Genomic DNA, 72,089 nt, shown 5'->3' with positions numbered 1-72,089 from the left:
TGTACCTTCCTATGAGTTCCTCATAAATGCAGCATGGGGGAAGCAGCTTTTAATAATCTTGAAACTAATTAAAATCTTTTATATGATCTGTCTTTGAGCTGAGCTGTAAACTTGGAGAGGTTACTCTCCACATGTTGCTTCTGATATGTTCTTTTATCATGTAAAAAATGGACAGTGAATACACTTATTTCAGTATTTAGTCATGGCTTTGCTCCTACTCCATTTTTACTGTAGTTCTAAGAATTACTGATAATGATCACTTGGAGTCTAGAGTGATATTTGTCATCTGGGTACAGAGGTGCATTGTACACAAGTGATTATTGACATCCAAATAATTTATTTTTTTAAGTTTTAGCTATTTTTGTGCTGTTTTTTCCACATAATAGGAAAATTAAATGTGCTGTAACTACACAGAGGAATAAGACAGTAAAACACCCAGGCAGGTTTCTTTGTGTGCAATAGAACAATCACAAGAGAACAAGATGTGTTCTGGCAAGCTATAGCGGTCATTTGAATTACAGGAGATATGGATCAAGATTTAAATGAAGAAGAAAGCAGAATTTTTTTATCTGAAATTAAACACATGAGCCTACTGGGGAAATGTACTCCAAGTGGAATTTAGCTCATACAGAAAAACAGCAAACACCTTATTTATGCAAATAGGTCCTTAATGTGAAAGGAGTTATACCATAGGTTTTTATTATTTTCTTGATGGGAGCTTCTTGCATCTCAAGTGAAATACAAAAAGGTGATTAGCTAGGAATAGGAAAATACCCCAACAACAAAGTTGCTCAGTTACCAATACTGAAATTTTGACAATTAAGAAAAATGTTTACACACAGGCTTTAAGTTTTCAACCATGCAAGAATAGAAGATTTTCAGTTCCTCCTTCAGTGATTTTAAGACACATAGGCTAAATACCTCTATGGAAAGAAGGACTGTGTCAATACTGGCAAGTTATGTGCACCCATGAGAACATAGAAATGTATCTGTATAGAGGAACAGTGAGCTTGGTGCCAAACTCATCTGATTTATAACTGTTCATATTGCATACCTCTCTTTGTAAGTAATGACATTTCCTTTCTCTGAGCCAGGTTATACAGGTATATCAAAAAAGCAATTATTCAAATTGGTGAAGGGTGTGAATTTTCTAGAGTATGATTTATCTGCTGTTCTGCATTGTGTTCTCCTGTCATTACTGGCAATGTGTCTTTGCAAGTTCTCAAGTGACCTACATTCCTTTTAATTGGTGGCCTGCAACCACAAAACCTAAAACTTTTCAAATTTTGCGTGGGAGTTTTTAATCAATATTTATTACGTGAAAATGCAGGATATGGTGCAATATCTAAATGATAGATTTGGGTCAGTTTAGGACAAGAAAGAGACATTCTAGAGGGTAGGTACAGTCCTGTTGTGCTTCCAGGTTTAGGGATCAGTGGTAATTCAGGATCCAATGCATTTATTTGGAATGATTATGTAAGTATATTTTGAGATGGTATCCAAAAAGCACTGTGACATATTTTGCATGGAGCTGGACTAAAAGCAATGATGTATTATGCCCCCAGTGCACCAGCCAAAAGGTTAGAATGACTAAACTGCTGATTTGAAAAAGATTTGGAGTACTATTTTGCAGATGTGAAAGGTTGTGTTCTTTCAGCTGGTTTTTTTTTTTAAATGCTATTCCTAAATGCCATATCCATCACTCTCTAGAGAGTCCAGCTCTGAAATGTAATTTAGACTAATTTTTATATGATTTTGCTCAGCAAATCTCCAATACAGTTAGAAATTTATGAAGCTTCTTGTAACCTTATGTTAAGACTGTGTTCAGAAGGATTTACATCATTCAAATGGGATCTATACAAACTGCAAAACTATTTGCAGGTAAGAGTGAAAATAATCTTATGTTAAATCATTGGGAGGTCACAAAAGCAGAATGGGAGAACATTCGTATTGTGTACTCAGTTTCATACAGTCTAAAGCTGTCAGGCTGTACACATAAAAGGTGTATCTGGCCCCAGCAAAGATGGTGTTTATAACAAATCCAAGCTGCATGTCTTGAATCTGCCTGGTCAGTTCACCTTTTGGGTCCTTAAGCTCACAGGCTTCAGCTTGGTATCAGTTCTCCTGTACCCAGCATTTCCCACCTTATTGGTTTACCCTGGTGTAAACCATCACAAGGTTTACGTCTTGCAGGTTCCCCAAGCCTCTAGCTTCCCTTCCTTTCTAGAAACTCTGCTCTGTTACACTGATGAAAATTACACTGATGAAAATCCATCTCTGGTGGAGTTGCCTTGGAAATGCAGCTGTGTAAGCAAAAGTATAGCTCTATTAATCTCGTCTTACACAGTAAAGTGTCCTGAATTGTTGCTCAGAGGAGCAGAATAGCAGTGGTGATATCTGTGAGTTTTGGCAAGCCATTGCATGAGAGCAGGATGATATTATGACTGGGCAAGAGTTCACAGGACAGGAACAAGACATAGAACTAAAAAATGAGCTTTTAATAAGTTATATTACTTGAAACTTTAAAACTCAGGAAAGGACTAAGTTCTGACCTTTCTCATCGTGTATGTTAGGGGCACCTTTCTTTAGGAACACCTTTATTCAGTTGGTGGTGAAAAGAGAAAGAGTTTAAAATTGTGCCATATTATCTTCCAAGAGCCTTAAATCAGCATCCCTGATGACCACTTAATTTTGTATTAATTATAAGCTAATCTGTATTTGCTGCTATACCCCTGATTAAAACCATCTCACTTGGTGCTAATATGACCTCCGCAGAGCTTCTGAGTAACTCAGGATGAGAGCAACGTTTGTTAATCAGCTCCTGGGTTTATCTTTCTAAAACACAATTTCAGGCTAAGTACAGGCTTAAGAAGAGTTATCCTGTCACATGTGAACCCCCCTCCCCCCCAAAAAAACCCCCACCAATCTCTGAAAACCTCTTTTCCTTCTCATTATATCACAAGTAGCAATTTTCAGTGGGGCCTGAAAGGTGGAAACAGGAAGCTATTTCAATCAGTAGCAACTTATACTTACTGCTTTATTTTTTAATTGCAACACATAAATATGAGAGAAGAGGTGGCTAACTTATGCTCAGAGCAGAGGAGAAATGTACCCTTACCTCTGGCTTATTTCCATTGTGAAGGCATCACCCTCTTGTGTGAAATATGCAGAGAACCATGCCAAGTGCAAGGTCCTACACCTGGGTCGGAGCCATCTCAGGTACACCTACAGGCTGGGCAGAGGGGACATTCAGAGCAGCCCTGCAGAGAACGACTTGGGGGTGTTGGTCGATGAGAAACTTAACATGAATCGGCAGTGTGCGCTCGCAGCCCAGAAAGCCAACCGTAACCTGGGCTGCATCAAAAGGAGCGTGACCAGCAGGTCCAAGGAGATGATCCTGCCCCTCTACTCTGCTCTCGTGAGACCTCACTTGGAGTATTGTGTGCAGTTCTGGTGTCCTCAACATAAAAAGGACATGGAACTGTTGGAACAAGTCCAGAGGAGGGCCATGAGGATGATCAGGGAAGAGGAACACCTCGCGTATGAAGACAGGCTGAGAAAGTTGGAGCTGTTCCGCCTGGAGAAGAGAAGGCTGTGTGGAGACTTCATAGCAGCCATCCAGTATCTGAAGGGGTCCTGTAGGGATGCTGCGGAGGGACTCTTCGTTAGGGACTGTAGTGATAGGACAAGGGCTAACGGGTTTAAACTTAAACAGGGCAGGTTTAGATTGGATATAAGGAAGAAGTTCTTTAGGATGGTGAGGCACTGGAATGAGTTGCCCAGGGAAGTTGTGAATGCTCCATCCCTGGCGCTGTTCAAGACCAGGTTGGACAAAGCCTTGGGTGACATGGTTTAGTGAGAGGTGTCCCTGCTCATGGCAGGGGGGTTGGAACTTGATGACCTTAAGGTCCTTTCCAACCCTAACTATTCTATGATTCTATGATCTTAAGGTCCTTTCCAACCCTAAGTGTTCTATGATTCTATGAGACACAGGAAAGTCTGAGGCTTTAGCACTACCAAAGTGGCTCTACGTTTTGGCCTATCACCTGGATTGCAGTTTGACCAAAAATGCCCAGGAAATGAAATAATGCAGGAGAGCCTGGAAACCTAGGTACAGTCAAATAATCTCTTTTTATAAGCTCTTTGCCAAACCTCTCAGCACTAGCAGCATGATTGGATCCTCTGTGTTATCTCTAGGGAATGAGTTTATCCTGGAGCACCTTCAGTTAACATCTCTTTTTATGGTCTGTGACCTTAGTGATGTTTCAGACATCAGTAGCTTGAGCTGTTTAGATCAGTGTTTCAGGGTAGTCAGTTGTGAGAGCTTTTTCCTGGCTGTGTGCTCTGGTTTATTTATGTCTTCAACTAGCAGCACAGTTTGTCCCATGGAGCTGAGCTTGCGCATTAATCCTGCAAAAAGCTTCTGGCAGCTTTGCAGTGGGAGGAAGACTCTGTGGTGTTGAACTGGTTAGCATCCTCTTCCAGGGTGTTTAAAAACAGGTAGAACTTCAAGCAGCTGGGCTAAATATATGTAATGGGAAAGCAGTAATTAATCCATATTTAGGTGTCTGATTTCAGAGAGACCTAGTGTGCTAACGTTGGGATTCATGGAAATGAGCCTGCATCAGCTCAGCAGTGCAGCAGTCTGAATTTCAGAGTTTCCTTGAAGCCTTAGCAGAAAATATTACTACAGAGCCACAAAAAATACAGGAGTATGTACATTGTCTCACAACATTCGAAGCTGCCCCAAAGCTGCCCTCTGTTCCTGTGTTGCTTTGCCTTAGTTTGGTCTTCTATTTACCCTCTTGTTTGGATACTCACAGCAACTGTATCATTATGAGTCCCAGTTGTTTACATCCCTAACTGTCCTACTCCATCTACATAGCTTGTACGAGAACACATTTCAGAGACACACCGAAGGCAGTGGGAAGGGGAAGGAAGGATTAAACCATCTGTTCGTGTTGCCTTGTTGCAGCTTTCCCCTTCAGGCTTTCTCTGCTCTCTGGGGAGAGCTCTGGACAGCATAGAATCATAGAATCATAGAATAGTTAGGGTTGGAAAGGACCTTAAGATCATCTAGTTCCAACTCCCCTGCCATGGGCAAGGACACCCCACACTAAACCATGCCACTCAAGGCCTCATCCAACCTGGCCTTGAACACCGCCAAGGATGGAGCACTCACAACCTCCCTGGGCAACCCATTCCAGTGCCTCACCACCCTCTCAGTAAAGAATTTCTTCCTTATATCCAATCTAAACTTCCCCTGTTTAAATCTGAGATTCAGAGCAGCCCTGCAGAGAAGGACTTGGGGGTGTTGGTCGATGAAAAAAGGAACATGAGCCGGCAGTGTGAGCTCGCAGCCCAGAAAGCCAACCGTAACCTGGGCTGCATCAAAAGGAGCGTGACCAGCAGGTCCAAGGAGGTGATCCTGCCCCTCTACTCTGCTCTCGTGAGACCTCACTTGGAGTATTGTGTGCAGTTCTGGTGTCCTCAACATAAAAAGGACATGGAACTGTTGGAACAAGTCCAGAGGAGGGCCACGAGGATGATCAGGGGACTGGAGCACCTCCTATAATCTCTGCCATCTGTACTGTTAGGCTACAACTCTTGGCAACCTTTGTCCTGTTCTTGAGATACATACAGAACAAGGCTCTGGTGCTCCCCCAGTGCCTCACTAATTATTCCTAAGCATGTTTTTGAATTAAACTTTTGTTTTGATACAAGGGCAGCTAAACTACTGCAAGCTGCTTTAGCTGAGCATAATACTTCACCAAATTATTTGGGAATCCTGAAACCATATCATAATAGCAATATCATAATAAATACATTCGTTACTCTCTTGATTACCTCTCACGCAGCACTTTATGCATTCAAAACACCTGTGCAAGAATGTCCCATGCAGAACTGGCTTGATCAAATCCTGACAGATCAAAACCTTTTAACCCCTCTATTCCTTTATGCCCTTTCCATCCTGCTTAAGCAGCTACACGCATTCAGAGAAGCAAGATAAAGAGGGTAATGACAGAAAAAGAGAAAGGCAGGAGGAAGTGATACATTTTTTTAAATCTTTTTACCTCTTTCCCTTTTATTATAGAGAGTTACAGCTAAACTGGAAAAAAGGGGGGTATTAACAGTACTTCCTAAGCCTGCTAAGTAGATGCTTTATTTGTGCATCAAAAACTAGTAGAACAAATATTACCCTGAAGCCTCAGATTGCCCTCTATGTGCTGTTATTTTCCAATACCTGGTATTTAAAGCTGCAATTGCGAGCTTCTGGAGAATCTCAGCTTTCATTTTCAATACTAAAATGAATTTCTAGCTTTCATAAGGAATGGCAAAAAAAGGTTAAAAGCCTTTCAATCGGAAAGTTCTACAAAGAAAGTGAAAATCTTTGTTTCCTTTTTGTCTCATGTTTTAAAGTCTATCTTAAAGCAGAAGACTTAAAGTATTTTTAAGAAACGGGGATTAAGTGTTGTGAACTGTACGTCTGGATTCTATGGCAAGAAAAGGTGCAAGCTCATCACACAATAGCAGTTGCAAAAGCTCTTTATGAAATGTTTCAAATGTTGTCTACAACACTTAAGTGTATTATAAATTGCTTCACTGAAAATTGTATACTACACTCTGTCTCGAGTTACTGGGAGGTCTCGAGTGGCTTTGAATGATGCAGTTCTGAAGTCTATCTTTGTCAAATACTCTCAGAATAGTTCAGAATCTGGCCTTTATTCTGGCAAACAGTTTTAGTTGTTGGAAAGTGGCACTGTATGTTCCTCGAGAAAGGTAAAAGAACATGAAAGATAGGCGTTATTAGACAGTTGAAATCCATGTGTGTGGAAACATAGCTGGGAAATTAGATGCTAGAGAAATGGACTGTATGTTTTGCAAGGTGACATTGGTACTGAAATAGTCAGGAGCACAGCGGTTCTCTCCAAGTTTTGAAAACAGAAGTTAATACTTAAAAATCCACTTCAGCTTTGAAAGACTGTCCAAGAAGATTGTGAAAATGGACTGACCTTGTGAAACAGGCACTCGTATACCCAGCAGGCTGGGCTCTGCACAGGCCTGAATACACATTCGAAAAGGAACAGTTAGGAAAAACCTTTGCTACACTTACTTTCTAGCTTGAACCCCTGGGAGAGCCGGGTAAGACAGACAAGCAATGAGACTACTTAAAAACTCAGCATATTTGAAGTGCTCTTCTGTAGATTCCCACTCCTGACAAACAAATGTATTCCTGCCTGCCAGCTGCTGATGTTTGCAGGTGTGTCTGTCGCAGTCCATTCCCTCACAGACTAGAGGCTGTAAGATGCCACAGCCTGCTTTTGTAGAGGGAATGCTACAACCTGCTTCCCTCTCATGGACATAGACAAGAGTATTCAGAGGACTGGCAAATATATGATGGGTGATAGACATCAGAAATCACCCCGGGTTTCAGGAGATGGGAGAAAAACAGGTGTTACGTTTTAGACTCAAAGTTGTATACTCCTACCTGATTATGTATTGTTCCCTGAATCATTCTGTTATATACAAAAATATTCTTTACCAGTTAAGAGGTAAAAAAAAATCAGGAACTTGCCACTATTTTGTTCTGTTCCATGTGGATATTTTACTGAAATCTTCAAATAAACAGACAATGAAAAAATACTATTGGATGTCCAATGCTTTTTAAAATGTCATAGATTCAGCTGCTTGAATTTCAGTTACATTGCAGCAATCTGAATGAATAAATATAGCTAATTGTGCTGATCTTTCCAGTTCTGAGTATTAACTTTCACATTTTTTAATCAGAACAAAAGTCTCGGTACAGCTGAGACTTTAATAATAAGGTGCAATATGAGTATCGTTTTAGCAACAATAATCTAAGAATATAAACATATCGAATGTTTGCAAGCAGAGTTCATATGTTTTATTATGCCATCAGATATAGGCCTTAAGCTTCTATTTTGGATGTGAAGAATTTCTGTGATTAAGACTTGCCATTTTTACTGTATCAAGATGGTGAAAACATGAGCCCTCATTCTTTAGGGAACATCTCAAAATACATCCTGAAGCAATGCAACAAGTGTTGCAAATAATGAGAATTTGATATTAAATAAGCCATGCTTCTATTGAGAGAATTCTCCCAATTTAAACCTATTTCCTTACCCAGTTGCTAGTTACGAAGCAAACTTTTCCTCCAATTACATCCTCTGTTTTATCTCTGTTAGTAGATGAGTAGTTTTGGTCAAATCTCACTTTATGGGGAAACATAAATGATTTCAACAACCTGTGGTTTGGGGGTTTTTTTAAGATTTGGCTTGCAAAGTCTTTCAGAGAACTTGGCAAGGAAATTGGCTTGTAATTAAGGAGTAAAAGTACAGGCATCTTTTAAAACATTAATAACCTTTTAGTCTAAGATTTTTTTTAAATTAATAATAAACAAAATTGCTGCAGAAAACCACAAATATAGCTTTCTTCAGTATTTGGGATCCAGAATAGTCTGTTCTGGAAGCTCACCTACAGTCAGGGTGAAAGGAAAAGGGTTTTAAAAATACATGGATATGGCTGAACTTTTCTTTCTCTTCTTCCCTTACAAGAATCTTCCAAGAATATCCCTACACTGAAGCCTCTACAATAACTGCACCTTATATAGCTTCAAGTCAGATCGGGTAAGGTAAGGAGATTAATCTGTTTTCTTGGGCACTTCAGTCTGTGTTCTTTCCTTGGCATCTCGGTGCTCTAGCTGTCCTGCCAGCAATCCCAGCATGGCTAGTCTGAAGCTGCCAGGGATTTACAGGCAGAAGTTCCAGTTTTGTCATGTGGGGCAGCATGCCTTTGTCACAATATCCTGCTGCTTGTAGGCAGAGTGTGATGCAGCCACTGAGCACATTAAGGGCTGGGGCCCCAAAGCAGGCTTGCTGCTGCTGCCCAATCCCCCTGACCCTGGGTAGCAAGATCCACTCCCACAGAGGTGAAGCACAAAACTGCTGTGCTGAATTGCAGGAGCTGGATGAACGCATGGCTGTACTTCACCAGCCCAGTCAGGTGCCCAGAAGCTCTGCTTTTCATGGAAACTGAAATAATGAAGTGCCTTAATAATGCCTTAAGATGAAGTGCATCTATCTGCTATAAAAGAGATACAAAGTGTTCCTGTCTGCTTTTGCACTAATTAGCATCTAAAAATGTGCCATTACAAAAGAAACAGATTCAATATATTATGTACTACATGCTTCAAACAACACAATCAGCTAAAACATACAGAATTTTCTGTTCAATAACCTGAAAAGTTCTGTGCAAAATTAAATTCTGTAATACCTATCATCTTAGTTTTCAGCTCACAGCAGCAATAACCACAATGATATGTGGTGTTTCCTGGGAATTTATTACCATTTCGGGTCCCTTCAGTTAGATGCAAAGCAGCTTCACTTCACTGTGACCATCAGACCTTAACAGCAGCTTGATGAGTTTATTATTTGTATTTGTAACTCTGTATTTTCTGCCATGTGTTTTCAATAACAAGTTTTTTCCCCATGTACTTTGAATTTCAATTACAATGACAATGCTTTTGGATGCATATTTTTGAACACCTATCAGCAAGACATTAGGTGGGCCATTTCCCAGCAATAACAGTGTAATAACAGCAGGATTGTTATGCTATCTGCAGGCTAGATTATTTTTATTTTAAATTGATAACAAGGGCCAGATGGCTGTTTATAAGGGCAAGATATGAATTACAAGTGTATGTTTCCAAGGCAATGTTGGCCAGTGGCTGTTCAAGCATAAATTGCTTCCTATTACCACTTCTGATAGGAGGAACTTGGGTAAGTTCACCTCCATGGGAACACAATATGGCAGGACACCTCTATGATTACTCTTTGCACTGTTTCTAGTAAAAAAAAGCAATATTTGCTCCATCCTGACACTACTAATTACTATTGCAGGGGCTAATTTTGTTGTGTTGTTGACCAAGGATCAGGAATTGTCTCCCATACTGTGGTGTAGTATTCCTGTAGAGGGCTACGTGCTTAGCATGGAAGATACAAGGAGGAATACAAAGATGGTAATACAGCCTGTGGGACAGAAAAGTGAACTAACGCTTTGGGAAAAAAAAAAAAAAGGAAAAAAAAAAAAAAGAGCTTCCTCTGTTATCCTAGGGATAGCATCTCTCTAAACTTTAGTTTCTCTAGCTGTGCAGCAGGTAAGATACAGACCTTCATTATTAGGTTGTGAAGTTAGAATGAGATGATTTCCAGGTTTCTGTTTGTTTCTAAAAGGACAGACAGAAGCTGCTGACCTTATGGTTAAATTTTTACTAAATCTGGAGAAAGAGTATGAGGAGGAAGAATGGGAGAGTACTTGTTCTGTCTGAAGAAAGGAGGAATGCTGTGTCTAAAAATCTGCCATGTTATCTCAAAGCAGGAGCTGCACAGAAATAATGGTTCAGTCTAAATCACTTGTCCAGTAACTTGCCTACCATTTTCATTTAATCCAAGAGGATGCTTTGCTGACGTCCTTAGTATGCTGAATATGAACCTGTGGTTTACATCAGTTGACTCACATATATGAGAAAGAAGGAGTCAGATATAATCTGAAAACAAAGGATAAGTAGTTCTTCTGTTAAGACAGTTTTACATTTTTGGCAGGAGAGAACCATGCCTGCTTTTTTAACAAAATCTCTGAAAAACCTTGATAGTATAATTTGAATTTGTTTTTGCTAGAATGGAAAATACATTGAAAGGGACCTAGGTTTTTTTTTTTTAATTGAATTGCCTCAAGGCTTTTTTTCTTTTTTTGTCTCAAGCCTAAATTTTCTGTACTTTGCAGGAACAATTCTATGCAAGGGCTGCTCTGTACAGACTGGTGGAGCCAGCTCTTTAAAATCCAAGCTCTGTTCCTCATCTCTGCTGTCCTCTCTTTAGGAACCTCATCATCTATATTCAGCATTCCTTCTTCTCTTCCATTTCCCTGCTTACACTTAGGCAAGCCTAGAAATCTGTGCCTGGGATCCATTCCCCAAAATAACAGTGTATTATTAAACTGGTAACACATCACTGATACCATGTTTGTTCATAAATACAAATATGTCTCATCAGCAAGCACCTTCTTCCTGTAAGATGCTTAACCTCAAGTTGATGTCTAGAGTACACACAGCACTAATACAAATTTTAAGACTAATCCACAGCAGAATTTGTCTTCTTTCAATATTAGCAGCGTAGTAAGGTACCATACTCTATACATTTTTTATCTTATCCCTGCACAAGTGCACTGTAAACTAACAAAAAAATCTTATCAGTATTTCTTATTTTCCAATGGCGGGAAGAATGTTGACCTTCCCATTTAGATTTGTCTCAGTAAAATCAAACTGCAGGTGGGGAGGAGGCAGCACTTTACCCATTGGATTCTTTCATCACTTAGGAGATGGCAGTTTAGGTCCCTATACTTCTGATGAAGGCTGAAGCTGATGCAGTGTCTTCTTAAAACTGACTATAGGCTCCTATGTCTTGATGATTTCAAGATCTGTAGCAGCAAAGTAAATAGAGTACAGTCGAAATACTAGACAAATATAAAAATTAATGTTGTTTTGAAGGTAAAGATGGAGAATTGACCACACCTGCTTACCACACAGAGCTGGTATCAGGAACTTGCAGCGCAGTGACACATTTAGGATTAACGTCTTGCAGATTGCTAAAATAAACTAGTATGGCTGTACAGCACTGCATTTACACGAGTGTACAGCACAGCTTTATGCAGATTGTGCTATGATAAGGTTGTTAGGAATCAGCTCATTTCAAAACAATGTGCTGAGCAAAATGGAGAGTTCACCTTGTTTTCTGAAAATTAGAGGTTTGAAGGCTATACAAAAATTGGTTCTGGTTTTGAAACCACCTTGGCAGTTATTAGTTTTGAAGTTACTTTTTTTGAGGGTAGCATGCACAGCTGCTGTACAAAGCAGCAGTCTTCCTGGGTACACAGCACCTCTGAAAATCAGATTCTGGGGGGTTTTTTTCAAGTTCTCCTTTGCTAATACCTGAGCAGGGTTTGGGTTTAAATCACTAGCATTAGCAACACAGCATATTTAGTGCATTAGGGGACATCAGAAGGAATCTTATTGCTCTACTTCATGACAGCAAGGACACAGCAAATGGGGTTCACTGAAACCACTAGAGTACCCTGGTTGGTTTTGTGAGTGTTACCCAGCTAAAGATCTTCAGCCATTACCCCTCAGGTTTATTTGTAAATTTCAGAATACCAAGCCTCATAGCTATTCTACATGGGTGCCAGGTTACAGAAAAAATATTTACTTTCTTCCTGTTCTTGCATATTTGTTTTCCCTAATTCTCTGTCACATAGTAAAGAAAGTAAATCTAATGACTGAGTAACCTCTCACACTGGATGTTTTAGACTTCTTATCAGCTTCTATTGTGTAAGTACAATCTGATTTATGTGAAAAGAACTGTTATCAAATGTATGTTTCTTTGAAATTTTTGGTAAAAATTTATGGAGTTTTTTTGCATCTTAAGCCATTATTAGCAATGTTTTGCTCATGCCACACCTTCCTGATTGGACAGAGAAAGTGTGTAGCTGGTGGGGCTTTACTGACTTCCCTGATTAATGTTTCCAATACTTTTTTCTTTTCTTTTCTTTTTTTTTTTTTTTAATATAAACTGTGTGTGTGATGTTGTTCCTGTATTAAAGTTGCATGTATAGGTGTGGGAAGGATGTGCATGGGCAGTGATGTCACAGAACAGTATTAACCATTACAACTCTTGCAGAGCTGCTTAGAAACCAGATCTATGTGAGATTGTGTTCTGGCAAGTTCAATTCCCAAGAACCTGGACGTCTAATAATTTAAAATAGTGCTTCACAATATCTGGATCCATTAAGTTCCATCTTATCATGCAACTGCAAATATCTCTTACAGCTGCAGGTATGCCAGAGGACTGCTGCCATTCAGAAACAGAATTACCCATGTCTTGATTGTGCTGAATTGCCTGGCATCTCTGCATTCCCAAACCACAGCAGGACTCAGAAACAAAGTGTTTTACTGACTGCGTACTATCTAATCTACATCTTATAAGCTTAACGCCAGGTCTTTTCATCTATCTCATCTGGACTATAGAAGGAAATAGTTTCAACTTGTGGGTTTAGAAGTTTTGTAAATTGAGTAACCTACATTCAAAGATTTGCTGCATATCAGGTAGAGGAAGGACTTTTGGATAGATTGTTTATAGCATACATTTATGAGTGTTGATAGATCGTTTGTTTCCTCCCCTCCCCCTTTTTTTTTTTTTTTTTTTTTTTTGAGGTGACAGACCATGCCGAGCACTTTTAACTGCAGGATGAGGCTCACAGTTGTGAATGGAAGTGGATTAACTGACTAAGTACTTCTGATGGCAATCCTAAACATATTTTCTCCTTTGGTATTTCCTCTTAGCTAGATCAGCCAGTTGATATTAGACATTTCTGTATTCGTTGAACAAGGAGCCTGAAGATGTTAACTTCCAGCTGTGAATACTGGTGGGTAGAAAGACATCATAGTTAGGGATCATGACAAAACTCAAGTAGTTTTTGTAAAATAAAAGTGAAAAGGAGAAATCACTCTATCCTTAAGAGATAACTGTAAATTGGCAAAACAGAGAAAAGCTGTGAAGCAGAGGTATTTCTATCTTACAGGTGGGGGACTGATGTGTTAGCTTGCTGAGGTTCATAAAACAAACCTCAGCTAGGATCAAACATAAATGTCCTTACAAAAGGTGGCATTGGAACCAGAAGGAAGTTACTCATGAGATCCCAGTCATTATTGCTGGGAAACCGGAAGACGGAAGACTCTTGTTTGGTTTTTACTTGAAAATCTTTATATGCATGTATACAGATTTTTCCAGGATCCATCTCTGACCAAATGAGGATTAGCTGTACTCTACATGCAAAAGAGACTAAATGCTCACAGTGCTCACAGAAACATCGAGCATACTTACAGCTGAAAAAGGATACGAAGATAAGTACATCAGATACAGAGATGGGAAGCAAAGTTTAGAATTCTGATTATCAGATCAGACTCTATCTGCACAGTAACCTGCTTCCCTAATTAACAAGAGCACTTCTATGAAAGCCACTGGTGGTCATATGCCATTTTTTGTGTTTTAAAACAATAAAAAAAATTGCTACAATATCACTTAGAATCACCAAAAGTTTCCTTAAATTTTTATGTATTTTGTATGTGTCTACAAATCTGGAGTGATCTGTTAGTTCTAGATTGTTTTTTCTTCAGCTTTAGCTTGCTATTCTTATAAAAGAAATTTCTCAACCCTTATAACTGTCCTCAGTGTTTGCATGACAAGTATGTAAGCAAAACTGAAAAGGCTCATTCCTATCCTCATTATCCAATCTTCACTTCAGCGATCTCATTAAACAAACACTATATAAAGGGGACTTGTGTGAACTGCTCTTTCATTTCACTTTGAAGCAGAACGGTAAGTTGAACTTCTTTTTAATAAATCACAAGGAACTTCAGCTAGAAGGCAAACCTGTTCCTTTTCATTTCTGGGTCATTTTTACATTAAGTTTTCCTTTATTAGTTTTCTTTTTTTTTTTACTTTGCCTAATATAGGCAATTTTACTAGATGAGGAGATGCCTAAAGGACACCAGATTGTAATGACTGATGAAGGTTATTAAAACTGAATTAAAACTGAGCAGCTGCTTTTTCCATTTTGATATATAACTGATCAGGACTGTGACTCTGCATCATAATCCAATTATGAGCCAAATGTGGTAGTCCATTCAAATGTAATTTCCTGAATGATCAGCACCAGACAAAGAGTACCTGTTGTAATTGTATTTCCTTATCTCAGGGAGGTAAGTCTTCCTAGTTACCTAAGGTAGGATTCTGTTAGAGGTTTTAATAATCTGCTTTCCAGGCAATTGGCTATCATTGTCAGAGATGTCTGCTAGCCTTCAATATAGTAAAAGGTATACCACTTGAGATACTTCAGATTCAACACGTGATATTTGACGATGCTTTTAATACAGCAAAGGCTGCTCTGAATCTCTTCTTTGCCCAACCTGTAGATGTGCCTGCGATTGCTCTGACCCAGGTGTAGGACCTTGCACTTGGCATGGGTAAACTTCATAAGGTTAGCATCAGCCCACCTCACAAGTGTGTCAAGGTCCCTCTGGATGGCATCCCTTCCCTCCAGCATATCAACCACACCACACAGCTTGGTGTCATCGGCAAACTTGCTGAGGGTGCACTCAATCCCACTGTCCATGTCACCGACAAAGATGTTGAACAAGACCGGTCCCAACACCGATCCCTGAGGGACACCACTTGTTACTGGTCTCCAGCCAGACTTAAGCGCTATCAGTTACATATGAGCATAATTTCTCAAGGATTAATCCAACAAACAGTCAGTGATAGCAAAAAGGAAAAAAAAATAATTTTTAAGATGGGGGGGAGGAAGAAGATGGGGGGAGAGTATTCAGTTCTATAAGCAAATGTTTACACTTTCCTACAGAATCATTGCCTGACAAATACATGGGTTTTCTTACAGCTGGCCTGAGAGATCATGTTGTCTTACTCATCCTACATGCTTACAGCAGTAGCTGCTTTGCTAGTGACTTGTGATGCACTGCCTAAATATCCAGGAATCCCTGGGCTGCCTGGCAGAGACTATCTGAAAGGACAGACACGTCTATCAGGTAATTAAACATCCCTATTTTTGCAACAAATCCTTGTCATGAGGCTGCATGAATAAAAAGAGTTAACACACAAGGACGTGTGCCTTTGAGGAAGCAGGTGTGTTAAGCAGAGAAAGGAAAACTGAATGAAGGACCAAGTTTAATTTTGTTTTCCTAGAAGAGAACCCTTCTCTCTCTCCTCTGTTGAAATGAGCAGGTTATCAATACTTAAACATATAACTGTAGTACAAATAAATATATATATACACATATCTATCTTTGGAGTGCTTTTCCACTGACTTTCCAAACGATATGGCTTCTTTCACAGCAGCAGCTTTTTTTTTTTTTTAAGTATGAAGAAAATGTTATTACAGCATTTACAAGTGTAATTAAAAGGCTTCTGGCATGTTTATGTAGTATTCAAAGATGCTATGTGCAAAAGTAGTCTGGTAAGCAACACTTTGCACCATGTAATTTTCTTCCCATGTAGAAATGCTTTCTCTGGATCCATTACCAAGGCTAAAGCACTATAAAATTCACAGACGTAATACATTTCAGTTTGATATTAATTTCTGTTTCATCCTAAAGTTTCTAGAATATGCATCAATTGGAGAGAAAAATACGTTTCTCTTCTTTTTTTCCAGGTCTCAGAGGAGCCTCTGGAAGCCTGGTGGGGCCTCCTGTAAAACAACCTACTTGTCTACAAGGTGAGAAACAAGAAAAAGGGGATACTGGACTATCATGTGAAACAGGCTGATGTCCTAGTAACATCCTGTCAGTCAAATGGACTTTTTATTGGGTCAAATATGTTGGTTTTTCACTGAATGTGCAGTGAAGTATGAGTTGCAACACGCAACTCACAATGAGGGAGATGCAGCATATTTTGTGCTTCTACACTGTCATTTGTCTTAGTTGTGAATAATGGGATTACAGTCATAGAAGCACACTCATAACTTTATTCTATATGCAGGACCTTTGTTACCCATAGAGATTTGATGGAAAAAAATAAAAAATAAAAGTTATCTACTGTTACAGTCAGGTCCTATCATTAGCAAGCAGTGCTGGATGGGCTGTATTTCACACGATCTAGACCCTCCCATACCAGTGTTTGTGGTGTCCACTGAGATAAGATCCTACTGTAAAAAAACAAAGCATCCACCCAACCCAGCAGATTAAAAAGAAAATGGTATGGTGCCATAGAAATAATTCCCTCCCAAAAATCTCTCTTGTGCCTGTTCGTTATTTAGAATGAAACAAACAGTTTGACAAACATAAAGCTTCAACCTAGAAAAATTCATTTTTCTTCTGTGTAGAGGGGAATAACCATATTTCAATATGATAATTAGCATATTTCAATAGGTTGGAGGATTTTATTTGCTTTAATATAGGCTAACAACAGTGTAAAAAATACTGTGAAAATATTTATTTTATAACAGATGAAGTTAAAAAAATACATTGTGTGCCAGTTAGCTTTGGAAAGTGATTGGTTTTATCCAAGGAATTGTTCCTATTAGCAGTGTCTGCTTGATTGTATAATTTATTTTTTTTACTTTGTAGGTCTACCCAATTCTCTGAACACTGAACTCCACAAAGTTTTAGTAAATTTGAAACACCGACTTTCCAGACTTAAAGGCGGTAATTTTTCCCTTTTTTACTTTTTCAGCTCACAATCAGTTTAAAGTGCAAGAGGCAAAATTTCAGCATCATGACTTCCAAGAAAGAAATTGCAATTGAAAATGGTACTACATCCCAAAACTCAATTTCCTCATCCAAAACAGGGGAGATCAGAACTCATTTTCCCTGGAGAAGCAGATTGCTCTCAGGAATACTGATGTGCATTTATTCAAATATGATTTATAAAACAAAAATAATCTAAATTATGTTGGACTTTTCACATGAATTCATGGGAACTCCTCAGCCTTGTACCATGTTGGTCTGTTTCTCTAAGCACTTTTAATTTTCTCTTCATCTCTTGATTTCTCTTTCTTTATTTTCTTGTCAATATGCAATAGGAAGTTGAAAAAGCTAACTAGTTGGGGTTTTCTTCTTTATGTTTTAGTGCTTGTTTTGAAGGGGAAAATAAGAGAAGTAGGAGAAAAAATACTTGCCAGCAATGGGAAAAAAGTTGATTTTGCATCTGCATTAGCATCCTGTGAAGACTCTAGAGGAACTCTTACAACTCCTATGAATGAAGAGGAGAATAAAGCTATTTTGGGTATTGTGAAAAAGTATAACCAATATGCTTACCTGGGCATCAAAGAGGGTGAGGATTCAGGTCAATTTAAGTATCTAAATGGCATGCCTGTGAATTATACCAAGTGGCACCAAAATGAGCCTAATGGCAAAAGGACAGAAAAATGTGTAGAGATGTACACGGATGGGAGCTGGAATGACAAAAAATGCAACCTGCCTCGCCTCACAATCTGTGAATTTTAAAGAATGACCTTTCAGCCACCTCAGAGAATCAAGACAATGAAATATCCTGTGTTTCAGGTTTATGCAGCTTCTGAAATTGTTCTATGTCAGAAAATCTAAAATTAATCACATTATGGTAATTTTTATCCTTAAGAAAAAATCAAATGTGGTATGTGATTAACATAATTAAAATGTATCTAATCTGATGTGTTTATCTCTTTTATAGGGTTGGGAATAGCTCAGAATTCATTTTTCATGGCAAAATGTCTCTGTGCACTGTGCCTTTGTGAAGATAAAATTAAAATTTCCAAGGTTTACCTTGAGATATAGGAAAAATCTGAAACTAAAGTTGCCCATGACATAATAATGGAAGCATTTCCAAGTATTTAATAGTTTCTGCCTTAAGAGATGCACAGAGGTTTACTTCACTGGAGCACTGATAGTCTTAGGTTTTGTATGTCTCCTTGAATTATAGGGCTTTTAACTGTGTCATACTGAAGCATGCACCAATTCATTCAGCATCTATATTTAATATCTCTTTATAAAAATATTACAGGTCCCAGACAGGACTAATTTTCTTAGTTTCTGAAGCTATTCTATATAAAGCACTAATATAAACACTGCGTTAGGTCCGTGTAGATATAGAAATAGATGTATAAAATACTAAAGATGGTATTTTCTTCCATAAACATCACATTTCCTCATAAAACTATGACTGTTGCAGTGTTAACGGCCACCTCTCTTCTCCCAAACCACTGAACATCCATATTTTGGGGAAGCAGGTAAGATTTGGAAGTTCAATCAGTTCAAACACCAGCTATTTCTCTGCTGATGTCATGCCAAGCATGCACACAGTCAGACAGCAAGTCAAATCCACTGGGATCAAGCAGCATCTTTTCACAAATTATTTTCACCACTACTCAGTTTGGGGAATCTGGCGAGCAGTGGGAGCTCAATAAAAGTACCAGGAGTAGTGAATTCTCACACATTTTCCTTGGAGTGAGGAAGTCCTGGGCTCATCAGTTATCATTTTCAAACCACCTAAGAGGAAAAAAAAAAAAAAGGAAACACTGAAGTTAACATACACACATAAAGACTTCTACTTCATCTTCCCCTCCTCCCCCACATTTGGCTCTGTGCAGGAAGCCTATAGGAACCTGGACTTGATTCTGGGTGGTATTGTACCTTGTCTCTAGCCTGCATTGAGGAAGAGATGGGATCTATTAACATGGTAATTTCAAGCCGTCTCAAGTAGGAAAGTGTGAACGTCTTCAGATGCAAGAGATAAAGGATATTTTTGGCAGCAGAGGATTTTGGTACAGCACTGCATATAGCACTCCAGGTCATCTGAGAGCAGACAGGGACTTTGAAATGGAAAAAGTACACCCAGTACCATGTTGGATAAATCTCAAAGCATGAACCTACTTTACAAAACAGCTTCCTTTGAGAACTGTGACCATGATACCATTTTGGTCAAAACTCTCAAATGGGAAGGGATTAGATTATGCCATGACAAAAATTCTGACTTTGGGGTTACTTTGAGAAAACATAAGGCTAAACTAGTACGCTTTAATTTTCCTCAGCTTAGCTCCAACTAGCTGCACTAAATCTGCTGGAAAGAGTCGAAGTTTTATTTGAAACTACTTCTATTTCTGGTGATTTAATTATTAGTAATTTAATGTGTAAACCTTGTTAGCCATTTCTGAGCCTTTTATACACATCCTTTCTTAGAGCAAGATGATTACCTGGCATAAGAAGGCATCATGCTGGAGAAAGTGGAAAAACTAAACTAAAATCACTCTGCTAACATCATCTTCAAGACACTCAGATGCTTTTTTTCCAATTAAGAAAATTATTACTTTCTGTCAAAAGCTACTTTTTATTATATCAACAAGCAAAGCATCTAGCTTAGGTCTCAAAGACCAATTTCTTTCTGCTTAACCCATTAATATTGGTGGGAGAAGAGAGGAGAACACACAACAAATTAAACACACATATGATACATAAAATAAAAACTCTTCAGATTCAGTCAAAGAACTGCTAGGCAGCACTTTCCTCTCTGTGGTTCACACTGAGTTCTGTAAAATTTGAGGTAATTGAATGAAACACCTTGGCTATTTTCATAAAATATCTCCACATAGCATCATAATCAGCCCTTCTCTTGCTTTGCTCTAGCCTTCCCCTTTCACCCTTCTGGAGCAGCCCTCCCTGTTCTGTGTCCGAAGTCTTCACTAGGCCTGATATTGAAAATATCAAGAGGAGGTCCTGCCTGTTTATAAAAACATGCCCACATTCTTTTGCATGGATTTTTGTCTTCTAACTTTGATGAACTTCAGAGGGGGAATAAACAAAAAAAGTCCAGTGTCAACCACCATATGTGGAAGAAATAAAATCCCCTAATAAAAGTAATATTCTACCAACAGGCTTGGAAAGCATTTTTATCTCATGGGATTCATATGTGATAATTAAAATCCTGGTGAAGGTACATACTCAGTAGGATGTTACTTGGTTATTCTTTGCAGTTTCATAGAGGAACAGAAAAATATCCAGAAATCATTATTTTAGTCTTTTAGATGGCTTGTGTGTATGTGTAACCCTAGCATGTTAAGCCTTCAAGTGCTGCTTAAAGCACTTAATAGCATTTTAGTCTATTTTTCATGAAAGATCCAAATTATGCATTTATGCATTAACAGATTTTGTTTTTTCTTAAATGGACGGAGAGGTGAGGCACAAGAAGAAGCACTTTTTTTTTTTTCTCTGTTCTGTTACTGTAGGATAAATAATTTTGATAAAATCTTTCCTTAGAAATGCAATGAGCTAAAATAAACCCTGGTGCACAATGACCAGACCAGGAAAAAGCCAGGTCAGTCTTTTTTAATTTATAATAATTTGCTACAGAAAAGCAATCTAACACTAAGATCTTTAACTCAGTAAATAACTTATTCACTTTTCTAGTGCTATAAAAGCTGATTTTGGTAGTTAAGATCTCAGTACAAGTTAAAAGGTCACAAAAATTCAGTCCCTTCTGAAGCAAATGGCCTGCATATCACGTAAGAGAAATTTAATGTAATTGTTATTACAATATATGTAACAGTGAGAGGTTTTTCTAACCATAAAAATGATGGATGTTGATTTCAGAGTGAATTTGCTCTGGTCTAGAGTGATATCTTTTATAACTGTATAATTTAATTAGGTATTTTAACTTAGAAAGACTATTAGCAATTTTGAGCAGTCAAAAACCAGTCTCCCAGCCCCATCAGTCCCCACCACATGTAAAGAAATGGACCTTCAATTACAGCAAGCAAGTATTTTTCTACGGCTTCCTGATTTTTGTAGGAATTTGATTAAAAGAAACACAAGTCCCATGGCTCCTGGGAAAGATGAGTTCAAATTCAACACCAGTGAATGCAGTAACTGGCAGGATGTGACACAGGCTGGCAGGGCTACCTCCTCTAAATTGTGCCCAGTGTCTCCTTTTTTCATTATTATTTTTGAAGCCAAATTTATAAAAGAATAATTATGTTCTCTATTCTTTCCCATAACATATATGGTGGAAAAATACCAGTACTTGCTGCCAGTATTATCCTAGCAGTGCTGCAAATATGTAGGCTAAAGGTTAATCATACTTTTACATTTATTTGCAGCTTTTCTTTATAACAGCAATAACTGCAAATGGGAGAAAGAATATTTGCCACCAGGAAATCTGTTAGCTGGTTTTGAAACCACACTAAGAAATGGTGGAAATACTAATGGCCCAAATACTAATGGCCCAATTAGAACTCTTATGAACCAGAGGAAAACAATGTTCTTGGGAGTATTGTGTAATGGCATAACAGACATGTTTGTTTGAACCACAAAGAGTGTCAGATTGCAAGTGATTTTCATTATCAGGAGTACTCTTATAAAATCATAATAACTGACAGTTATACAAACATACCTGAGCTTAAAGCACAATCATGCTTCAGAATGAGGAGCACCTTTAAAAATGATAAGGGGACTTGAATTTTATTTGAAGTCCTCTTGAAGGGGACTTGAATTTTATTTTCCTCTCCTGCTAGGAAATCAGGGTTTGGCAGAATTTCATACAATCACAGAATGGTTTGGTTTGGAAGGGACTTTAAGGTAATCTAGTTCCAACAACCCTGCCACAGACAGGAACACTTTCCACTAGACCAGGCTCCTCAAAGCCCAATCCAACCTGGTGAACACTGCCAGGTCCTGTTAAGCTTCTCATCAACCAACACCCCTTTCTCCTCAAGGCTGCTCTCAATCCAGTCTCTGCCCAGCCTGTACCTGTGCTTTATGGAATGCCCCAAGCCAGGTGTGATTCCAAGTGAAACTTGGAAAGAAGCTTTCATTCATCTCTGCCCTTGTGGCTCAGAAGCCAAAAGGAACGAAACAGCAAGGGTACCTTAACCCTTGAGGAGGATGAAGCAATGGCAGTTATGGTAGCAAAGACTATAATGAACAATTTCATCATCTTCCACAGATAATGGAGGACAACTGCAGAATATATGGAAAACCAGTTTCATCTCGTTCATGAACATGAGGTTTTTTTGTCTCTCTCTCTTCCGTTAGAATGCTATTTTGCTATTGACAACTACTGAAGAGATACTGTCTTGCTTTCTATTTGTTATAAACACGAAACATTCTCTTCCTGTGTTTTCCAGTTTAGCTGTACCAAGCGCTATATCAGAGACATCTAGTGATCTCCACGTGAATCCTTCACACATAACTTAAATCAGTGGAGCAAGGTGACAGCATCATTTACAAGCACTGATCACACTGACCACAGGTAAATACTGTTCATTAAAAAAAAAAAAAAAAAAAAAAGCGCCATGTTGAAGTTTGCCATCCCAGATGTCCATACCTTGCTGAGTTCTTTGCTGTTTCTAAAGCTCAGCAAAACTAGCCTCAGCCCTCCGCTGAGAGAGGGAAGACACTAGGGTCCTGCATGTTTTTTCCTGATGTTTCAGGGCATAAGTGAGTTGCTCGGGACAACGATTTGGAAGAGAAAAGAAAATGCAGAAAGCACAGGACAAGGTAGCAATAAGATACGATGGAAACAACAGCAGAACAGCATAAAATCACTGTAAACAGAAAATATGAGTGGAGTTGGGGCCACTTAAGTACAGAGAAAAATGAAAGAATTTTCAAGGTTGAGGTATGACTAGCACTGTGAAGGAAAAAAAGTAACTTTCAGCAGTTTAAGTACACAAAGGAATGGCTAATAAACAGGGTCACGGAAGGAACACACACCCACTTTCATAATCCAAAATTCAATTCTAGTGTCTGTATTTCTCAAAACAATCAAGAAAGGAGTGTTGACCAATGTTTGTCTTTAGCATGTTTTGCATTTCCCTACCTACATTGTGCAACACAACCTGCTCTCAGAACATCCTTTATTTGCTAAACTAACATTGAAATTATAAACCTCTCGATTATAGATGTGTAAACACAGAAAGGTTGCCTCAATACTCAAATCTCATTTGTTCTTTATCAGATCTGTATCTTTGACTCTGAGCTTCTGTGAGATGCAGATCAAAGGAAAACAGTTTACAAGGATGAGTTATATATTCTATTAGACAATTATAAACAAGAATAGTATAAATGCAAGAATGTTTAGGTATCTATTTTAGTTTGCTCCATCTTATCAAAATGCTGATGAAAATCAAGAGAAGTTTAGAATTTATCAAATCTACATCAGTTCTTCTCAGGAGTCCATTACACAAAACTGCAGTCACCTTCCAGGTTTTCCAGGCCATCAGTCAGCATGTGAAACCCACTAATGGATGCTAAGCCTCATCCTCTTCTCACACTTCCCTCACATGCAGTTTCTTCCAGATGCAACCCTAAAATTACAAAGGCCCAGGTTCTGCAATGACCTTTTCTAAGGCTCATCTGGATACCAGGTAACAGCTTGTCTTGTGTTCTGGGTTATTTTGGGAGGTCCTTGCTTGGTTGGTTTTTGTTCAGTTTCGGTTTGGGTTTTTTTTTTTTTAATAAAAAACTTCAGCTAAAAGAATGTTAAAAGCAGTAACTCAAACACTCAAAAGCTAAGAAAGCTGAAATTTAACAAAACTTTAAACAAAGGTTACTCATACAAATTTGAAATAGCCCTCTTCTGTCAGCACACATGCAATTGGGTACTGCTTATTTATTTTTCACAGGACTGGTGCCTTTTTAAGGGCACTCAAGATACAATGCTGCAGGAATTAATCAGGTTTCTGTGGGCACAATAACAATGACAAAGGACTCTACATCAGCTGCTGAGCTAAGTATGAAAGTGCAAGGTACAGGTGCAGAGAGCCTGTGGAGGTGATCTAGGCTTGCTTAGATCCAGTAGCATTTTAGAATAACACAGATATTGCTCACATTCTCCACCTAATCTCAGGGCACCTATTCTTCAACTGACTGACCTTTTAGCCTTGCTGCATGCAACATGAGGGTGCTGGTCTGACACCACAAGGATGATGTGACCACATCTTACACTTGTTGAACTGGAACACAGCCTCAAACTCATTTTCTAAAAAGTCTCCATTAAATAGAAACAACTCTTAGCTCAGAATATCTTCAAAATGCATGGCAATGCATTTGCATTTCAGCAATGCTCCGTATCTTGAGGCCTCTGTACTTAACAAAACTGATTTAGAACAGCTTTTTCTTCCACTGAAAGGTCATTGTTTTATTGGATAAAATTATTTATGATATATAAACTTCCCCTAGAGTATCCTGCAAGTTATTTAAATAAGTGTTTATGTGGCCCTTACCTCTACATTTGATGCACTTGTACCATTGTTTTTCTGTTTGCTGCTATTATTAGGAGATTGTTTGGTTACAAGACTTCAGTAATTATCACTGACAACTTCTCAGTGTATAAAGAAAATTATGGTGGTGCTCCTGGTGCATATTTCGGGTGAACTAGTTTTAGCTTATCTTCAGTGACATTTATAATTTAACATTTACACAGCTGTTCTGTGGAAACATTAGCTATTTCAAATAAGTATTGAGAAATTCTTTGTTCTGCTTTAGGGTTGGGTTTTTCTAAACATGTGAAAGTGTTTCCACAAATCAAGAAAGTACCCTCAAAATTTTTCATCACATTTTAAGAGTGTTTACCTATTGGAGAAAATAAACCTCCTATCATTCAAGTTAAAGTTCATTACATTTCTATTCATGTGCAAATTCATATTATATAACATGTCCTTTTCATTTCCTGTAGATAACAGCATGAATCTCAAGTTACATACCCTATAAATTAGACCATTTAATGAGTCTTTCTTATTTCATATTGGAGCTGCTAGGTAAGTTGAACATCTTTAAATAGTTTTCCACTTAAATTATGTTGAATCCTATTAAACCGTATCACAAAGCTTTCAATTTTCGATTTTGCTTTGTGTCTCAACATTTTTATTAAAACTTTCACCTACTTTTACAGAGAATATCACCTGAGGTGAAGATACTTTGAAAGATGGATGCCAGAATGGGAGAATAAGTTTTAACAACTGTTTTGCTCTTAAACCAATTGATAAAGACACCATGTCCCAGTTTATCTTAACCTGGCTTTCTCTTATTAAAGCAGATGTGCCTATTGATCACCTGTAAAATTAAGGCTGAAACTTTAGCTTTTCACATGGGGAAAAATGGCATATAGTGGTATCTGCTGTACAAAAGAGCTGTGAAGGGGATATTTTGGGGTTTTTTTCTCTTCAGAATCTTGTAGACAAGCAAACAAAATATTTCAGTTATTCAAAATAACCTAACTTGATAGTACATCAATGACATTCATGTCACTGAAGGCAAAGCTTAAGGTACATAAAAATCCTTCAAACTCAGACAGCAAAATTATGACACAATGTGGTTTGTTGGTTTTTTTTCATGCAGGACTGTACACTGGAGAGTAAAACAACTTGTTTTACACTTGGCTTTAAATAATGCTGTCTCCACAGTTGTTCCACAAAATCTTAGGAGTAGCTTTTCTCCTGCTCCTGTGCTGTGCTCAAGGTAAACCTGCAAGAATTCCTCCACTGTCCAGTGTTGCACATATGCTTGAAAATGAGCTACATGAAGGATTTACACCAGGTACACGCCATTACCATTTCCATTTTCATCTAGATGTATTATTGTGTTCCATTTTTATGCTTTGTAAAACTCAGCACTATTTTGTATAATCTGATGTGGGTTCTACTTGATAGAAAATAAACAGATCTTTACAAATACTTTGAATGAAGTAACATGCTTAAATCTCTCTTACTTAACGATGCAATGGCTCAATTCACAGAGAAAAGGTATCATTGTCCATAGCACATGGCACAAGAAACTTGTTTCTAGGTGTTAGGTTGGAGCTGCAAGCAAGTGCTCAAATAGCCTGAAGGATTCTGTCAACAATTTCTAGACACAGTTAAAAATCAACTAAAACTACTGCATAAGTGCCAGTGTTTTGCCTGGCCTGGCTCAATCACTTATAGAGGGAAGACTAATGCAGTTTGCTAATTCAAGTTTTCCATAAATATCACTGATCTGCAGGTAGTCTCCAGGAATGTATCCCCTCTCCTTACAAAGATCAACGTGTGAGAAGATACCCAATTTAAAATACAGCAGCAAACTAAAATAAGCCAAATATTTAAAAGTGAATATTCATTTCACATTATTACTTCTGTTTTACCTTAAAAGCCAAGATTCAAACTGTAACATAAAGTGCATAATAGCTGGTTTTGTTCATAGGTTTCCTACCACTGGCTGATAAGGAAATGGAAGATGTTACCCGTCAATTAGATCATGAGATTTCCAGACTTGAAGGAGGTAATTTATCTGCCTTTACTTTCTGCTGTAGTTGGACTAGTGGGCATAAACAAGATGAGCAACAAAATGGCTTCTAAGGAAAAAAGGCAGAAATTTCTGCAATTCTACTGCATTCCGATTATATTCTGTTCACTGGTAGATAGGAAAGTGATAACTCTTAAACGGGGGGAGGGATGGATTACTTTTTCATAACTAGTGGAAGACACCTAGGGTACAAGTCAGAAATTCACCAGATTAAAATTTCTGCCTTGCAGAAGTGCTCCATGGGCACCTCATGCTTCAAACAGACAAACTGAACACTAAAAACATAGCAAAACAATCACAACCAGATCACATTTAGGCATTACTAACTCAAGGACTTACATACACCCTTGTATACTGCGAACTGTATCAGAGAGCTTGTACAGTCTCAAAGAAAACATTATACTTTTCCAAATGTAGAATTCCTCATTCCCTCCTTCTTAATCCTGTTTTGTGCTTCTCCAATTTCATTGTCTATTCATGCATTTCTCCCCTTCCCACACCCCCCTTTCCCCTCCTCTCTCATGATTTCTTCTGGAGTTTCAGGGTTCTTTTCTTTATTTTCAAGTTTTCCTCTCTTTTACATTTTCCTGAGTTTAATCTGAAGTTATACAGGTGTCCTGGTTTTGGCTGGTTAAACCACGACAGAAGGAAAAATACTGCAAATGGTAATTCCTTCTATGTGACCACAAAAAAAAAAAAAAAAAAAAAAAAAAAAAAAAAAAAAAAAAAAGCATAAAAGAGTAACAGCTTTCACCTCATCTTGCAGTTCTCCACTTGGAAAAGATGATAACAGCAGCTGGAGGAAAAATATTTTCTACCAATGGGAAAAAAGCCAATTTTGAAACTACACTGAACACATGCAAAGAGGCTGGAGGGTCTATTGCTGCTCCAAGAAGCCTGGCTGAGAATGATGCTATTCTGTACTTTGTGAAAAGTTTTAATACCTACGCCTACCTGGGGATAAAGGAATCTCTTATTCCAAGCACATTCCAGTTCCTAGATGGTACGAAGCTGAACTATACTAACTGGCATTTAAATGAACCTTCTGGCAAAGGGGAAGAGGAATGTGTGGAGATGTACACTGATGGCACTTGGAATGACAAGAAGTGCAACCAGAATCGCCTTATTGTTTGCCAGTTTTAGTGCTTCCCCCTACCACACTCTGCCAGACTGCGTAGAATACGCTTAGGTATCATCCCTTGTCTCTTCGTTTGTAGCTAGTGAACTCAGATAATGCAGCATGAAAAATAAGTCACTCTTTCCCAGCCTGGTTTGCCCTTTAAACAAATGCCAGCCATAAAGGGGAAATTACTGAACAAAAGCAGTGGCTATTTTGTCTCTTCTGTTATTCATAGCCCGCTGAGTTTCTCGATATGACTGCCTATGAGTTCCTACTACTCTGTTAACCTGCTGACTTGTTACAAAAGCAGAGTAGATTACTTCAGCACATACCTGAAGCAACTTGCAGCCACATGATCTTCCAGCACCCCTTTACCCACAAGCCTCTAAGTTGTGTGTATTTTGATCCCTTTCTGTAAGCTTCCCTCAAACCTGCCCCTACACTCCACTACCGCTGCTGTTGCTCAGTCCTGCATTTCTTTGGCCATATTCACCTAGAAAAGACCCTCTAAAAGGAAAAAAACAGTGCTGCTAGGGTGACACAGAGCTATGAATGAGCACAAGGGGGACTCAATCACCTTACATTTCCTATTTAGAATCAGCAGGTCTTTAACCTTCATATACAGAAAAGTGGCAGCTAGAAGCTACATGTCCTGAGCCCCTCCAGCAACAGGTAATCTCTTTCCTGAGTCAAAGTGGTAGCAGCACAAGCTGGCCAAGGTCCCATGCCATGTAGGTTGTGTGTGGAAGAAAATACACAGAAGCTGACAGGAGTTAAATGCCCATGTGGTTTAGGGAGATAAGCAGAATAAATTGAGGCCAATTTTAAGCTAGATAGCACAGAGATTCAGATACAGCTAATTTCTGGGCACCACAGAGATGCTTGGCACATCCCTGTAGGAATTTCTATTGGGCTTGGTGGATGCCTACATTTCTGAAGCAGCCTATACTCTACGCTCATTAGGAAGCTGCTCAGAGCCTGCACCCTTCAGCACAAGCTAAAGGATTAAGAGAAAGCTTTCTGAACAACTTTGTTACTGGAGTCCAGTCACTTACGAAGTTGAGTATTCCCACAGTTAGGTTCACAGTTGTGCAGTGTAACAGACACATCCAGAGATGTCTATAATACTTTTTTTTTTCCTTCATAAGCTCTGAACATGGTACAAAGGCTGGTTGAGCATCTGTGCATGCCTCCATATACATAAAGCCAGATGCCTGGCCATCAGCCATACCCACATACACTTTGTTAGTCCCAGCTTAGTCTTGGAAAGCTGAGTAAGGAAGCCAGACCAGCTCATCTTACTCTATGTGTGACAGTCAGACAGAACAGTCAACATATAAACATAACTGGGGAGAGAAGGTGAGCTCACAGCTGCTGTGAATGCAGGGGCCAGCAAAGGGGCTGTTTGCAGACTCATAGCCATGCACATCCCTGTTATTCCAGAGCAGCAACTGGCCATAAACAACATTCCTGAACTGGCTTAAATTCAATTACACAAGTATTTTGAGTATACATTCTCACCACCTGCTCTGTGACAAGACATGGATCCTCCTGGCCTCCATTCAGCCCTCTGCTTGATTTCATGGCCTGTGAATCATTCTTGCTGTTATTCTGTGCAAAATAAACCATTTATCTTACAGCTGTTTACCTAGGATGATGAATTCAACAAGGCTAATGTGAAACCAAGACACATTTCTGCTTGAACAATTTGTTGTCTGCAGGTGGTCTACCTTCACAGGTTACTTAATTATTCACTCCAGCAATATTCAAATCCTTCATCACAATAATGCATACTAGATAGGACCATGTTTCCCTGTTCCAAGAGCTGTAAACTTATCCAAACATATGCACAGAGGAAACTTTTGTGAGCAAAGTCCTCAGTTTACCCAATGCATCTTTCTGGCATGTAAGGAGCCAGTAATAATGCTCTATTTCTGGGAAACATGACCAAAATATAAACTACTGGATCCTATAACATGTAAGGTCCAGGTAGACTGTTATGTTGCTACATTAAAGCAGTTGAAACAGGTACGTAGACAGGAAATGAAGGCTTGGGAATCTATAGGTACTGTTTCACTTTCAAACTCTATTCTTACTCTCAAATGTCTTACAGCTCACCCACTCACAGCCTTCAGCCTTGCATGACTCCTACCGTGGAACTAACTCTGCCATGAGCACAAGGAAACAGGATTAAATCCAGGCATCACCTCATATAGTAGTTTTCCACTCATCGTATTCCAGTAAATTTTATGAAGTTTACAATGATTAAAATCAACCTGAAAATAAAGTTGGACCCCTCAAACGTATAAAGACATGGGAAGTTTTTTATTTTATCCTGCTTATTACCAGGGGGGCAACAGTTATCTCAAAATCAGATCTGATTACAGGTGTGTGAAAGAAATTGGCTGCCTTCAGCTCCAGTCTAATAAATGTCCCACAGCAAAAGTGTTCCACCTTCATCCCACGTTTGGGCATTTGATCCTGTGGACTCCCATGGAAGAAGGTAAAGGACAATGCATCATTGTATAACTATGGATGCTAGCCCCGTGCATACACTCTAGCTACTTGTGGTACTAGATAAGAACTTAAAGCTTCAAATAAAGCAAGTATTTTTCACCCTACCTGAAGCTGCTCCCTCCAGCAACCCTGCTGGCAGCAGGCAGGTCTAGAGCCAGTAGTTTTGGCCTGAAAAGGAAATTGGTTCATCATCCAGGCACCTAATTTTTTTCCTAAATCTGAATGAGATGGTAGCACAGCACCTTTGGTTTGTAGAAAGACAGGATTCCCCTAGGCTGGCAACTGCTTACTTCAAAGTTACTTTATGAAACATTTATGAACTTTTTTTATAAGCCTAATCTACCTTATCCTAACCTTAAATACTAGTTGTGCCTCATAAGAATGACACCACTTACCATATATTTACCCATACACGTACTAGATGACCCAGCTTGCTGACCAGCCAAACCATGGTGATCTTCAATTTTCAGCCGATGGAGGTCCCTGCTTCCAAAGGTAAGAGTAATAACACCACCACTAGGATTAAATAAGATTAAAATGCTGTTAATCTTAAGACCTACTAAAAACCAGGATAAGCAGATTTCTTGGAAAAAAACATATTAAAAGCAAGCTGGTTTTGGCAACATCATTGAAATATTACTGCCAAATATCAAGACAGATGGAAGTCACATGTCAAACTTGGGGGGAAACAAGTTACTGATTCTGCCTTGTATACTGGAAAACAACAAAAATTTTGGGAAAAAATTTTCTAACAGTTATTTTCTGTAACAATACCGTAGTTCATATTTCCCGTGTTTTGTAAAAGTCTGAAAAAACCTATTGCCAGTTAGGTGAATTTGAGGGACTTGCTTGAAATCTGAACTTTGGTTTCCATAGGTGCAAACATGCACTCCTTTGACATATCCATGCCAAGACAGATAGTTGCACAGACTTAAGTACCTCCATCAAAAGGTTTTTAACTCAGGCTGCAGTTTGGCCTTCACATCTTCCCTTGTCATCAGACAAGTGCTAAACGCAGTACTGTGTACAGATTAGAGGGCCAGTTCTCAGGGATTGTGAAATGCCATCTCCACAACTGCATGCATCAGAGCCAGAGCTGGCTTAGCAAAGCCTCTGAAAAGATTTCTACATGCTTTTCACTCCATACAACAGAGACTGGAGTAGCCTGACTGTAGCTGTGATTTTTCAAGTATGTAAATAAAGTTAAGCTTGTAAGTAGCAAGTTTGTTGTTGAAAATACATTTGGAAGAGAGTTGGGCATATGAACAATTTGGAGAGTTGGATGTGCAACAATCTTAGGGGCAGCAGCCTTCATGCGCTGAAAGCTGCATGTGCTACTCATTAAGTAACTCAGATTCTGACTAATTATTATCAGACTAGTCACTTCTGAGTAAATAAGATTATTTACAAGGAAAGCCCAAGTGGTTTCCTGGCTAAAAAGGGGCCATCATTTTTTGCTGCAAGTGGCTGTCTCCTAAAGCAGCTTTTGCATGTGTGAACAGCCAGCTATTGTTTTGCTGATTCTAAGCAAACTGTGGTCAAGGCAGAACAGCTTCACCCTTTCTTTGGAAAGGACTGTGCCCCTTTAAGAACACCAAGTGGGAGGCGATATAGGCACTGCCATAAAAACAAGTACCTGTGCAGATTGCCGTGCTCACCTGAGCCTTGCACAGCTGCGGGGATACTGACCGGTTTGTCTGGCAGGTTGAACATCTTCTCTATCACACACTTTTGCTGTCTGACAGCGGAAGATGGACATCCAAACAAAGCAGCTTGATTTTATCTGCAAGACTTGCAAAACACCTAGAGGACACTGAGAAGGTAAGAGTGGACTGAAGAGAGATAAATGCCTACAGGACCACGCAAGGTTTAGAGAAAGCCAGAACTTATTTCAGGTAGTCAAACTGAGAAAGATGTGAACATTCAACTCAAATTCAATTGCTTGCTGGCCTTTTTGCAAAAATAAGGGGATAGCTGAATTATTGCTAATTTTATTAAGAACACAAAAGGTGGGAAGGGATGAAGAGGAAAATATAGAGCTTTTATATGTATTATAGAAGAACAGTACATGTAATAGATAATTTAAGTTCATTAATATCAAAATAATTTGCTAAATTGTTAATAGTTACCTCTGCAAGTGCACTGCATAAGGCAATCCCTCATTTCCCTTTTAAAGTTAGCTGACCTTCAGCTTGTATATGTTTATTCAGAAGTGTTTAAAGTTAAACATTTCAGAACAGGAAACTGCCTATTTGACTCACAGATGTATATAACCCTTCTGTGCAATACATTTGAGTCAGAAAACTAATGGACATATGCCAGGAACTCTAAGTTAACACAAAACTACCTTATTACATGAAAGACAGAAATCAGAATGTACACTTCCAGGAAAAAAAGTGATTTATGTATACTTAACAGCTGAGAAACACTTCTGTTGCATTTTAACTTTCATTGTAGTCACCTGCTTACATTGAAAAGTGAGGCGAAACATACTTCAACTAAAGCATACTCAGCAAAATTCCAGTGTACTACTTTTGCATTATTAAATATGCTGTCTTCAGTATAGCTTTAACAACTTCTCCCAAATTTTATATATCTAATATCTGCAACCATATATTTTTTAAAATTCTGTAAGCTACATTTGCATCTTGTAATGACTTTACTTAGAGAAAGCTGAATATACACATTTTACTTGAAAGTCAACACACTAAACTACAGCACTACCTACTAAAATACTTCAAACAATTAATACTGAAATATTTATAACTAACATTTTATCCAGTTGTTACCTGTAAAGGAGATATAATACCAGCAAATTCAGTGACATTTCTTTCAATACTTTATGATTCTAAACATTTTTGCAACACTGCTGGTTTGAAAGGTTTGGCCCTCTAGAAATCAAAGCAATGTTATTAGATCTTTGAGGTTTTATGTAGTTGAAATACAGCCTTCTCTAAGATAGTAAACTCATTAATTTGATTTCTGGCTTTTACAAGAGTTTTAAGTGACAATTTAAACTCGCAGTATAGTCACCTCTTGATCATGACCCCCATCTCAAGTCAATTACTGTGAAAGAAATCTAGGTCTGAGCACTTTCCACTTACCATTTGCTATGTCTGCTTGTAACACACAGTCATAGAAGTGGCATAGAAATTCACCTTTCTACAGTTCCACGCTGTTACAGGGCACACTGTGGACATTGCAGCCATTATGACCTCTTCAGAAAACTAATCTAGACATGTGTAGTTATTTTTAAAGATTAATAGGAAGTTGGCAGTTGTGTTGGAGAACAAGTACATGGAAACACTTGTTTTCCCCACTTGAAGGCCAGAGATTTAAATCACTGAGTGGAACAGAAAGCAGAACAAGTTCATGGCTGTTGCTAGTTTAGCCCTTCTGATTTTTTCTTCTATTAAAATAAGTACATGCCTGGGAGAAGGGGTGTTGACACCTCTGTGAAATGGTGTTCTGTACCTCCAGTTGTGCTAAAGCAGCTGAGAGCTGATCTTTGTATCTAACTGGGCAGCTATCACATCTAGATTTAAAACCCCTCCCCACATAAAGAGCTATAAGGCCTGTTTGTATAAGATACCAGAACTCCAGTATCATGTTTCTGGTTTTATCAGATATGCTAAATTAGCACAATTTAGTGGAACTGCTGACCTACAAAAATGATTGTGTAAAGAGAGAACTTCAGTCTTTACCATTTCAGATCTGTATTTGTTTAGCACTATGGATTATGTTTTTTCACCCAATCTGACTGTATTAATCTCCACCAAGCAATTAATCTCCACCAGAAAAACTAGTTATTGAACACTGTCACAAAGATAAGTCTGTGATCAAGGTATTTCCAAAACTGCTAATACAACTACATTATGTAGAAATTCTTTTGTACTGTTTGCTCTAGCTTCAGTCTGTTTCAGTAATAATGAAACTCCAAGTTTATACTGAATAAGACCCTTCCTTTGGGGATGGAGAAAAGAAAGGGAAGGATTGATTCTCACTTAAATATTAGTGTACAGTACAATGAATGGCCCAGAGTTTTCATAGAAAACTTAACCTGGCTGATTGGTCTTTCTTTAAGGCACAATTTATTTCAATGTAAGAATTATTTTTCCTCTTCCTGACATGAACATGGAAAAAGTAAACCAAATTGTCATTACTTGAAAAGATAAATGATAAAACACCAGTGCCCTGCTACCTGTTTCAGACAGCAACAAAACCAAGCCTCCCAATACACATCTCCAGCCGGGTCTTTCCAAGAGTGATACACGCTGCTGGGATCCATATGACTACATTTGTCAGTATTTTCTTGCCTACAAGAACATCTGGAGTGAAACCTGATGTTGTTGCCAGGAGTTTCAAGTAACACTAGAAACAAAAAATCTTGGAGCAGGCCACCCAGCACAAAATTAAACACTGCATTCACCTGTTTGGACATTAGTTCAGGGGTCTAATTTCCTTGCAGTGCTTCCATAAATATTCAGACACACAAGCCCATAGGCAAGTTTATTCTTGCTTTACAGATATTTAGCAAGTTTTTTACTCAGCAAGAACAGCTTCAAGTAGCTTGCTAGTGGCAAATTCATTCTGTTGCAGGCAATGAGGTTCTTACCTGCCTGAAGTCATCAAACTCCAGAAATTGTTTAAGAGTGAGGATTTACACAGAAGCAGTTCTTTACAAAAGCATGTAAATATTGGTGTAAACCTGAAATGCTGCGCTGGGGGAGATGAAGGCACTGCAGCTTTTCTGTTGTAACTGAGGATGAGGAAAGGCAAATGTCTTTGCTCACATTTCTTGTTTGCTTCCAAACAAGTCTTTTGCTCTCAGGTGCTTTTTGATTGACATTAAGTGCTGTAGTTAATAAGTGGAATATTCTGATAAGAACAAGAGAAAATAGAACTCAATTCACTGATATGAAACAGGCCTTGCAGACTTTGATCCATTCTGCACTTACAAATTTACTAGGCTCCAAAGAATTTTTTAAAGCTTGTTTTTTCTGTTCCCAAGGTTAGCCAGCAGTACTGACTTTGTGACCTTTCCAAGTAGTGAGGGGAAAAATTATATTATAATTATTCTGAAGTTTGGAGGACAAAAAGAAATACATAAATAGATGCCAATTCAAATACCAGATCATCTTTCTGCTCCATGCAAAAAGACTTCAGAGGAATCATAACTGAGAGCAAGTAACAGGTCAGGAGGCCCCTGCCTCTCACAAACACTTCACTCAGGGACCTTCTCATGTTGCAGTGACACCTATTTGCTTCAGAAGACTGTCTTAAAACTTTACACAATTCCTGTAGACTGCAAATAAGCCTCTCATGCATAACAATGTTGCTTCATTCAGCATTTGACCTCATCATATGTTGAGGTATAGCTTCTTCCCTAGTTGCAATAAGGAGTTAAATAGTCTGGGTTTTCATGAGGTTTTCAGTAATGTTAGCTCTCCGAAATCAAAAGATATTCATAACTAATTTGGAAAAAATAAATGCAAGATTAGCAGAGAAAAATAACTGACTTGTTAACATAGGTTCATTACAGCTGGAATCAAAAGATTACATTCAGTACAGTAATGCCTGCTGCAGGCAGAACAAACACTCAGAAACAGTTTCAGCTGGTGGAGAAAGACTGGGGTAGTTTCTTGCAGGATAAACTGAAAGGCAACTGGCTCAGCTGCACCCTGCTTCTCTACTTCACTGGAAGAGAGTAGACCATGCTAAAGAGTGTATCACCCTGTCTGCCCATACATAGTTTTGCTTTTTACTAATAATCAAAAGTTAAAGCTTCAAATCAAATGTTCAAATACTATTTTCTGACTTTTCTATATTGTAGCAAGCTGTAAACTGGCAAAGTATATCAGCTAAATATACCATAGTGCAAGCCTCTTTTCCTGCTTATATTGTGTGCCATAATCTTAAAGATGCTACAGTTCGTAAATGGACCCCCTTCATTGCTAAGGAGATCAGTGAAGCAAACCACAACCTAAGACATACATTTTTACAAGGCCTACTTTAGATTGCATTAAATATTTGTGGCTACTGAAGCATGCTAGCTTCATTTTCCAAATTATGTAACAAGGTCATTATTTTGTTTTCTGTGGAAGGTATGAGAATAGAATTGTGATTTTTCTAAGGATTCTGTCCACTCCACTAAGATGACCTCTTCTTTACTGTCCAAAAAGGTCTTCTATCAACTATAGTTCACAACAAAAACTTTTACTTGTTTAGCCTTCAGGTAAATCTTAAATGAAACACTGGAAATGGAAGATAGAACCAGAAATCCCACTTCTCCAGTAGGGCTTTCTTCCTAAAATGTAATTTACTGCATTCTGTTCATTGCCTCCAGCTCCAATTCTTGCAGAGGCCTTCACTTTTCTACCTAGTTAAATTCAGGAGACAGATCTAGAGACTTCACTGCAAAATATTTCATGGTTTAGAAACCAGATTTGATATTCTCATGCATTCACTGATGAGGACTGGAGACAAAGAACTTGCAAAACCCCAGTGACAGTGTGTGTTTATTCTGAAAGAAATGCCACTGCTTTTGTGCTTCTAGAGCTATGTGTACATCAGACGCTGTAAGTGTGAAAAACACCTCATTACCTGAGCAGTCCCAGATCTTTTACAGCTGTGCTGAATGAAACACAGGCTGGCTCTGGCTGACACAGGCAAACAGTACTTAGAGGGGCCACTGAGGCATGATCTCCAGGCTCTGTACCTCCTGATTGCACAGCACTACTGTTCAGCAGACTCATTTGTCAGTGATGGATTCCACTGTCATAAATGTACCTTATTTATGATGTATCTTACTGAAAATTACGTAATATAGTACTACTGATGTATGATAACCTTTTTTGTTATATAGGCATAGTTACAAAGAGTTCCTGATGTATTCATTTCTCAAAAGACCACAGCAAGCTGCATATGCACTCTGGGGCTGTGCAGCATTTGCTCACTTAAAAGGTAAGAGCCCAGAGTTTTAGAACGCAAGGACATGAGTGCTAGGAAAGTACAGAATAGGTGGGTGAAGAACAAATTAATAGTTTGAGGACATTACATGGGACTTATTATCAGTTATTAGCCATCAGCATTTTTTCTGGCTAAAGCCAATGTAGTCTCACTGGATTTTTGTCTTAGCCAGGTGCTGAGGAGGGATCAATAGGGAAGAAACCAAGTACAAGGGATTTCCTATGCAAACTATAGCCAAATAGACACTTGTCTAAAGAGGGAAATTTCAATAAATTGAAGTAGGGGAGTGAGGAAGAGAATGAAATAACAAACATAAAGAACTGAAATAAAACTGAAAGCGGAGGCAAAAGTAGCAGCAGCAAGAGGTTAACAGGAAATGCCTTGCAGAGAAAAAGGCAGGAACAAGAGGCAAAGCAAGTCAGAAATTGAGATTTTTTTAAAGGAACTTATTGACAGACAAAATTTAACCAGAGAATAAAACACCTCCAGTATTTCCAGTGCAGCAACGAAGAAGCACAAGGCAGTTCCTGAGCACAAACCTCCCTTCTCCCACAGCTGCCTCCCCTGGTTGCAAACAGCCTCACACTTACCTTCATCCACTAACCAGGGGAAAGAGAATAAAATCACAAGTGCCACAAGAAAGGTCAGAATATCACATAGCCCAACAAGCTCCAGAGCTCAGTCCACATTAGTCAGAGCTGCCAGTCTGAGCAGATGAAAAACAAGCAAAACCAAGCAATTTTGTAGCTTGGTGAAAGCAGACACAGCCAGCTCAGGTAGGCAGCATTCCAGCATCAGCGACTCTCCCACCACAGATATGTGTCTTGGCTGGCAAGGAAGCACCAGCCACAAGCTTGCTTCAGGCTCTGAGCTCAGGAAGCTTCACCCATGTCCTCCACACTTCTCCCCAGTTTGCAAGAGTTGACATTAATCTAATTGTAAAACTTGACACAGCCTCACGAGAGTTGAGGTTTCTGGAAAGGTCTTGGCACTGCTGCAAGGCAGACACCAACCCTAGCCTGGCAGACACAGCTGGGTCTGGAGAGAGAACATATTTTCCACCCCGAAAATCTGTGTATTTCTTTCTCAAAAAAGGCCGAACTGGTATCTCAATAGCAAGAGAAGGTAAACACATAAGAAAGGCTGACACTAGAAAGCCATGATTTGACTGGATAGCGGGGTCCAGTTCATTTAGCAGCCAAAAGAAACTCCATCTAGAGTCTGTCTAAAAGATTGCTAGCCTTCAGCAAAGATCACTACTTCAATCCTCCAGGATTTGTTAGCAGACTTCTGCTGCTTCTCCTCACAGGCCCCAACAAATAATTTACCTGAATGCGATTTTCACACTAGTAAGCCAGGTGCAAAACTGCTGGCAACCCATTAGCTTCCCACATAATAGACAAATTCTTCTACTCTCCCTAAATAAGCATATTGCATCAACCCTGTTTCAGTCTTCTCCTTTCCACAAGGATCAGGATTTAGTGATGGAAACCCAGTACATTACCCACTTTGAAAAGCAACAGACAAATCTGAGGTCTCCTCTGGTGAACTCAAGGCAAATACCCAGTAACTTCCTTACTGCTAGAGCACAAAGTCAAGAAATTGTAGTGGGAGAAAAACCCACTCAGGTCCTGGCCATCTCCTTTTATTCAATCTAACTGCTCTGGCTTCATTATGGCTTTCAGGTGTGTAGGTCCTGTGCTGAAGGAATTGCACTGAGCTCTTAGACATACCTATTAACAGTTCTGTCTCCTTGGCTCAAAACCAACATGATTTAACTCCTTACTAGCTGGTCTACTCTTTCTATTTTGCAAAACTAAAGAGATGTATTAGCTCTGTTTCTGTTCTGCATGTATGCCCCACTACCCAGCTTCTAAACCTCTCTGCATCTTAAGCTCATATTTGTTTGATTAAACCATTTCAAATAGAAATCAGTTTTCAATAGAATTAACAGTTTCATTAAAATATATTTGTAGTAATTTTCAAAGCATATAATTCTTTATTGAGTGTCCATTGAAGCTCTCTGGCAAGCAAAGAGTTTCTAAAGCCTACTTTCTAGGGGAAAACCGAAAGAGCTAAAATACACATTTCGATGGCTGTATCGGGTTTGTGTAGCAATGTTTTGGTAGCAGGGAGGGGACTGCATGGTGGGAGTTGGGGGGAGCTTCTGTGAGAAGCTGCTAGAAGGGATCATCTTGAAGAAGTTCATGGAGGACCATCTCCTGTGGAAGAGTCCACAGCCTACAGCAGGGGAAAAGTGTGAGGAGTTCTCCCACTGGGAAGGAAGGAGAAGCACAGACAGCATGTGATGAACTGACCACAACCCTCATTTCCCTTTCCCTCTGTGCAGTAGAGATTTTGTGAATAAAGTTAAGCCCAGAAAGAAGGGAGGGGTGTGAAGGTGTTTCTCACTATCCTACTCTGATTGATAATAAACTAATTTCCCCAAATCAAGTCTTTTTTTTGCTGTGATGGTAATTGGCAAGTGATCTCCCCCTGTCTTTATCTCAACACAGAAGCCTTTTGTTATATTTTCTCTCCCCTGTCCATTGAGGAGGGGAGTGATAGAGGAGCTTTGGTGGGCACATGGCATCAAGTCAGGGTCAACCCACCACAATGGCAGATAACTTACAGTTCTTTCTTCTTTCCGTCATATGCTTTTATTCTCAGCTTTAGTTTTGATACATGACAGCGTAATAATAACTTTTTGTATTGAAGCGAGAGGTGAGGGGCTTAAAAATAAAAATTTTAAATAGAAGGTGACAAAGGCTTTCCCAAGTGTGACGAATGGCATTTCTAATTGGATGTAGTATCTACATTACAACTGCAACTGAGCCAAATGGGGCAGGATGATGCTCAATGGAGGCTCTCAAGGGGACAGTGCAGGAGAGGGGAGGAAGGAGAGAGAGAGCAGGAGCTCTTCTGGGACCTGCAGCCGGGCAGAATGTGTATGTTCTTCAGGATGAGAATAATCGGCCAAAGAAGCTGACAGCCCTATGCTGGCTAAACCAAACACATCTATACAGTTGTAATGCCTATTTACAAGAAAGTAATGCAGTGTAATTTTTGCTTTACAGCTTCAGACTCTTGACATGGAGAATATCATGGTGGAAACGAACCTGGCCCCATGGGAAATACTGCTGGTCATTTTTGCTGCCGTGGTGATAATGAGTTTTCTCATGTTTCTGCCCCCCACTGCAGTGGTGATCTGGAGAATGAAGCGTGTACCACAGATCTCGCTGCATGGCTCAGTGTGAGCCAGACCTGGTACAAGCTGTAACACCACCAATCCCTTTAAAGAATGGTTCAGAATGATAACATCTCTCAGGTTCAGGCGCTTTTACTGCCTAGGATCCATCCAAAAGGAATGGGTGTCCCAGCCTGTTGCTGCTATGTTCCTATGAAAAGATAATGTGTATAATTTTGTCTTCATGTACTACAGTTCTCAACATTCTGCCTTCCATTTTTTGGGTATGTTGTAATTACTGTTATTGGCTTAGTTCCTAGACAGACTCTTGCATTGTAATGGACTGAAAACAAGACTGAAAGAGAAGTGAGCATAATACAGCATTGTTTTCACTTAACTAATATCTGGAAAGACTCCTTTTCTATAGTTACACAGTAAATATTACCAAAGCCTTTAGCTGAGAAGACTGCTACCTATGCAAGTGTACATGCCAAAAGCATGCAGTGTATTCTGGGGAGGTAGTGCTTTACTCTGGTTGTAACATGAAATGTAACAAACCTGACAAGAATGGCACAATAAATAAGCATCTTGCATTTCTTTTGTCTGATCTGCTAAACCTACTGGCCTAAAATATAGAATCATAGAATAGTTAGGGTTGTAAAGGACTTTAAGATCATCTAGTTCCAGCTCCAGCTCCCCCTGCCATGGACAGGGGTGCCTCACTGGAGCCATGTTGCCCAAGGCTCTGTCCAGCCTGGCCTTGATCACTGCCAGGGATGGAGCATTTACCTCTTTGGGAAACCTGTACCAGCACCTCACCACCCTCACAGTAAAGAAACTTCTTCCTTATATCTAACCTGAACTTCCCTGTTGAAGTTTAAACTCATTACCTCTTGTCCTATCACTATGGTTCCTGATGAAGAGTCCCTTCCCAGCATCCTTATAGGCTCCCTTCAGATACTGGAAGGCTGCTATGAGGTCTCCATGCAGCCTTCTCTTCTCCAGGCTGAACAGCCCCAACTTTCTCAGCCTGTCTCCATACGGGAGGTGCTTGAGCCCCTTCATCATCCTCGTGGCCCTTCTCTGGCCTTGTTCCAACAGTTCCATGTCCTTTTTATGTTGAGGACACCAGAACTGTACACAATACTCCAAGTGAGGTCTCACAAGGGCAGAGTAGAGGGGCAGGATCACCTCCTTCGACCTGCTGGTCACGCTCCTTTTGATGCAGCCCAGGATACGGTTGGCTTTCTGGGCTGCAGGCGCACACTGCCGGCTCATGTTAAGATTCTCATTGAGTAACACCCCCAAGTCCTTCTCCGCAGGGCTGCTCTGAATCTCTTCTCTGCCCAACCTGTAGCTGTGCTTTCTTTCCTTCCATGTGAATTTTCCTCTTTGCAAATCCTAAGTGCCAGAACACAAAGAGAGAGTGCCAGAACACAAAGCCCTCCTCATCCTGAGGTTAGAGCACGAACATGAGGGATGGCCCAATGCTCAGACATGCCCGGCCAGAAACCAACTTGAAGTTAATGCAAACATACAATAACTATTTGCCTGAATTACATTATGCAAATTTACACTGAGAAATAATATGATTAAATTTACTTTAGTTTTTTAACTGTGTCACACAGGCTTATTGGTTCAACTTCCCTTTCTCATACGTAAGTAATAATTTGGATGGTGGGAATAGAACAAAACTGCTTCTCTGCAAGTTTATGAAAAAACAAACAAACAAACAAGCCCAACAATACAGTCTCCAGCTTCATGCCACATCAAAGGAAAGCTTTCCACCCTAATTCTTTTGCACTGTGGGACACTCACTAGCAGAATTTCTGAGAGTTTACAATGGGTTTTATTTCCTTATGAAATCCAGTACTGGGTTTCTTTTCTTTTGTTGGCTGGTTTGAAGAGTCGTAAGAATAGCCTAACAACTCAGAGAAAAATGTTTTTTAGCACCAGTAGGAAAATGACACTGGAAAGTTTTTATTCTTCAGATACTTTATTTGAGCATCAGCTGATAGCGAATTGGCCAGAAATCAAAATCTCAAAGACATTGTAATTTCATGCGATAGAGATTATTTGTTTGCCAGAAATAAAAATAATAATAATAAAAAAAAAATCGGTGATTGAAAAAACATTTCTTTTCTTTAAGACTGCAGCATTTTTGCCTCCAACACAATGACTGAAGTTACTGCCTCAGTTTATAAGCAACCAAAGCAGCCAACTCATCCCTTTGTTGGTGTAATTGTCTGCTACACTCATCATCATATTACTGTCTGGTTCGGGGCCCAAAAGCAGCCAAAGGGTTTTTTGCTTGTAATGGCTGGAATCAGAGTCTGAAAGATGTGTGTAGTTTTATATATCTGAATCATTTAACTGATTAATGAGGTAAAGGTCAATTATACATCATGCAGCACGTAGTTATGATGCCTGTGTCTGAGATTCACAGGAATAGGGAAAAAGTAAAGAAGAGAAAGGAAACACAAACAGATGAGCTGGCTGTCTTCAGATCTATAGCTTCAGTGTTTGCTCAAGAGAAGAAAATTAAAACAAAACCTCAAGCACAGATTCCACTGAAAACCAAGCAAACAGTAACTAAGCTTTTTGTTTAGATTTCATAATAATCCACATGCACGTGTTTTGTTGCTACAGCTCCACAAGTAAACTGAATCACCAGTGCTAAGTTGTCTTTTGTCTTAACTTGCATCAACTGCCAGGTGGAGAATGGCTGGGATTTTCTGCCCTTTACACTTTTTACTCTGTGCCTCTGTTTTTCCAGAGTACACATGCACATGGGGAGCAGGGGATGGGGATATAAAAGAGGGATTGCTCATAGAAGAATGGGAATTGGAGCAGGAACAAGTGGTCTTATATGCCATGAGAAGAATCAACAACAGAAAATAATCACTTGGATATTTGTTCTTGTTTAGAGCTGTTACAAATTCAGATGACCAGCTAAAATTTTTGCTAACTCTGGTGACAGCCAAACCTGCCCCGGATTAGACTAGGTTTAGAAATAAAATGAATGGGGAAAAGCAAGGAGGATTATTAGCCAGATGTTGTGAACAGACTGGGCCAGGACCAGCAACTGCCCCAGCACTACTGCACTGAGACCAGAGCATCTCAGCAGGTTGCCCTGCAATCAGCACCTACAGCTCTACCCTAAATATGGCACATCCCAACTCTATTACAACCAGATCTCATTTGCTTTTGTGCTTTACCTCTGAAGCCAAGCCATACCTTGTGGTAGCTATAGGCTCCACAGAAGGAAGGCGCTGTAAGTGCATGTGTCACATACACCTGGGTTGTGCAAGGAAGTGTGAGTGCAGAAGAGCACTTGCAGCCCTGCATCCCACAGGGCAGACATAGCTGTTAGAGCAAACCAAGGATCAAGAGAACTTTCTTTCCAGAACCACTATGGTTTTGCCCCACAGGGACTAAACAGAGGAGACTGAAAGCAAATCCCTGGCACTCAAACTACAGAGCTTCTCACGCAGGTCCCTCAACACCCACCACTTTCATCTTTTTGTCAGAGGAGACACAATGCAAATATCTGCTAGTTTAGGGCTACCTCACTTCTCACATGTACTGAACTAAGATAGTACATTTTTCCTGCCATTTTGCTTGGTTACAGCAAGCATACAGGGTACTTCTTGACTCCTAGAAGTGCATTGCAGTACACCTAGAGGCTGTGTCTTTCTGTGGGTTCTCCTCAAGAAGATAAATACAGGAGAAACGCTAGAGTTGTCCCACCAGCAAACTACAGTGCTTTAAGTTTGTAGCTCATGCAAATCACAGCACCTTGAACAGCTGTATGTACAGCTGGATTTAACCCCTAACCAAGCAGGTACATGAATAAAGAACTGTACACCTCTGATCAGTGACTTGCACTGCTTTAATGGTCTTCAGAGAAACAAAACAGTGATTAATTGGCACCCATAAAAGCAACTAGAAGTAAAGTAAAACTAACACCTGACGAAAGATGATTTCTGATAAAAATTACTACGTTTAACTAATGACTGCAACCATTATATAACTCTATTTCTTATTTAATTCCAGCTAGACAAATTTAAGCCATAAAAGTGAGCTTTCTTTGAAACACCTCTGCCATGAGCTATGCAATTAGGTTTAGCCTATATATCTGTATCCAAGAGCTGAGGTCAAATTAGGACTATGATCTCTAGTTCTTTAACCAAATAAAAGCTGTATGTTTACATGTCTTAGCAATGATTTCACTGCTCTGCTTCTCTTGTCAAAATGACCATGTCAGATTGCAGATGGCTGGTTGGTCTGTAGCACAAGCTTTTTGGTGCTAGTAACCACAGATGATACAATCAGCATCCTTGTCACGGTTGGAGCCATCAATGCCTTGCTCGCCAAGCTCTTTTAGGAACATGTTTAGCTGATCAGTCTGAGTTTCAGTGAAGGCTAATGTGTGCAGACAAGTGCTGTTGGTGGGGAAATAGGCAGATTCAGCTCCACTGATGGCCATCTCAGAGGCTGGAAAGATCAAAGATGACAAAAAGAAAAAACAAAATAAAAACCCCAAACCCCAAGCAGTTAACTTACTTGGCTGAGATTTGTCCTGATGTTTAAACAAGCATCAGTTACCAGACTAAAGAGTTCAACTTGGAATAAAAGTGCCTAGATGATTGTTTTTGGTAACCCTTGGGAAAAAACTGCTCTAGCAAGAAGGCACTGTTAAAAATATTTTCCATTAACCATAGGAAAGATAGGAAAGATAGGTTGGCCCTTTTGTGTACCTATACACACCTCTATTTTTAAATTGACTCAACAACAATGGAGTCAGACAGCTTGCTTCAGATCACAGATTGCTCACTGGATGCAGTAAGAGCAGTCTTAAAACCCTTGGGCTGCCACATGAAAAAGGCAGCACTGCTGGCTGGAGACAAGCTGCTGGTTTTTATTATATGTACATACAATGAATAGTGCAGGTGTTGACCAATTTTACTGAGGTTCTTAAGTACTGTTGCAAGATAAAGAGCAGTTTCATGTTTCACTGTCGTCAGGAGGATCACACAGACCTTGTGCAATGCAGGGATTGTGTTAGGATGATACCTATTTACTGTTTAAAAAAAAAAGGTGCATCTCCCCACAAACATTGTTTACATGTCATGTCTGCTACCCCAAACTGAAACACCAATGCTCAGGCCTTAGTGTTAGTTTTAAAGCTAACATGATTTCTCATTCAGCAGTTTCCAGCCCAGCAGTAGCTCCCACAATGTCACACAGGCCAAGGCTGTCATACAGGCCAAGGCTGTCACACATACCAAGAGCAGAGACTTTTCTTTCTTCCTTTTTTTAAACAAAACAGACTACCATCTCTGTGACTTGACGTGTCTGAGAAATACTCACGGTTACAAACAGCCAGTGCCTTTCCCCCAGCAAGCTGTGTTGTCCAGGAAAAACTGGTTCTGCTGCCACATACTTCATACAATCTACTCCTTCTGAGGAATTGGAAGTCATAACCCTTGGTAAGCAAAGATAGGGAAAAAGACAACCGGTGTATTAGGCTACATCATGGTAACCATAAGGTGAAGAAACACTTAGCCAGTGAAGGTCTAAATAAACACTACAACCTCTCCCTGCCCTAAGGGAGAAAAAAAAAAGTATAACAAGGAAAATTATGCATTACACAATAAACACTTGTACATTAATTAATAGATGCAGCAATATATCAGCAGTAAATCATGAATGTTACCTTGTTGCACATGGGTTTGCAGTACTGAGCATTGTCAATGGTGACACACACCAGCCCGCCATTTCTGGGGGGTAGTGGGAGCGGACAGGGAGGAAGCTGCTTGCAAACTTTTGAGTGGATTAAAAAGAAAAAATGAGAGTGAGAGAACAACCTATCAGAGTGCAAGTGAGTATAAAAGCCTATCATTCCCCACTTCCCAACCAGACCACAGGCATACTCATTGACCCAGGCACAGGTGATAACTGCCCCACTAGCTGATTTTGTCAAAGTAAGCTTTTTGTTTTGTTTAAAACCTTTCTTTCTTTCTTCCTTTTTGGCAACACACAATTTTTCCATCACTTGTCACTGTGACAACAAAGTCCCCATCAGCCCAAGTTACACTTTAAAAGTGGCATTTGCATTCACAGCACTGGCATTCAGTGCTACTGCAGACAAATTATCCAAATATTTCTTAGGAAAATATGACTGATGCCCACTGCCAGACACAAAAGAGGCTCCTGCTGGAGGGCAGAGCATGTCTTGCTGCCTGTATGACTATGAGCTGTAGCTCAACATTGAAGGCTGGGCTGCGGGTATGGTGGGACCCCACATGTTGGTGCTGCCATGCCTCCCAGATGCCTGCCAGCCCAGTGGTTAAGCACTCTTGTTTTGCTGAGATGCCTTTTATCTTATTCTTTGTCCCCTTCAAGACATGCAGACACTTAGTTCACTCTGACTGTAGGCAAAGAAATTTTCTCAGTGCTTCTCCACTGCCACTTTTTTCAACACCCAGCAGAGAGGAACATCACTTCAAGAAGGGCCTCACATTTCTCTTGAACAGGGCGCAGGAGATCAAGCATTTCTTGCAGTGTCCAGACAAGGAAATTGATTGAAGATTTTTTACCCTCAGGGATCATTTCCTTAAAACAGTTTGAATATTTCTGTGGAGTTAGGGAAGAAAACAGCTAAGTTGAAGAGGAAAGGCCTTGGAAGTAATTCATGAAAATGGCAATTTTTTTTCTTTTTTTTTTAATGCAGAACAAGAAACATCTTGAAAATGATCTAGCTGTAAGTAATGCTAATTACCCCACAATGGTTTTGGAAAGAAATCAAGCAATGTTTTTTTAAAACAGTGGCTAGATAGGTTTTTTCCATTTGATTAAGTTCAAGAGGGAGGACTGGTGTGAATTGTTTTTTTTTTTCTTATATATGAAATGATACCTTTATAAACAACTGTATCTTCTTTCTGTATGAAACATTAGGTTATTATTCTTATCTGCTGAATGCTGATATCTCACAGACTTTCTGTGTGTGTGTGTAAAAATACGTATTTCTGAACACATTCCTATATTTTAACTGGGTATTGCTGTATACCTGTGTAAATAGCTTTCACTCCATACATGTGTGCCTATACACATGTGCCTACTGAAAAGCCATGCTAAACTCCACAACCAAAACACCAATGCATGCCATCATTATAACAGACACTAGTCACTTTGAACTCACACACATGCAAGAGAAAGAGCAAGTCAAATTTTCATTGGCAGCTGCTGAATCAGTACCCTGCAATGGCTCACTCTGCTTCTCAGGCTGGAGCCTGCAGAAGTATTGTTGAAAATGATGGACATCAGTCATAGAAATAAAATAATATAATTAAAATCTCTGGGGGAAAAAAAGACACCTGGGAGAACACCTCCTTGGCAAGTGGTGTCCTCAGCCTTCCCCTCCCAAGTGATGAGAATGATACCGCAGGCAGAAGTTCACAGCTTGCACTGGTACAAGGACCCAACTCCAGGCATTAGTTCCACATTACCGTTTCATAGACAAGTGGCTCGACTGTGTGTGAACATTTTTTTATAGACTCTGCTCTGGTGTTTCTTCACCATTTCTGCCATATTCAAAGGTCACTCTGATCACTCCCTTATGATAGGCCTAGCCCATAGAAGAAAAGGGCACTAACTCAAAACATAGGCTGTCAGATGACTGGCTTTACTTGCATTTAAAATATCTAGCACTTTACATTTAAAACACTAATAGAAGAGATTGGAAACTGCATTTGCTTGTAAAACAAAAGACATAACTGTTTATTTTCAAGCCAATTTTCATTTCTGGAGCAAAGCAAAACTGGAAAATACACCTTAAAAGCGTATATTTTTGACTAGCAGCAGGGCCAAAGACTAAGTCAAATGACACTGATCTTTTTTTGTTCTTCCATCTTACTCCCCTCCAGGCCACGTACTGTTGTTTCGAACCATGTGTCACCAAAGCAATATGCAAGCTGTACTCGGGCTGCACAGGCGTATGTGGTGCAGCCCTGCTCCGTCCTCCCACCACCGCAGACTGCATGTAAAGCAGGACCTGGGTTGGCCGATGCAGCTACCCTCTTACCTTAAGACTCTCATTGACATCATCTATGGTTGCACTTTTACATTCATTTGGATTAGCAAAAGCTCCAATTTTAGTAAAATCTAAAAGACAAACAGAAGCAAGTATGTAGCTGGTTTATAATCCTTCCCAACACATAAACAAACCCCAAATACCACATAACAGTACTAATTTATGGCAATTGTGCCATTATTCTTCAGTCCTAGTGCTACCTTTTATGCCTTTGGTGATCAGGGCTCAAATGTGAATAAACTGTGCAAAGGCTGATTTATTCTAAACAGTTAGCAAGCTGATTGCCTGCCTGTTTGTGGCCACCCAGGGCTGGGTTCCCAAGTGGGATGGTTCATTTCTCTAAGAAAAACAGCCACTATTTAAATAACTGTGAGTTATATCCAGGAATGGCATATCTTACCTGCAAGAAGCACTGCTAAACTTATAAAAACCGGTGTTTTCCAAAGTGGGCAGGAGCTGAATGGCATTTTTTCTGCAGGAGACCGGGGCTAGCTACTTGCTGCCTGTGGAGCCTAAGAGCTGAAGTCAGGCGCGAGGCTGCATGTGGGTGGGTCACTGATTGTTTACAGTGTGGCTTGCTCCAAGGCAGTGCTGTGATAAGGCATTAGGGAGATACACATATTGCCCAACTTGCTGGGAAGCCAGCAGAGATTTCAACAGCATGGTTTTAGGAGGGCAAGGGGAGGTCTCTCAATACAGCACTGAGGCGGTCTGGCTTTCAGATTAACTGATTTACTGTAAATATGTTTACTGTATGCACACTCTTTAATGCTCTTCCTCTTTCCCCACCTTCCCCCTTTTGTCTGTGTCTGTTTCTCTTTCACATACACATTACACATTCATATAGAGGACATAATTATGCCTTACCTACAGGACTCAACCATGTATCTCTTCTCCAAGAAGAGATACATCAAATGATGGCTAAACTGATTTGGAGCAAGGGGATGTACTCTATATCCTGTAGCATCTGGAGTTTAGCTACTTGGTAAGGAAAGCAAGTTTCCATCTTCTGGGTTATTAAATACAGATTAACCAAAGCAGCAACAGCAGTACAAAAGGAAAAAAAAAAAAGTCCCAAGAACACAAACCTATTTTCTATATATATTATATCACCAACTGCATACCTGCTGTGTGCATGCTGTATTAGCAGCTGCATGGTATTTCTACTTGTTTTGAGTTTTTTGTTTACTGTTTGAGAGTTTTTTAAATGGCATTACAAATCTCATTTGCTTATATTCATTTATGGGAAAAGCTGAATTGTGACGGAAGCTCAATCATTTCTACTCCATACATTCATTAGCAGATTAAGACAATTGCTCAGATAACGCTCATGTGCTTGGGGTGTGACTGACCCTCTGTAAAACACAGGTTTCAGAGTCACGGCCTTTCATCCAGCAGCCTATCACACACCCCCCACTTCCAAGTTTCCACGCTGACCTTGCATGCCTACCAAACCAACAAGACACACATGCTCCCTCTCCAACAACCTCTTCAATGGTTGTTATTGTTACCAGCAGAGCAGAACTGCTCGCTTTGTCTGTAGATGTTTGTTTTTGTTGAGATAGGACATTCTGATTTCATGCTATGTTATGGAACACATTTATTTATACAGCACTTTTCCAGGTATCATTTATTTATCATTCATTTGCTTCTGCTAGTTGTAGTATAACACAGCATGAGCAGGAGATTCTGAAGAAGTGGCAAGGCTTCCATCACATCAGTGAAGGTGTGCCTTCTTATGCCAACTCAGGGAAGTCTTGATAAACAGGAATGTGTAAGACTGCAACACTTCTACAAAACAGTTCTGTGGCAGTGTGTATGGTGGCTTCCCTATTGTTAGTAGTAAAATGTCTTTTTATATATTTTACTGCTAGCTAAAAGTTCATTAGCAAAGGCAGTCTTTCATGAGGAAGGCCAAGGTTTATATTTCTAGGCAGACCAATAGGACCTGCCTCCAAGCAGTTTATATTTTTGAAGCTGACACACGCGACTCTTTTTCCTTGCAAGATGAACAATATGTAGTAAGGAAAACTGTACCTAGGAAATTTTTGCCAACAAAATTCTTTAAGATGATGCATCTGCACTGTAAGATATTTTTCTGCCATCTATATCCAGATGTCCAATGAGGGCCACTGATTACTGATGTAAGTCTAGGGGAGGGTTACACATAAACCTACTACTTGTTCATCTCCACTTACACATTGTTAATAAAGTGGGACAACTTCTGGCTTGAATGGAAGTCTGTGTGTTTGTGACATACTTGAAGAGAATGAATGGCAGCTTTTCTTTCATGATCATCACAGTCAGGCACTCTCCATCTCAACAGCTGTTTGGAAGACACTGTTCAAAGTGGAAAGAAACATGGGGTGGCAGCATTTCTCCAGTGTAAAAGATTTAACAGGCTGCCGCTTACACCACAAAGTTAGGATTAGGTGACTTTGGGGGGCCACACGTATGTAACCCTCGTATTGCAGGATTACATTCATCCTTTTTGCCTATTGACAAACCAAGCTGATTAGAGAGGATAAATGTGATCTCGACACCCTCCCAGTTTAAACAAACCTTGGATTAATCCATAGTCCTTTGCAAAAAGTAGTTGTCCTCAGTCTAGATCATATTCAATCCACTATGCACATCACTATCTGCATCAGGAGTAACAGGGTATTGGTACCCAGATTTAGTAGCTGAATACTGGCACAAACAGGGACATGCTTTCGGCACAGACTGGCTCCCATAGCTGTGGAACACACAGCCATCTAGCGGCTAGTTCTTTGGTGAGATATCACTGGGCAGGATAGTGGCCCAAATTTTAACCTCATGCTATACATATTTGTTGATGTTTTGCAGTTATTTCTATGCACTTTATTTTATTCTACAAGAACATCAAACCCAGTAAGGCATGCAATAAACCTAACACTTTGGGAGCAAAAATTATGAGAGAATACTGAATAGCATAAACCTAAGAGTTAAAAATAAGAAGCTAATACTTTTTCACCAAGTTTCTATTAATCACAAGAACTAAACAGAGATCACACAGGTAGTGAAAGATAAATTCGTATCACAGTTCCAAAATCTAATAAAAGTCAATTACCTTGGTAAACTAAAATCCTTCAAAAGTGTAAGAGGCTGAGTTGAGATGGACCTTATACTTGGACATTAACATTAAAAGGAATAGGAAAAGAGGCACCTTTACATACACGGTAGGAAAAAGCCTTTTATTCGCCAATTGATATTTTAAAGGAGAACGCTTATGTTTCAAAAACACAGGTAATTGAAACACAACGGTAACAGCACATATGCAATGAAGGTGGTTTAAATATTACATATATGTTAACATCTTCTACAAAAGAGGCTGAGATACAGTTATGTGATATTAAGCCTTCTACCATCAAAGCAACACCCAGCTGTATGCAATGCAAACTCCAGTAAGGAAATTGGACCCCAGAATTTCCCATTGTCTAATTAGAAGCATAAGATCTGCTGATCCTTAGTCAGAGTTGGGAAAGTCATCTTGTCTTTGCCCATGACAGGTTTGAGGTTCAGCCGTTGGTTTGCGTACCTGAGTCATACTTTGCCTTTATCAAAAGAACCAACAGAGCAGCAATAAAAAGTAAACTGTATTTTGTTGTCTTATGCTGATTAAAAAAAACCCAACAGACTGTCTTTATATCTTAGATAAGGAAAGACACTGAGGGCTAAAAATAATCAATTTCCAAGAAAATATCCTTTTCTTTCTTTCCATTTAAAATCTAAAATTCCTTTTGCTGAATACAAAGCTGTCAGATTTGATTTTTGGAAGCACCCTCATGACTAGCGGACTCCTCTTCCTTTTTGTTTTCAAAGGATGACTGCTAATATCAAAACACAAGTTTTTTAGGCACCTCCCATGAGAATTCATTTCTTCCAAAGTGACCATAACAGGCAGTCTTCTGGTAAATGGGCTTTTTAAGGTCCAAATCCCTGTGTGTATAATAAAAAACAGAGAAAATTCTTCACATTAAGATACTTCATGGTAACTACCATTAAAATCCTGATGTTTATTTCCATTTCACACCCTTAATCAAGCAGGCATATTCTGGAGATGCAAGCATACCAGTGAACATGTCCAATAGAGAACAATAAAAGTGACAACAAAACTTAAATGTGAAGTACTTTAGGCCTCAGGAAAAGGCTATTATTAAGAATTACTAATTTTAATGGGAAAGATGAAATAACTTTCAATTCCTTTTGTAAAACAAATTTTTTTTTTTTTCATAGTAACTTAAAATTCTTGGAATACAGACATTATTTTATTTGAATTCCACATACTATATCAGGCCAAATGCTGGAAATATATGTTTCATATGAAACTTGGAAAGTACATCTGCTTGATACGCTATTTTAAAAGATCTGCTATCTTAAAAAGATCTGCTGTCTTAAAAAATATGGCACATTGGTAGATGCATAGAAAGTATCAACTGTGAAGATTGACAGAATGACAAAAAGTCTCTTTTATACCACATGAAACAATCGTATGCTAGTTCAAGAGACTGACTCTTACATTGTAACTTCTAATGGTTTTGCAACAAATTATTTCTAGGGTGTGATCACCAAGATATTTTCCTTTTTGTGTGTTTCTGTACCTGACAATGACTCCAGGCCGAAGATCAAAGTTTTTGTGCACAATGTCCAGCAGCTCTTTCTCTGTTTTTTTGGAAGTTCCATAAGTGAACAGTGAAATAGACAGTGGATGCGCAACCCCAATGGCATAAGAAACCTATGGCAGAAAGAGATAACATATTTAGCAAATAAACATGGCACTTCAGTGGGCAGCAGCATGCAACAGAAGAAAGCATTCATCTTAGGAGAACTAAGACCTCTCCTTCACTTCCCACACTTGCACAATTTGTATTTGTAGAGGAAAAAAAGAAGATAAAACTCTGAAAATGCCAAGATCTCTGGATAAATTTCTTCCCCATTACTCAATCAACCCATGTTAATTTCCATGACAGTAAGTGTCAGAGGGTTTAAGGCTCCAGAATAACAGCCAATAAAATGAAAGCTAAATGAAAATTTCCAATTTCAAGAAGCTGATAGGCTTTGACATTACAGTGGTCTTGAACCAAGCACATCAAGGTCTTCCTTTCTTCAACCCCAAGCTATCACCGAGACTGCTTCGACTAGTGTCTTGTATGATGTGTATTCAAGGTAAATTTGAAAATGAAATACGTTTCTGAGCAAAGCAACATGCACAGCAAACTATACCTGAACCAGAACACGGCGACAGAGCCTGGCTGTCACAAGAGACTTGGCCACCCAACGGGCTGCGTATGCAGCTGACCGGTCCACCTTCGTATAATCTTTGCCAGAAAAGGCACCACCTCCATGGGCTCCCCAGCCACCATAAGTATCCACAATGATCTTTCGACCAGTAACACCAGCATCACCCTGAATCCATAAAAGAATTTCTCGATTTTATAACCATTTTATTATAAGTCTTAAACAAGGTTATGCATCCTTCAGAAGACTACAACAACTTGTAAGTAAGTTTACCAAATGTGGATTGCTGTGTGCTAGCTGAAGGAATTAACTTGTCTCACCAAGCTACAACAGTGGATATAAATGTTATTTAAAGACACATTCATAAAACAATACTAGATCTACACCCAAATAACTAGAGCATTCACTGCCTGTTTCAAAAGTAAATATTCCAGACAATATGGAAACTGTAGTTTAGAATTGACATATCTAACACATCCAAACAACAGAGAGTATTTTTAACAAACTACATGCCATATAGGAACCACTGAGAGATTTTAAACTGTTAAAAATAAATAAATAAATAAATAAAATATCAGGCTTTCATATCTTTTAATAAAAATCTGAAGTTTTGTGTATATTAAATAGTAGGTGTCTTTTTCACATTTACCATCAAAAGGCATGTCAGTGCTACATTATACATTGTTACATAGAGGCTGGCATACAATACTTCCAGCACCACTTCCAACCCCAAAATATCTGTAGTCTAATTTAAACTATACACAAAAGGTATGGGGTAGCAGGAAGTTATAGCTCATTAAGAAAGAAGGATTACTTTTTAAGAACAGATACTTCTAGATGAGTATTCTAAAAATATTAAACAAGGAAGTGCAGATAACCTCCTAGCTGCCTACACAGATATCCTGATTGCTGCTCACAGCTATTTAATATTTTCATTTGATCTTGGTTAGCTGATCAGTACCTGACCAATTGTCTGATGTTCCTACTAAATGCTTGAGCTTTCTGGTGTGAATGGAAACATGGTCACATTTCAAATTCAGTCCCCACCTTTGCAGGCAGGTTTGAAATTCTCTACAGAATATCATGTCAGTAAAATTCAACTGCTGGAATGTTTGCACAGCAAACACAAGTGGAGAATCAAAGTTTTTCTTAGAAAGACCATGCATATACACAGAAGAAAACCTTTGGCACTGTTTGTTCCAGTCTGCTAAAAAAGCAGTGAGATATAAATCTGAATTGCAGATAGTTGAGCTTGTTTAAAGGATCCTGTCCTTGGGTTCTTCTACTTGACTCAGACCTTAATTTGTGATGAAATTCTGATGATAAATTTCAGGTGAAAGGAAGAAACCAAGCCACCCCTCATTTTAAAGTTGCTGAAAGAGCACAAATGCTTTTTGTAAAGTGTGTGGAAGCCACTTTTGTGACAAGCTGTAATGTCCTTACAGTACCAGCTGGTGTTGCTGTTGGGAAAATGGTGGTAGGAGCAAAAGTACTAATTTTGCCATAGCCAGAATTCAAGGTGCCGCCATGCTCAAAAATATAAGGTGAAAATCCTAAGTGAAATACATGTGTCTTCTTCAATGAACTGAGCTGGAGATTAAGGCAGCCTTCTATAGCTGGCGCTGTTAAAAACAAAACTGAGTAATACTCTTCTGGAAAGAGTTCAAGATGGAAAATATAAGGAAAGAAGTAGTTATTTTCTGTTTGCCACGATGCTATTGTAAATTGCACAAGTGATGATAGCAGTTGTAAGGCCATGGCCACACAGGCAGATTGACCCATACTAAGTAAATTTATCACAGGTTTAAACTGCAAATAGACTGCAATGTGCGTGTGTTTGTATGTGCAGACGTAAGCAATATAGTTCCACTACAAGAACTGAAAATGTATTCCTGGTTGGCTTACCATATATAATTGTATTACATTTTTAAATCGGTGCAGTTCTATGCACACCAGAAAATTTTCGTATGTGTAGCCTTCTTTTTGTATGAAGCTCTGATTTCTGCATTAGTTCATTTGCCTCAAATTACAGTTCAAGTTTGCATTTCCATTTGTCTGTAGTCTAGGATGTCAGTGATACACAAAATTACAGTGATACAATCAATTCAACGATACAAAAATAAATTTTTCATATAATCATTATTATAAAGATTAATCTCAACACCTTCCCACTTGTTTAATGGCGCTAATGTGAAAAAGACACAGCACCTTAGAAATATTTCTGACAAATTCCAGTAAATGAATGAATTTGAACAGCAAAATTAAAAGAATGTCTACGTTGAACTGATGTGAAACTGGACCTGTTTTCAGGAAGAAACTTTGAAATTTTGCCGAGATAGTCCTGAAGGGAACTGGAAACATCGGGAATGGTGAATTTGTTTTCAAAAACTAAATCTCATTAGTCCTGATCCTACAGAGAGTGGGATTTCTTCCTGACTTCTGTGAGCTCAGGATCAAAGCACAAATCACAGCTCTCATGTTGTCTAAATAAAGCAAAAGAAACATTTATTTTCTCGCAAGGGTGAGCCTATCAGGGGCTGATTTTCAGAACAGATGAGCACCCTCAGGTCTCATTGGTGTCAGGCAGAACAGTATGAGCTATACAGATACGAAAACCACGTTCACTGTAAGAGAAGTAAAACTTGTGTCCATCTCTCTGTAAGAAGTGTTTTCCATGAGAAGGAACTGCATGTCTCAGTGCTGGACTTCAGAGGGTTTGAGGAAACCCAGAGCTGGGCTATACATTCCACATGCAATGTAAGATTCAGCTCAACTTGCCTGCCTAATCACAACACATGTACAATATAACCATGACCTCAAAGGTTGCTTTGGCATACAGCACATGAAACCCTGGGTGCTTCTAACGCATAAAACTGCATTTAATACTTCCACTAGGCAGCTTGTGTCTTCCACCCTAGGACAGATGTGACAAAAAGCTGAGCATTTGTTTTAAGACACAGCCAATGACAAAGGCAAACTCATAAAAGCACCAAAACAATACTACACAAACCTGAGGTCCTCCAATAACAAAACGCCCACTAGGTTGAAGGTGATAAATAGTTTTCTCATCCAAGTATTTTGCAGGGACAACAGCTCGGATCACACGATCCTTCAGGGTTCTGCGCATATTCTCCAGTGAAATGGTTTCATCATGCTGCACAGATATCACAATGGTATGAACACGCACTGGGATGACTGCTCCATTCTCCTGCATATACTGAACTGTGACCTGAATAGAACAGAGAGAAGGAGGAAGAAAAAAACAAAGTTACTGTAAAAGGTATTACTGCTCTACATCAAACACGTTATGCTATTCCAATAACAAAATTGTAGCAAAATGTCAATGCTGACATTATAATCATCACTGCTCACACTCTTGCCAAGGTATGAGAAATAAAGCCTATTTTCTCATTCTTTATTTTTTGCTCAATATGGACAATCTTATTTTCTATGAAGTTGTCCAAAATGTGTCTTTCATTTGGGATTTCCAATGAAACTCACAAGCCTCAGAAATTTACATTCTCAGTACCTCTTCAAAAAGGCCAGCTGAATCTCTAAATACAAACAAATCCCTTAGATCTCCTGACACTTTTTCAATGAACACAGACCACTTAGGTCTGAAGGGTGAAATGTTTCTTCACTGGTAGGTGGTTAAGTGCTCCTAGCACTCTGATGCAAGTTAACCATTTTCCAGCAGTTGAGACAACATCACAAGCAGTAGAAATGCTTTATCTGCTATTTGTAGTTTACCTTGGTACTCTGAACACCATCAATTGCTGTCTAGAAAAAGATTTCTGGAAAGAAAAAGTATTAGTTTTCAACTAATCTATAGCAGTATTTACCTGTGTTTTGGAGTCAGGCCTTAGCCAAGGAAGTTCTCCATTACGCCTCAATTCTGCTAGCCTGGCATTCAGCTTGTGTGCAAGAATAATTGTTAGAGGCATACATTCTTCTGTTTCATCTGTTGCATAACCAAACATCAAACCCTACAGGAGAAGAAAATATACTTCAATCATTGTTAAAAGCACCACAACCAAAGGCAATGAGATTTCATCTGACGCAAAGAGTAAACAATACCTTTAGGTTTACTTTTTACTGTTTTACATTACAGTGCAGAAGCCTAAACTCAGATCAGGCTCCAACATGTTACAGTGTAATGAGACACAAACCTCGTTTCTAGATTTTTTCAGTGAAAGCCTGAAGGTTTACATATTGAGCTGGAAACCTGGACAAAAATGCAGACACTTTTGTGAAGAAATCAGGTTCTTTCATAGGAAAGAAATCTGTTAAAGGAAAACAATTTCAGGACTATTCTGTCATGGGAAAGGTGGTATCATTAGCCTGGAAAGGTTGTAGAGGCTTTTATATATGAATGCAGACACACTTATACTGCAGCTTCCATTTGAAACTTCAGTGGAATGGGATGTGAATACTCCACATCACGAACAAGGTGCCATTCAACAGTTTAAGGCACCCGCCTCAGATTTTCAATGCCACATGCTTCTAGCCACAGCATCTATGGCTATTCAGTCATGTTCCAGGCATCAGATCATCATTTCTTAAAAAGAGTTAGCAGCATTTTCTTTCTCCTCACCCAGTGTATGTTGTGGCAAAAAAAAAAAAAAAAAAAAAAGAAATCAAAAAAGACAAGAAGGTATTTTGATGCAATGGGAAGGGAGTTCATCAAAATGCCAAAGAAAGTCAGATATCTTTTCATCTTATGTAGAATTATGTCCTCAAGACAGCATAAAAGCATTTTAATTTAGTCGTCAGGAGATTTTTGAACAGTATTAGCTTGGCTTCTGGACTCTGATATTGCCATTTATGGTTCTCAACAGCATTGTTACAAACTAGTTATTACTAGTAATACTGTAAATGCTAAACTCACTCATACTAGCATCAGTTAGATTATGGCATCTTTCTCTTGGGAACATAACATAATTATCTACATGTGTTATTGAGCTCATAGAAATGCAGTTTGGACAGCCTTAATTATGTGGAACATCTATTACAGTAGATGCCTCTGGGAAATAAGTGAGAAATAAAAGTACTCTGGCGTATTTGCTTTCTCTGTACTAATGCTGAAGACAGTTGAAACATTGGCTAATTTTTTCTGTGTAAAATCTCAACAGCCCTGTGAAATTTAAAAGATCCTTTGTTTACTCCATCTTACAAAACAAGTCTGGATGCAAGATGAATGATTTAATGAATCTAAAGATACTCAATTAAAAAAAAAATAAATACAGTAGCAAAATAAATACAGTAACAACAACAAGTTCTAAAGGAGACTTCCTCAGCTACTGCAAACTGGCAGAGCTTTTCTGGCTTGCATGAAGTGCTATAACAAACACCAGGCAAAAGTCTGCCCTCAAAGAACTTCCAATTGTTTTAATAAAAATATGTTCTTCATTCTGGGGTAGCCCAAGATTGAAGTGTGGAAATCTTTACATGGGTTTTGAGTTAGAAAACAGGGCAGTAAGATGGGGTAAACTTTCCACTCAAACGAACAGCTTTGTTGGTTTAGATGTGATGTTATGTTTACCTGATCTCCAGCACCAACATCTTCTTCATCCCTGTGTAGATGAACACCTTGGGCAATATCAGGTGACTGTTGTTCCAGTGCCACTAAAACATTACAAGTCTTGTAATCAAAACCTATTTGGAAAAAAAGAATAACAGTGAATTTGTAATCAAAACCTGTTTGAAAAAAAAGAATAGCAGTGAATTAGCCTTTTTCATCACAGTTAAGGAAAGTAATGTGGAACCATATGCTGAGATTTTCATTCGGAAGGATACCACATTCAGAACTCAAAACCTAACTGTTATTTTTAGTTAACTTTTTTTGTCAACACAACATTTGAAACCTTTTGGGGAAGGGAGTGGAGTATATAGGATTGCCTTTATTGCTTCTTACTGCTTGTTTGCTCTTGCATTGGCATCCTGTGCCAAGCTAATTCAAATTATGAATTAACTGCACAAAACTAGCAAAAAAAGTAGATTATGAGCCTCTGCCAAGTAAACAGTATTAAAAACCTCTACATAAATTCCAAGGAACTGATGTTTTCAGCAGTCGAAGACTTTGTTCTCTGATACTTTATTTGTAATACATGTAAAGTGGTTATTGTGCCTAAATCTCTCATGGAAATTTGTTAGAGAGCCACAGTAAGTCTCACAGCAAATCTGGAAGTGAGAATTTACTTTACATTACTTTTTAAGGTCAAAAGGAATGTTTGAAATTGAAAACTTACAGAAGGCAAAATTTTCTACCTGTTCCTAGGTATGTTAATTGTAACTTGCTTCTTTCCAAATACTGCCTTTCCTAGACTGTAGCTACTGGCAGCTCCTGACCAAACTCATGTTCAGCCAATACAACATACATATACACGTCCATATGCACATGATCCACTTGAAAAATGCTCTTCACCCTTTTATAAGTGGGCTATGTAGAGAAGAAAATTATATTTCCATGCACAATGGTTTGGCTGAGCTTCTCATTTTATCTCTGCAGAGAAAAGGTTTTTGCTGGGTCACTTCATCTCCTCTTATCACCTTTGGCATTTAGAATAAAAAGGAGATTTATTACATTTACTAGGTTTTTTGAAAGCACTGCTGTTACATGATGGTGGAAGTAACTTGTAGATGTGCTACTATAATATTCTCTGTCCACAATCTGCCTGTAAATCCAACAGCAATTAAAGGACTTCAGGAAACAACAGTTTTTAATTGAAAGCTCTTAAAAGATACACTTCACTGTAACAGTATACATGAAATATTCATAATGTATAAGGTATATGGCAAATCAGAAAGTGTCTGGTATGTAAAGCATTTTGTCTTCTTTATCATTTGTACGTTACACAAACTGGATTTGGACCGCACATTCCTCAGTGTAGGAAGTGTTGTTCAGAGCTAACAGACCACCTTGCAGAGAACCTGCTTTACACCTGGGAATTCTAGATGTTAACCACAGTACAAACATATAATGGTACAATGAAATGAACTAGGTTTCTAACTCTCTCTCTTTCTCACCAAGATGCATCAATCGGCTTGCCAAATGAATAGCAACATTCGAGTTCTTGCAAGTTTGGAAGAGTGGTAAATACTGCTGCTCAGGTTGCAGGTAAGTGTTCTGGCCTAATACCACAGTTCAAAGTATATTCTGCCTACACCTTCTCAGCTTTAAATAATATATGATGGTTCTTCTACTCACTGGTATAAAGCCAGAAAGTGTATCACATAGCACCATGCAAGCAGCTTTCACACAGGATATTCAGTTTTTACCAGGCTGGAAGTGATGACAGACCTGGTTTGCAGTTGCCTATTGCTTGCTTTTCAATGATTTAATGAGTTTTTCCACCAACCTTTAGCTGAATCATCATAGCCAATATGTCTAATTGCATCTCGGACAACTCGTTGATAATCCACAATAGCATGAGATGTGATCTCTCCACAGAGCAACACCATTCCTGTCTTACATACTGTCTCTGAAAAGAGAGACGAAAACAGGATTACATCAGCAGAGTAACCCTGCCCACTAAGGCAAATAACTGTTTGTAATGATAGTGATTTTGAGAGATCTACTGGGTATATACAGTGTAAGTCCTTTATACCCATATTTTTATTATTATTCTACAACGAATTCTTTCCCTATTCACTGTATGTCTGACAGTAAAGAAAAGAACATGTCTCATCTGCAAATTGGAAAGTCAAGACACTGAGCATGATTCAGCGATATGCATGGATTTTAAGCAAATACAGCATTAAACTCTGATTTCTAAATCTACTTAATCACTCTAAGATACATACTGAGGCTAAATAAAACTCATCAGCAACCAACTATTTTGAAGTTGACCTCTGCAGCCCCAGGAGGAAGAATCTAAATATGGGGGTTAGTTACCTAATACATGAACTAACATAATAACCTCAAAGTTGATAGTATACTTTCTGAAGAGATTTAAAAGCCCCAAGCAGTTATGGGGACCTGAACTGAAAAATTAGTACTTTACTAAATATAGTAAATGAACTTTTCAACAAAAAATTCAAATATTCTTTCAAAAATCCACTATAACAAAGCCAAATCTGTTTCTCCCAGGAAAATTCAGTCCACACAAAAGTTAACTATCCTACCTTTCTACAGCCTGCTTAGGCTTCAGTCTTTATAAAAACTTTTACTGTTTCTTCTCATCTCTCCTTCTTTTCAAGACTGTAATTCTTATGTGATTTTCTGAGAGTAAAATAAGTTAGCAAATGATAGCATCGAGCTTTTCACAAACATCATTAAAAAACAACAGTGATGACTTACAGAAAAGCACCAAACAACTTACCACAAGCAACCTTGGCGTTTGGGTCTTGTTTGAGATGGGCGTCTAGTACAGCATCACTGATCTGATCACAGATTTTATCTGCAAAACATCAAAGTTGTGATTCTAAACCATAGCACTCTGTACGAAAAACACAGACTGTTTGCATTGCTTTGAATGGGTAGGTATTTCAGCAAGGAATTCTTTTATTGCTTATTAATGGAGTATTTAAGCTAGCTAAATAGAAAAACATATGCAACATCCTGCAAACCAAGTCAGTAGATAAAACAGAGAATTTACTTACTGGTGTAAAATAATACAGACTATAATTTTATCTGCAGTTTTCTGCACTTCGGTATGAAACAAATATGTTATGAATAGAATTACCTGAGAGGCTAAGAGGCTTTTCTCCCAGCCTTCTCCTCCTCTAACAATGCCAATATAGCATGCACTCCACATCAGTAGCATTCTAACATCAAGGTGATATTCCACCATCAACTTCCATCTTCCTGATAGAAAGTTGGAATATACCATACCAACACTGCTGGTGAAGCCTGAGAAAGTGTTTAGATTAACACATATAATCTACTGCTTATAGTCAAGTGCCTGTTTCTGGTTTGCTTCTTCTCACTGCTTCCTACCATCCTGCAATGCCATCGCCTAATAATCCCTGCAACCCAACTAAGGCACAGAAGTAGCACATGCAGAAGCAAGAAGGGGTTACCAACTGAAGTTTTCCTGAGGTAAATCTTGAGTAAGTGCATCTTCAGTTACATCCCAAATACAAAGGTTTCAGCTGAGGTTTATCGTAATAATCTTTCTTTCTTTCTTTTCTTACTTTTTTGATGAATAATGAATCTCAGTCAAATAATGTAGCTAATTTAAGGAAGACAAAAAGGCAGTACCCATAACAAAGCTTTTCACATGAAAATGGTAATTTTCTCATCTATTTTAATGTTATTGTTCTTTAAAAAAGCTTAGTATTGCATACTGTGTTCAGATGTTGCCATAACATGCTGTGTGGCAAAATAAATTAATCTCTTTCCTTGCCATTTGCAATGCAATCTGTTGGAAACCAATGTTTTGTAAAAGTATGTCATTAGAGACTTTTAATACATTTAACCTCAAGTCAAAATATATTCTCATTTATTTTCATTAGGAAGGTGTACTATATTTAGCTAAGAGGGACAAATCGAAGACTAAATAACTAATATGATCCTGACATTTTTATCTTCCATATTAATCACTTCAACACAAAAAGAATAAACACAAAAGACAATTAGCAAATGTAAGCTGCATTGGAACTTTCAGCCTTGCAAGAACTGTGCTTGGATGACTAAATTTGAGGTAATTATTACCAAACAGGAATCAGATGCAATTCTTGCAATTTAGTTAAAGTCCAAATGAACATTGTTTAACAAGACTGGGGACAAAGGTGGCAAGAGTGATTAAAATGTACCTCTGCTTGCTCTCTTCAAAGTTTCTGATTTTATAAGGAAATACACCCATATTTGCAAGCATAATAGCATAAAATATTGACCAAAATATGCAATATTTGCTTACCAGGGTGGGACAACACAGCAACTATGATAGGATGATTTTCTTAGTGCAGGTCCAATGTCCTACAGCAAACTCCTGGTGATTGGGATTGCTTTGTAGCTTTTATTCACCACACAGAATTTCTGTGCCAGAAACAACCTTTAACCCTGTCCTTGCTCCACATGAAAAGTGTCTCACCTGCATTAGATGCCAATGTCTCATGTTTGTCTAAGTTTCTTGTACGGCATGTACAGGGATATTATACGCATTCTTTTCAAAACTTTCAAGATGATTACAGGTAATCTCATATGACTAATTCATCCTCACGTCTCCTTGTGGCACCTCTCTGGTACAAAGAATTTCATGTTCATTTTGAAATGTCTCAGGGAAGCATTAGCCATAGTAGGCAGTGAAATCAGTAAGTGAAGACTTAACAGGACGTTTTCATGTTGTTGTGTTTGGTTTTTTCGGGTTTTTTTTTTTTTTCCTGAAATTCATTCAAGTAAAGGCATGTCTGTTAGTAAAGGTCTCTGGAGTAAAACAAAACTAGGCATCCTATTTTTAGCAATGCTTATGAAGCTTTGTGCATCCTTCATTCTGTTATTGAAATTTCTCATCTCAACTGTCCCATTTATCTTATTAGCTGCTAAATCTGACAGCATATGTTTGTCCTTCATTTTTTTGTTACTTCTTTGTTTGGAAATGGGGAAAGCATGATCGATCATGTCTGGTGAGACATTATTATTTAAAAAATTATGTCATAAGTAAGATTTCAGCTTATGCATACCTTCATGTAGTGAATTACTATGCAATAGCATAAATATTGCAAAAGCAATGTCTAGGCTGAGGATTTCTTGACTGAACAGGAAAGTATTAGTTAGCCATGAATTTTTTCAGGAAACCAAATCTTCCCACAGGCCCAACCTTATGGCAGAGATGCCAATCAGCCATAAAAAAAGCTCTTTCTAACTATAAAAGGAATTAGTCAGTCTGTGGGAGCTGAAGATAAACCCTATTCAATTGCCTGGTTGTCAAATTATGAAGAAGGCATTCAACAACAAAAGTGATCTCCAATAATCAGAAAGAGCTTCACAGTTTTCCACATAGTTGGACATAAGTTTGTTATGTGAATGTAGACTAAGTAGGAGCCTAACACAAGCCGTGACATCTGTAAGTTCTCAGGACCTCCCCAAAGCACAGATACAGGCTGGGCAGTCTGGATTGAGAGCAGCCCTGAGGAGAAGGAGTTGGGGGTGCTGGTTGGTGAGAAGCTCACCATGAGCAGGCAGTGTGCGCTTGCAGCCCAGAAAGCCAAACATATCCTGGGCTGCATTAAAAAAAAGTGTGACCAGCAGGTCGAGGAAGGTGATCCTGCCCTTCTACTCTGCTCTCTTGAGTACCTGCAGTACTGCTGAATTGTGTTGTATTACAATTTTCCTATTTAAAAGACTGGATGAGTGCTAATTGATAACTACAGTGGTACTTCAATATTAACACTACACTGTTCAAATATCTTGTACATCTGTTCTCTTTGTTCAACACACAGTTTACTGAAGTATGTATATTGTTTAAGCATACACAATGTTAGGTATTGTTAAGTATATGTAATGTTAGATATAACAGATGCAAGCATCAACTCGCTGAAAAGATCTGCATTTTCTGTTTAGATTTGGGAATATTTTGTTTGTTTGTTTAGTTTTGTTTGTTTGTTTTGGTGATTTTTGGGTTGGGATTTTTTTTTTTTTTTTCCCTGTGAATATCCAGAAGATAAATGTATGCTTTTAGTCTGGTTGAAAATCTAAGGGTGCTTTTAGTAGATGTTTTCTCTTATATTTTAAAGAGATCCCTTGGTACTTACTGGAAAACTGAATGACGTTCTGTTTGTAGGCAATTCCACCTGAAGTCACACCATATGGGGAAGGAATTAATCCTAAATGATTTGGCACCTGTAAGACATTGTGGATCAGAGAAACACAATGCCTTTCAAAGCACAGTGAAACCATTGTGCAGCACAGACAGACACTACTGGAGAAAGCAAAATGGAGCAGTGACAAAAAACAGCTATCTAAATAAAAATAAATATTTCTCTTCCCCATGCTGCTATCTATGTGCTTATGTTGAAATGAAGAAGTTATGCATATGTCTTCAGAGAGTTTGGAATTTACCCCACTAAATGCCAAGGTTAAAAACCTGGAAGAAAGTCCCAAATTTTATACCCAAGTAATTTTTAATAATTTGGACTGAGAACATAGAATAAACAGAGTCTTATATTGGAGACCATAAGTAATACCTGTATGTTAATTATGGCTGGCTATTACTTGCATCTATGGAATTTGGGCTTCTTAGTGACACACAACCCTTAGGCATTGCACAGGTGTAAGGCAGTTCTCTGTGTACCTAAATAAATAAGCATGTATTTTTCTCCTGCTTTGTTTATTAAGAAGAAGGTCTCTATTAAGGCATTCAGTCCTCAGCTAATATAATCAGAACAATTCAAATTTCCACCAGACAGAGATGTGGTTCAGTGTCTTTACTTCACATAATGCCCTCTAGCAAAATTATACTATCACATACAGAAGAGAAATAATCAAGAACATGCAGATTATCCATTTGATATCAGAGAAACTCAAAACTCACAATAAAATTTTAGTGCTATTGATAACATCAGAAGCCCAGCTACAGCCCCAGACACTGGGTCCCATTTTAAGAAATAGCCTTACTTTTCCTGGATGATGAAAACCTAATAGCATGTATACACCCCTTGTGTAAAACCAGGTAGGCAAAAGGGGGTTGCCCAGGATATAAGGGGAATCAACTTGCTGTCACAAACTAGAGCTATTGCTGAGATGATTAAGACCTATTGCAGGGCTGTGTTCAGTAACAAGAATTTGCAAGACCACCCAGAGTTACTTAGGGTCCTTTTTTTGATCTGGAAGATCTGTATCTTTCCTTTGTCATAGGCATTTGGGTTTTCAGCACCCTACATGAAGACTTTTTAAGAAAGTATATCACAGTCTTGAAAACATCTGAGTAAATTCCAGTTTTCCATTCCCTCTACAATTAGGCTCTCACGTTGCCACTTCACACCTCACATTACCCAGACATCTGGCAACCTCTGCCACATGAGAGGCTGTACATAAATTTAACAAGTGGTAACATTGTTTCTCAAAGGCCTGCTGAGTATCCCAGCGAAGGAGGAAAATGCTCGTGGGACTTAAAAGAAGACCTACTAGGGGCCAATGGAGGTCTAGGAACTAAAGGAAGTGTGACATAAGAACTAAAAAACCAGGCCAAATTCAAAAACAAGAAACAAGACAAAAGGAGAAAGAAAGGAAACCAAAAGACAAAGCTAAACCTGCAGACTCAAACTCTTCCTGTTCTAATACCTACCTATTATTGCCCCAGGGTTAAAAATAATTATTAGAGTATCATAAATTGTGACCTGTCATCTTTGGAAACACCATCACAAATTTAAAATGACCATATTATGTAATGTTATTTTTCCTATGAAACTACATTGCACTACAGATGCTAGATGTAATTATGTACAAATTTGAGAGGTGACCTATGTCCGAAGGATCAAACGTGGTTGTCATTTTCTGATTGTGTTACATCAGAAAGAACCCCAACTGGCTTAACCTGATGTAGCTACCTTGACATTGTCAGAGATGTGCTAAATTGCATCAGCCATGGATTCAATCTGCAGTAATAAGTTAATATTATAGAAGAATATCAGAATTACAGATATGAAATTCTTACTGCTGATATTTTTATTCTCTGCCCTGTCATTTCACCCGTTTATGATTTACTCACATGAGTACAGATCTGAAAAATCCTTATTACAGCAAAAGGTAGAGGATGCGAAATCAGCTTCTAAAATAAATAACACTTTTCAGGACATCAAACAGTCTGTTGTCCCCTGACCTCATTTGGGGCAACACTTGCTGTTGACACAAGGTACATGTTTATGGCAGATGAACATTTGTTTTCAACAAATCTGAACTAAGCTTTGCTGACCATACATAAAGTTTAGCAAGTAACTGTCCACTATTTGCTTAAGCAATTCCATATATTGCATCAGATGATGAAATGGGGGGAAAAAAGCAGCAACTTTGCCATGTACAGCTGCTGCAACCACTGATTTTTAGAGGTTTTGAAATAGCCTGCTTAGAGATATTTGGGGATGACAGTTTTAGAGCATAGCATATGTGCAGGACAATTTCATAGGGCCCATAAAGATATGGAACTTGGGAAGCAAGCTATGCATTCTTATCCATACATGAAACTTGAGTCTGTGAGAGACACAGTAATGTCTCCACAGTAATATTGAAAGAAATTCAGATGAAAAGGAGCAGCAACAGTAAACCCCATTGCCCTCCTCAGTGCAACACATGCTCTGCAAAAGCGTGTAAACTCCTGTTGGAAGCACCCGAGTTATAGCCGTTCTATAGTCTATGTGGACAAGGTCCAATGGAAATAAAAGTGCCCTGCTACAGATAACTTCTATAAGATTAATAACATTAATTCTTCTTCATGTTTTTAAAAACATTTCAAATTAAAATATTATTCTTCTTACGCACTTGTCAGAGCTGGTTTCTTACCTGGGTGTCCTTCTCCTACTGACTCCGATGTGAACATGAAAGTCCCTTCATCATCCAGTGTGTAATCACATAAACCGTCCACTGGCCCATTCATGATTGTGATGCTTTTCCTGATATATTATTATAAACAGTAGTTGAAGAGTTATACCTCTACTGTCTTCTTTTAAAGAAGAAGGTTCTTTATCAGCAGGACTGTTGCTGTCTTCACTTATTACTTCTTACACTAACTTGAATTTCAGTGAGTGAAAGCAGCATGTTCTTTGCATCTGTGTACACATGCAAGAAGTATGCATGTGCCTGAAGTCTGTATCCCTACCTAGCCTGATCTGTCAGTCCCTGAGCTGCTCCTATATATGGAAAAGTGAAAGTGCCTAGATAATCATGTGAGGCAAATGGAAGAGCCCATTTCTTGGCAGGGGAGTTAGTTAACTTCAGTATATTTCACTAATTAACTCAGTTCTCAGAAACGTTCTGGATTCAACCCGTGCAAGATAGGTTATCTTAGCAACTCAGCTTAGCATGAAGTAATGCAGACTACTGGTGACAGTTCAGGTCAGCTGCTTCTTCAGTTTGAGTCTCCCCTAATTCTGGAATCTTTGCTGTGCTTCTGTGTGTTGTGGTTTTACGGGGATAGATGAAAAATCTGTAATTACATGTCTTTCCTAGCAAAAAACTGGAAGAAGTTTGCTCTGCATCATATGACTGTATTTTCCTTTTCCTTTTTCATCTCTTGAAAAGTAGAATTCTCTCCTGAAATATTTTTTTTCCATTTTCATTCATTCTTCTTGCACATTTTAGAGACAAAACATCTGATAAGATCTAGCATGACGAGTGCTTCTCAATTATGCAGACCTCTCCTTTCAGCCTTTGCTTTACTTTTCCTGTCCTCTCTTCTATTAATTCAGATCCATCTTAATTCTCTTTTTGTATCACATTCTTATATTATGTTCCCTAACCCTTAGAAATACATTAACTGCCACATATGAATACTAATTCTGCTACCAAAAATTTCTTTTAGTCAGATGGCTCATGTCTGGAATATGCTGGTGGTATGACAGGTATGAAGACAGGTAGCATTTTGTGCATATATGTGTCCTGAAGTTAGTACACAAAAACTGAGTAAACATACTCATGGAGCAGATCCAGAAAAAGCCCATCATTACTGCACTTTATAGAAAAATGTAATTATTAATTTCTTTCAAAACCATTCTAGTCTCAATCTAAGACCAAATCATTGGCCTACCAAATTAAAAATTTCCCTTTATCAATGAACACTGAATCATTCTCTCAATCATTCAAAGTGTACCTGATACTTGGACTAGAACGAGTAACATACAGCTGATTCCATAGTCCTTGCAAATTTTGACAGAAAGGAATTTCTCATCCCTCCAGACTTAGTTTGCTTCAAACTCTTGGTCAATATTATTTTAAAAGATCACTTTATGTGGCCCCTTGGATTCAAACTTCTGCATTACTACAAATTTATGCAAAAATTCATTAGAATGTTCACTTTTTATCTACATTCCTGAAAACAATAACCAGTGACTGTGATTATTCACCATTAATCTGTTGTAGCATTGGCCCCTCTCTGATTATCATCAACATTCATTTCAAAGACAATTTCTTGGTTTTCTGTTGTACAGAATTCAATTAATTGAATGAAAATCACTGGTTGCACTTAAAAATAAAGAATTCACACATCATATACACATTATGAGGCACAGCTTTCTCTGTAGTAAACTGTCATCACCCCACTGACATGAAGATTCTAACCCAGCCTGAATAATTTACACATTAACATCATCTAGAAAAATAGAATTTGTAAAAAAATAAAACCCAACAAGACTGAAGTGTACCTAATTTTATTAACCCTAGTTAATGGGTAACATTCAAAAATTACATTAACTTTTAAAGAAAAATAACACCAGTTATAAGCATTCATTTTTAAATGCAAATTTTTTTTCCCTCTGTGGAAACAAAGACATGATGGGAATGGACAAAACACCTCTGACAAAAACTCTTGTTGTACATATAAGAGTTTTCATTCTAATTCTACAATCTTCCAGAAAAAACAGACAAGATTCAATATTGTCAGTCTGAGTGCTTCACTCCCTCTTGCTTCAGGTTTTCTTTTTCTTGGTTTTCAGTGCCACTTAAGTACAGAAATTGTAGTTTGGGAATCAGCATTCTTGTTTCTAAGGTAGCACTTAAACAGAATGCAGAGCCAGGCCTCACATAACCCTCTTATCCCATATAAAAATAAAAAAAGCCCACCACAAGCTCTTAAATGCTGAAGACTGCAAGCAACTTGACATACAAGAGTAGTGAATCTGCAGGCTTATTTTTGTTTTGCTTTTGCAGTTCCTCTTTTTGGACTCACTTCTGGCTAGTCAAATGCATTGGTTCTTAAGACCTTCAGAGGGTCACTCTTCATTAAAATAGGCTCTCTGGTAAGAGTATTCTAGAAATGCTGCACAGCTGCATTTCACATAGCTTGTGTAAAACCTCCTATTTGAACTGCTTCCAGTTGTGGTTTTACTATTAAGACCAATACATTTGCTTTACGGCCATGAAGCCTCCCAGCATATTCTCTTCTAGGACATCTGTGACCAACTCCAAACCCCTGTAGGGTTAAGTAATGTTTAATTTGGCTTCTCTTCCCAGCCAATTTGACTGTTAAATATTTGTAAAAAGGTAAGATAGTGCTCTACCATCATGTCTTTTTGCACAGATGATCTGCCTACACAAAAATAAAAGAGGATTATAGTAAAATAATTATTATTATCAGTTTTTCCCTATTGCATTTTATTGATAATTACTCATCAATGTAACAGGTTTCCAAATTTTCTGTTAACTTTATTGCTATACTCAACACCTTTGTGGGACTCAGCCCTTAGAAAATCAGTTTATTTGCAAATCTCTTCATAGTTTGTATATTGTCCATCATTGCATTAAATACCTTTTGACTATATTTCTATGACCTTTAGCTCAGAAGATACCTAAATGGCAAAATACTCTCAATCAGTATGACTCTTGTGCTCTGAAATGAAGCTAAACACGGAGAAATTACTATGTAAAAGTAACACTGTCCTTCTGTATTGCTCTAAGTACTTGTTGATATTGACTATAATGTCAGTCCCAACCACTGGAATAGCAATGTGAATCTATGTGAGAGTCTTCACACTTGGCACTATCCCATGGATTTGCTACTTTCACTCATAGCTGTTCTGCAGTTCACATAATGCTTAACAGCTGCCAGAAGGCATGGTTTTACCACAGCCTTGAGAAAGCCCTGAATATAATGAAGTTAGTAAGATTTAACTAAGAAAAGAATCTGATGAATGGTTGCTATTGATGCTGATGATTCTACAGACAGATACGAGTGATAAATTGTCTTGACCCTAGACCTCTCATGCCATATTCTCATTGGATTGTTTTACTCACCTTTCCTTTCCTGTCCTTATTTGTAGAAATGAGAAAACGAGCTTGAGCTAACAGCTTACAGCAGCAGGGGAAGGAAGTAGGTATCCTTAAGACCTGGTCATCCTCACCTCAGCTGCAGAAGAATCATGTTTTCACTGGAAGCAGTATAGATTTACTCATTCATTC

At 38.7% G+C, this 72,089-nt stretch overlaps 2 protein-coding genes across 2 annotated transcripts; one reads left to right on the top strand and one right to left on the bottom strand.

Moving 5' to 3' along the window:
* Window positions 1-15,543: 15,543 nt before the first annotated feature.
* LOC308223263 (pulmonary surfactant-associated protein A-like) lies at window positions 15,544-18,091 on the top strand (the record flags this gene model as incomplete). The annotated part of the gene is made up of 4 exons (XM_080622018.1): window positions 15,544-15,676; window positions 16,300-16,362; window positions 17,213-17,290; window positions 17,715-18,091. The coding sequence occupies 4 exons, from the start codon at window positions 15,544-15,546 to the stop codon at window positions 18,089-18,091; spliced, it is 651 nt and encodes a 216-aa protein (XP_080478144.1).
* Window positions 18,092-44,998: 26,907 nt separating this feature from the next.
* MAT1A (methionine adenosyltransferase 1A) lies at window positions 44,999-68,574 on the bottom strand (the record flags this gene model as incomplete). Its single annotated transcript, XM_080622017.1, has 12 exons — window positions 44,999-45,186; window positions 46,434-46,515; window positions 48,776-48,855; window positions 52,355-52,359; window positions 53,407-53,540; window positions 54,029-54,211; window positions 57,054-57,272; window positions 57,886-58,029; window positions 59,586-59,698; window positions 61,402-61,524; window positions 62,365-62,442; window positions 68,481-68,574. The coding sequence occupies 12 exons, from the start codon at window positions 68,572-68,574 to the stop codon at window positions 44,999-45,001; spliced, it is 1,443 nt and encodes a 480-aa protein (XP_080478143.1).
* Window positions 68,575-72,089: the final 3,515 nt, after the last annotated feature.

This window comes from Psittacula echo, assembly GCF_963264785.1.
Source record: "Psittacula echo genome assembly, chromosome: 6".
Taxonomy (NCBI): Eukaryota; Metazoa; Chordata; class Aves; order Psittaciformes; family Psittacidae; genus Psittacula; species Psittacula echo.
Note: the sequence above shows the minus strand (reverse complement) of the source record. Positions and strands in the feature narration are given on the sequence as shown.